The sequence below is a fragment of the Equus asinus genome, chromosome 9 (assembly GCF_041296235.1).
Source record: "Equus asinus isolate D_3611 breed Donkey chromosome 9, EquAss-T2T_v2, whole genome shotgun sequence".
NCBI classification, from domain to species: Eukaryota; Metazoa; Chordata; class Mammalia; order Perissodactyla; family Equidae; genus Equus; species Equus asinus.
The window spans coordinates 8,000,679-8,066,440 of record NC_091798.1 but is presented as its reverse complement, the minus strand read 5'-3'; the positions used below and the strand labels follow the sequence as shown (position 1 = coordinate 8,066,440).

General features: G+C 56.3%; 4 protein-coding genes across 6 annotated transcripts in view; 1 reads left to right on the top strand and 3 right to left on the bottom strand.

Moving 5' to 3' along the window:
• Positions 1-1,295, bottom strand: part of RNF44 (ring finger protein 44) — a 16,771-nt gene extending 15,476 nt beyond the window's left edge. The window contains exon 1 of one of the 2 annotated variants that reach the window (XM_070517047.1): positions 1,157-1,295. The gene's annotated coding sequence lies outside the window, so the exon portion shown is untranslated. Of the gene's footprint in view, positions 1-582; positions 748-1,156 lie in introns of those variants that run through there. The other variant, XM_070517045.1, reaches the window with a different exon arrangement.
• A 4,847-nt stretch (positions 1,296-6,142) lies between these two features.
• CDHR2 (cadherin related family member 2) lies at positions 6,143-42,002 on the top strand. Of its 2 annotated transcripts, none has more exons than XM_044777634.2 (32): positions 6,143-6,283; positions 16,312-16,378; positions 16,648-16,719; positions 21,235-21,374; positions 21,521-21,574; positions 22,715-22,804; positions 24,584-24,673; positions 25,302-25,427; positions 25,520-25,666; positions 25,749-25,824; positions 25,923-26,038; positions 26,156-26,374; positions 27,350-27,505; positions 27,588-27,749; positions 28,026-28,087; positions 28,351-28,591; positions 30,572-30,811; positions 32,703-32,772; positions 32,920-33,525; positions 34,310-34,381; positions 34,765-34,814; positions 36,171-36,322; positions 36,463-36,571; positions 36,663-36,751; positions 37,210-37,275; positions 37,383-37,460; positions 37,547-37,607; positions 37,694-37,818; positions 38,342-38,455; positions 38,536-38,616; positions 39,040-39,097; positions 41,718-42,002. In XM_044777634.2, the coding sequence occupies exons 1-32, from the start codon at positions 6,179-6,181 to the stop codon at positions 41,850-41,852; spliced, it is 4,029 nt and encodes a 1,342-aa protein (XP_044633569.2). In that variant the 5' UTR covers positions 6,143-6,178; the 3' UTR covers positions 41,853-42,002. The 2 variants fall into 2 exon arrangements, with proteins under 2 accessions (XP_044633569.2, XP_044633568.2); XM_044777633.2 differs by having other exon boundaries at positions 41,715-42,002.
• Positions 42,003-42,032: 30 nt separating this feature from the next.
• GPRIN1 (G protein regulated inducer of neurite outgrowth 1) lies at positions 42,033-45,959 on the bottom strand. The gene has a single exon (XM_044777635.2). The coding sequence runs from the start codon at positions 45,822-45,824 to the stop codon at positions 42,990-42,992; it is 2,835 nt and encodes a 944-aa protein (XP_044633570.2). The 5' UTR covers positions 45,825-45,959; the 3' UTR covers positions 42,033-42,989.
• A 17,590-nt stretch (positions 45,960-63,549) lies between these two features.
• Positions 63,550-65,762, bottom strand: part of SNCB (synuclein beta) — a 9,757-nt gene continuing 7,544 nt past the window's right edge. The window contains exons 5-6 of the mRNA XM_014826835.3: positions 64,563-64,652; positions 63,550-64,191 (exon numbers count right to left, since the gene is read on the bottom strand). Coding sequence (XP_014682321.1) covers positions 64,159-64,191; positions 64,563-64,652 — 123 coding nt within the window. The 3' untranslated portion in view covers positions 63,550-64,158. The remainder of the gene's footprint in view (positions 64,192-64,562; positions 64,653-65,762) is intronic.

Genomic DNA, 65,762 nt, shown 5'->3' with positions numbered 1-65,762 from the left:
AGTGGCCCTCAGGCAAGGGAAGCTGTGTGACCTTGGGCACGACACAGACCCTCTCTGGACCCCCCCCCCGTCCCCCCGGCGTTCTAACATCCTGAAAGCAGTAACGACGGCGCTGGGGTGCAGTTGTGTTTCCCGGACCCACAGCCGCTCCAGGGCAGGGCCCAGGACGCTCTGGCTCCCCGGCGGCTGGTAAAAGGAGCGTTGGTAAAATGTTTGGGGCAGACGCAACGAGGCCAAAGAACTGCGGCACCTCTTTGCTCTCTGTGCTGGACGCCCGGGCCCCAGCTGAAGCCGGGACCCGCGGGGGTTGCGATTGGGGCATGCGCGGGACGCAGGGCACGGTGGGACATGTAGTTCCCAAGGGCTCCCCAAAAAGGGGCACTGGGACCTAGCGGGCGGACAGATGAGCGGAGCGGCTCTGGCTCCGGGGCCCGGGACAGCGAGCTCCGGCCCTGCGGACGCCGCCAGAGGCCTCGCTGGAAGTCCCTGAGCTACTCTGCGAGCCCGCGGCCCTCCCTATCGCTCCGTCCTCGCTGGCCCCGCGCCGGGGGCGCCCGGCGCAAGGGCCAGGCCGAGCGTTACCTGGGGCCGCGGCGGGGCTCCACCCCTACCGGGCGGCCGGCGCGTCGCTCCCGCTGCAGCCGGGGATCCCGGTCCAGCTGCGGCCCGAGCGCCGCCTGCCGCGGCCCCCCCTCTGGCCCCGCGCAGTGGAACCGTCCGCAGACCTCACCACCCGGGCGCGCGCGCGCGCGCGCGCGGGGCCCACGTCGGCTGCGCAGCTTCACCCCACCCCTCCCGGGAGCGCGTGGAACTACCAGGACGGCACCAAGCGCGCGGGAGCGGAGGGTGGAAGGGGCGGGGCGTCCTTCGGCCACGCCCACGCAGCTTCCGGCGGCAAAGGGCGTGCAAGGGCGAAGCGCCTGGGGCCTGGCCTGGCCTCTCAGCCGCCGGCTCGCGGCCAGCGCGACCTTGGACAAGAGACTGCCTGTCTCTTCGTCTGTGAAATTGGGAAAGTAACACGACTCCGTGGCCGTTCAAAGAAACTTTGCTTCCCGGACAATTTGTCCCCTCCCCCAGCCCGGGGTCGATATACAAAGAGCAAAGACTGGGTCACCAGATCTTGGTTCCCCTCTTTGGGCCATTCCCGGAGGCTTACTTTCCTCGCCTGCGAAGTGGGAGCAACGATATCTCCTTCAGGAGGTTGGGAGACTACAGTGACCAGAGGACGCGTTTGCCCATCGCTAGAGCCAGCTTAGACAGAGTATGGTTGATGCCTGATCCTCCCGGGCATCCCCAGTCCCAGAGGGCAGCCTCGCAGCCTCGCATCCTTGGGTGTATTGGGCCGGCGAGGACTACAACTCCCAGCGTGCCCCGCTCCGGATGGGTCATGCCGGGAGTTGTAGTCCCTGCACACTTCGCCTCCCCGGAGACTGCCGCAAGAGGCTCCTGTTTCTCAGTCCAGCAGTAGGCCCCTCTCCGGAAGGCTGGTCAGGCCCCTGCTTCAAGGCCGGCTTATTTATTTTTTTTGAGGAAGATTAGCCGTGAGCTAACTGCTGCCAGTCCTCCTCTTTTTGCTGAGGAAGACTGGCCCTGAGCTAACATCCGTGCCCATCTTCCTCTACTTTATACGTGGGACGCCTGCCGCAGCATGGCTTGCCAAGCGGTGCCATGTCTGCAGGCAGAATCCCAACCGGGGAGCCCCGGGCCACCAAAGCAGAACCTGCGCACTTAACCGCTGCGCCAGCAGGCCGCGCCCGCTTCTTTTTGAAAGCTTCCATTTGTTGAGTTCTTACCATGTGCCCAGCAATATTCTAAGTGCTTAACGTGAATTAACTTGGTTAGTCCTTAAAGTCTAAGGGCCCAGTGAGGGAATATATTGAAAATGGGAGGCAAAATGAGGTGAAGGGATGTTGCTAGGAAGTGGCAGGGCCCAGGATTTCTGCTGGAGCCTGACATCTGGAGCTGGCCTTCAGCGTCGCTCTGGTCCATCCTTTAACAAAGGCCGGGTTTCTGTTGTGGTCAGAACTACATTCAGGTCTAATTTAGGGTGTAAAGTTACAGAGGTGCAGTAAAATGCCAGAATCCCACGTGTGTAGCTTGGTGAATTTTTCACAAATTTACCTCCGTATAACTAAAACTCTGATGAAGAGCTAAAACATTTTCATCACTCCAGAAAGTTCTCTCTTGCCCCCTCCAAGTCAGTGGCCTCCAGATGTAGCGGTGATCTGGTTCCTGTCACTATAGATTCATTTCACCAGTTTAGACTTCGTGTCAGTGAAGGGCTGGCTGTGTAACTGCTGCCTTCTCCCTCCCCACACCCCACCCACGTCATTTTTTTGCAACCCAACCTGTTGTATCACCAGTCTGTCCTTTCCACCCCCCAGCTTTATTAAGATATCTTTGACATATAACATTGTGTAAGTTGAAGCTGTACAATGTGATGATTTCATATATGGATATATTGCCGAATGTTTACCACAATAAAGTTAGTCAGCAGGTCCTGCACCTACATGATTACCATTTTGTTGTTGTTGTTACTGTGAGAAGTTAAAGCTCTACTCTCATAGCAACTTTTGAGAATAAGATCGATACAGTATTGTTCACTCTAGTCAGCTTGTTTTACATTGGATCCCCAGAACTATTCATCTTGTAATTGAAAGTTGTGGGGCCGGTCCCATGGCCGAGTGGTTAAATTTGCAGGCCCTGCTTTGGCGGCCCAGGGTTTCACTGGTTCGGATCCTGGGCACGGACCTCAAGCCACTCATCAAGCCGTGCTGAGGTGGTGTCCCACATGCCACAACTAGAAGGACCCACAACTAAAAATACAGAACTATGTACTAGGGGCCTTTGGGGAGAAGAAGAAGGAAAAAAAAAAAAAAGAAGATTGGCAACAGATGTTAGCTCAGGTGCCAATCTTTAAAAAAGAAAGAAAGTTGTACCTTTTGACCAACATCCCACCATATTTCCCACCCCCTAGGCCCTGGCAACCACCATTTTACAATGTTTCTATGTATTTGACTTCTTTTTTTTTTAAGATTCTGCATGTAAGTAAGATCATGTAGTATTTTTCTTTCTCTATCTGGCTTATTTCACTTAGCGTGATGCCCTCCAGGTCCATCCTTGTTGTCACAAATGGAAGGATCTCATCTTTTTTATGGCTGAATAATATTCCATTGTATATTTGTACACTGCCTTTTCCTTGTCTGTGCACCTGCTGTTTCCATGTCTTGGCTTTTGTGAATAATGCTGCAGTGAACATGGAGGGTGCTTTTTTATTGCTGAGTAGTATTCCATTGTATGAATGTACAATAGTTTTTGAAACCCAATCCTCTGAACAAATGACATCTGAGCTCCAGCTGTCTTGGTCTTTCAGTTCCCCCAGGGGCCAGGCTCTTCCCAGAGTGGGGCTTTGGACACACTGTTCTCTCTGCCTGGGCTTCCCTTTCCTTCCTCTTTGCCTGGCCTACTCTGCTCTCACACGTCTCCCTCTGTGGGGACAGGGATGCCCCCCCCACCCCCTACCAGTGCCCAGAGCCAAGCACAGAGCCCAGCACAAAGTGAGCATTCAGCCCCTGTCTGTTGAATGAACACAGAAGTGGCAGGGGGCCAGGAGGGTTGTGTGGCATCAGGTGATGTTCCTAGAGGGCTCATAGTCATTATGTTCCATCTCAGAAGTCCACTAACGAATGAAAGAAAACAGCCACATGATTATTTTACTTGTCCCTATTTTCCTGATGTGGAAGCTGAGGCTCAGAGAGGGAGAGTGGCTGGCCTTAGGTCACACAGCCAGGAACAGACAGAGCTGGAATGTAAACCCGGGTCTGCCCGGCTGCAGTGCCTGCCTGTGATGGTGGTGGTGGGGAGCGGTTGGAAGAACCTACGGGAAGACTTGGGGGGAGCCAGCCCAGAGCAGAGAGAGCAAGCAGGGTCTGGTGCCCCCAGAAGTCAGGCCCAGTGGAAGTGGCTGGGGCAGCACTCAACTCAATAAAACACAGACAATTAGGGCCGTGGAGTGGAGGCCATGGGAGGAGGTGAGCTCCCCATCACTGGAGGTGTGCAACCCATGGTAGATCAGCCACTTGAGCCGGTCCTTTAGAGGGAATGTGTGCCCTGGGAAGGGGCTCAGGGGTCTGGAGGGTGGGGAGGAGTTGGTCTCATGGGTCCCCAATTTCTTTCTAAGGTGGGAGGCCGTGGGTCTCTGACACCAAGGGGCTGTTCTTGGGCTCGTCCCTCGCTGTAAAACAGCAACAAAGGCAGCTTGTACTCTGCAAAGCCATGTGCAGCACAGAGGGGGGTGACTGGAAAGTTGAGGAGGGGTTGGACACATTCGCAGCAAAGAGCCCCCCTCAGCCCAGGCTCTCCAGGTCACCTCTGGAGCTGTACACTGGGGGAGAGGAGGTCTCTATGTTGCAGATGAAGTGGCAGGTCCAAGAGGAGCGACTTGCCCGAAGTCATCCAGCTGGTCAGAGGCAAGTGGGGACTTGATTTCCACTTGATCGATTTCTGAGCACATAATGGTGCACACAGTAAGTTGCCAGCAAAGACAGGCAATGAGAAGCTTTTCTGATCAAAAATTTTAAAACCCAAAAACCTAAGACAGTGGCTGTGAAGGAACACTGGTGTGTATCTGAATTGCTTCCTCCTGTGCGCAGCTCTCTCGCCTGCCCTGTGCTGAGCGCTTCACTGCATTAGTAGTTATAACAAACCTATGAGTTGGGTTCTGCTATTGTGCCCATTTTACAAATGAGGGCACTGAGGCTCAGGGAGAGCAACGACCTTGTCCAAGGCCCCCAGCTAGTAAGTGGTGGGGAAGGGGTTATGACCCAGGTCATCTGAGTCCACATCCTGGCCTCTTAGCCCCAACTTCTGCCTGGCCGCCCGCCACTCCCTGAGGCTGACCCCGGGCCTGGCCTGTTGCTTAGACCTGGATCATCACAGCAGAGCCCAGTGAGCTGCCCAGGCTGCCTCGTGGCAGGCAGACAGGGCCCTTTGAGATGGGCAGGGCACCATCTGCTCACACCTGGCTCATCCAGATGCTGTTCAAAGGTCTGGGCAGGCCAGGGCACACCCTCTGGGGGCCAGAGCCATGACTCAGAGCTGCTGGCCCCAGTGGTCAGAGCAGAGGCGGAGAGCAGGGGCTCGGCGCTGTGGTCAGAGTTGGTTCCTGGCTCGGCTGTTTGCTCTCTGGGGAGGGTGTGCGGGGTCCCCTCCCTCTCTGAGCCCCAGGTTCCTTCTCTTTGGAGTGAGCGTGTTTATAACTGTACCTCCTCTCCCAGGCCATGTCAGGCATGAGGGAGACCATGATCTCAAGCTCACAGTGGGTGCTCAATAAATGCCAATTCTGACTCCTCTTGGAAGGCACCAGCACATCCTCCCCCAGGACTTCCTTGGAGCTGAGAGCGTGTTTGCATCTCGTCATCTCTTTTGGCTGCTCCAGGCCTTACTGAGTGTCCGTCCTGGACTGGGTGTCTCCCTGTCCACCCTCACAGGACTCTGTGTCTCATAGTCCAGACACAGTCAACATGGTTCAGAGATGGGCAATAACTTCCCCAGGCCACCCAGCCAGAAGAACTTGAAGCCCTTTTTCTCCTGTGTCAACACAGAGATGGTTTGGCATGTGTGGCTGGAGGAGGGAGTGGGGACTCGGACCCTGCAGCGAGGCCATTGGCGCAGCACTGGTATTGACAGCCAGCCTGGGGGCGGATGAAGCCCTAGGGGAGGCAGGTACCTCCGAGGGCCTCAGCAGAAGGAGCGACAGCAACACTAGCTGGGAGAGTGTGCATCCAAGCTCAAGGACGACCTTACTCCCTGGGGAAAATCTCGTATTTGATTGTGATGACATTTTACTAGCTACTTCCCCTGATCTAACCCCCTCGCCTTCTCCACAGGTCCACTGTCACGGAGGACTCATGGTAGGGAGGGGCCTGTGGACTGTCACCCCCTCCACGCCTCCAGCCTGCCCCGGGCTGGGCCTGGTCCCCAGGTCCTCTGGGCTCAGGCTTTCTCAGGCCCTTTCTCCTGTGGCCTGGGCCTCCAGTCCTGGGAGGACTTGGGCCCATCACCTCAGTCCTGCCCTTCTGTCCCCTCCCCAGCTGTGGTCAGCACCTGCTGAGGAACCATCCCCATCCCGGGAGGTGTGGTCTCTGGCAGGGTTAATGATTGCTCAGAGTAGGCGGAGATGGTGCCAAAGTCTGCCAGTGGCTCTGCTGCAGGCCCCAGATGGTGCCCACCTCGGCCGGCGCCGGGACCCATCTGCCGCCTCCACTGCCCCTGTGGGGCACAGGTAGGGACCGCACAGCTCAGCTGCGGCAGAGGTGCAGGGGCCTCCTGCCATGGTTAGGCACCCAGTGGGGTCGTTGGGGCCAGGGCAAGCTTTGGGGGTCCCACGAAGCTGGTGGTTGCGCTGGGCAGAGGGAGCGAGGACCGGCGCTGGGTTGGGCGGACAAGGAGCTGAGTCCCAGCAGGGCTGCAAGGCCTCAGTTTCTTCTGTGGTGCCAGGCTAATAATGCCCATACCCAGGGTTCTGATGGCTCCCCTCCTTTCCAAGTCCTGGGGGTAATTTGGACCTTCTGAAGATTCTTCACAGGATGGAAGGGAGGCAGGTCCCCCAAGGAAATGAGTCAACGTGCCTGGCCCCTTTCACAGGAGGCTTGAGGGTGTGAAGATGGGGTGGCTGAGCCAGGGGGCCCCAGACCTTGAGGAGAAAGAACTTGGCTGCGACCCACCTGCTTGGGTTCAGACCTCGGCTCTACCCTGACTCTGGGTGGGCTCTGTAAGTCCTCTGGGCCTCAGTTTCCTCGTCTGCGGAATGGGGATGGTAACGGTGCAGGGAAGAAGCTGAAGAACCCCTGAAGCAGCGCTGGGCCTGTGGTCAGTGATGGATTCCAGTGCTGTCTGCCAGCACTAGGAAGGGGTCTGCTGGGACTGACCGCAGCCTGGCCCCCAGCTCTGGCCCATTCCCAGGCCTTGACACATCCCCTCGCCTTGGCGTTCCAGGTGGAGACTCAGCTGAGAGGTGGGGCCAGGCCTGGGCCTCTTCCCTGTGGCGGAACTGCTGGGTTGGGGCATCAGGCACAAGGCGGGGGCTCAGGGAGCATTGGGATCCCACTGATGGAAACAGGATGTGACCCATGTGTGGACTTTATGGTTCTTATCCTCACTCCATTTCTCACCAGGGAAACTGAGGCCCAGAGAGGGTAAGGGCTTGCCTGGGGTGGTACAGTGAGTAACTGAAAGGCTGGAATCTGAACTGGGGCCATTTGACTCCATATCTGTCTGCTGCCAAAGCTGCCCAAGGGACGGGCACTGGAGAGGCTCTGTGCAGGGAGCCCATGCCCTCAGGGTCACATCCTTACATTAGCGCACTCTGGTTGGGCTTGTGTCTGCCCTATGGGTGCCAGTCCAGCTCCCAGGGAGTCAAGTGGAGCCCAGAACAAGGCTTGCCCCGGGACTCCTGGATCTGGAGTCAGTCTGGTCCAACACTCTGTGTCTCACTCTTGGGCACCCCCCTCTGAGCTGCTCTGAACTTCAGTTTCCTCACCTGAACCGCGGAATGGTAATTCCTACAGCTGGGGAACAGCTGTGAGTAATAAACAAGAAAGCGGAAGTGAAAGTGTGTGGTGAGCTGGAAGCGGCGGTGGTGGCTGACCCACCCACTGGGGGCCTGTGGATGAGGAGGGCCACGTCCCTCTCTGGCTGTCCTGGCAGGCCTGAGGTCTCCATTCCCAGTGGCTCCAAGTCCTAGAAAGTCTTGGAGCTGTGGGCTGTTCAGAGCTGTGGCTGATGCCTCCTCCTGCTGAGGCCGAGGAGGCAGGCTTCAGGGCTCAGGTGGGTGAGTCTCCTCCAAGTCAGAGGGGACTCCCAGGGGCCTGCGTGTTTCATGGGCTGGGGGTCCAGAAGCCACCCTGATTTGCCTCTGTGTCCTTTTTGACCCTTCACCAAGCACTTTTTAAGAGTAGGGAGAGGACAGCGGTGGGCAGAGGTAGAGGGAGTTTGGGGGAAAGGAGGTTGTAATCCCTAGAATGTAGATAGTCCTACCTTTGAGAAGGCAAACTGAGAGGCAGAGGGGGCAGGAAGAGCCCTGGGTCCAGCTGTGCAGTGACTGGGGGCTGGAAAGAGACTGTGCCTCCTTCACTCCCAGGCCTTGGCCAGGGCCGCCTGGCACAGCGGAGGCCTGGGGATGGACTGGCCTGGAGGCCCAGCCCACGGGCAACTCCACTCTCGTCTTGTTCATTTGCACCCGCTCTGTCCCCTGCCCCTGCTGGGGTACCAGCTTAGAGGCCACCAATGCCTGGACATGGCTCCACGCCTGACCTGACCTTAGAGGATGGAGAGATTTTGCACACACTCAGAAGGCAAGGGAAGGCATTCTGGGCAGAGGGGACAGCATATGCAAATGCCTGGAGGAAGGCCAACACAGGGCATGTATCAAGAACAGCAGCATTCAATGCTCTTGGATCACAGGAGGGGACGAAGGCCAGCTTGTGTGGGGAGAGAGACCCAGCCCCTCCGAGGACCTAACCTGCCAGGCCGGGGGGCCTGGGGTTCGAGCTTGGGAGTGGCTGTGCCGCTCAGGTGGGAAGGCTCACTGGTGGGGCAGGTTCATCACGTATAGTCAGGCTCTGCACATTTTCCTCAGGTGAGTGAGTCCAGAGGATAACACTCTGGACTGTGGGACTTTGATCTCATCATGATCGAATGAGCGTGTGTTTGTAAACGTCTCTGTTCAAGGAGGTGGGAAGATTGCATGAAACCCAGGCCTGAGGCGGTGCCGGAGGGAGGGGAGGCAGGACCCAGCAGGGGATAGCACTGGACAGGGAGTCTGAGGGGTGGGCCCAGCTCTGCCCTGACTGGCTCAGGGTGCTGGGCGGGAGCTGGGCATAAAGGGGGCTGCCGACCCATCTCTTCCTTCCAGAGAGGTGGTGAGGTCCAGACGCAGGGGAAGGACTTTGTGTGCGCCACACACAAATGTAAAGGGCCATCGTGCTGCTCTGAGGACAGGTCAGCGGGCTTCCTGGCCCCTGGAGAATGGAGGGCAGAAGTTGGAAGAAACTTCAGTGAGTGATGAGTGTCGCTGGGTGTAGGATGGGGCCGGAGGTGGTGGGAGCCTACGGAATAAAGCTCCTGGGTAAGGTCGCTCTCCCCCCACCTCAAGCCTGGGGCTCTGTGCGGCCTGTGGGGAAGAGAAAACCAGACTTCCGGCTCTGGGTTCTGACCCCGTTACTGACTGGGTCACGTCTCTTCCTCTCCGGGACCACAGTGTGCTGAGGACTAAGTGGTAATGGGTGCAAAGTGCCAGCCCCAGCACGCTGCCACCCTTGGCAGCTCCCTTCCCCTCGGGACTGGATGGAGGGCAGGAGTCTCCTGTCTGCGCAGCTGCACTGAGGCGGACTTTGTCACAGCGAGGAGCACACCTTGCATCCCTGTGGCTACACACTTCATGACTAACTATCCTATGGCTCTGACTCACCTCCAAAGGAGGAGAAGTGAGAGAAGAAAGAGGTCATGGGGGTCCGTCTAAGGCCACACCCCGAGGGGTCGCCCAGACTAGCCGCGTCCAGCCAGTATGGAAGGGCCCTGGATTTTGCTCACATGGTGGACGCCAGCAGTCTGCCGTCACCACCACCACTGCCCAGCTCCATCTGCATCTCCGCTGTCAGCCCGCCGCCATCACCATCTCTACCCACAACCATCACCACCAGCAGCTCTACCTGCGTCCCTACCCTCGTCATCACAAACGTTATCAGTGTGTCCACCCGCACCTCATCACCACTCCCACGGTCATCCCTACCCCCAACTGAACCGCTGACCCTGTCCCGAACCCCACCTTCACGATCAGCTCCAGGGCTGCCTCTGTCACTGCACTTGACCCCAACTGCATCACACCAGCACCTCCCTCAGCGTCGCATCTCCACAGCATAACCTCCATCTCACTGAGGGCTGCGGCTCACCCCTCCTGATTCTGAGGACTGGAGAGATTAATTCCTGTCAAGCAACCAGCTCCAGCTGCGTTTCCCAACCTCGCCGAGCGTAGCCCTGCTGTCCAGCATGTGGGCTGTCCCCAGCTATCATCCCTGGGGACCTTTGCAAGCCAGCAGTTTTCATAGCTGCTTCCCAAGGGGCCCTGGCTGGAGTCACACTGCAGGCAGTGACCAGAAATACAGTCCCTGGCTTCATCCACACCCAGCCCCACCTTGCTCTGACCTCTATATTCAACTCAGAGCATGGGTGTGATGCTGGGCACAGGGGAGAGCCAGCAGCAGTTTCCATGGTAACCGCACCAGGAGTAGCAATCAGGAGGCGCAGATGACCCTACAAGATGCTGAAGGAAGGGATTTGTATTTGCTGAGCACCTACAGTGTGCCAGGTGCTGAGCTGGCACGTTCTGTTCTCATTCACTGCCCCCACCCTCATCACTTGTCAGAGTTAACGCTCCCGTCTGACAGATGATGAAACACACTCAGAGAAGGGCAGTGAGTTGCCCAGCGAGACTCCACGGCTTCTCAGCTCCTTAAACACAGCAAGGCTCTTGCCTCTCTGACCCGTACGTTCCCCATCTGTAAGGTGGGTGCAGTGGCTGCTACCACGAAGTGTTCTTGCTGGTGTTGGACAGTGCCCAGCTCGGTGTCAGGCACGCGGTAGGGGTTTCTCACATGGCAGCTGTTGCTGTTGGTCGCCATCATGTCTAACGGCTGCCAACGTTCTGCTGAGGGCTTGGCTCGCACCTTTCTTCACTGTCCCCTCGGGCCCCATGTTATGTTTACTTCCATTTTTCATGATTATAAATAACCACTTATGATGAACAATTTTCTACAAAACGTTTCCTTATTTTAGGTTAGTTGGGTTACTAGGTCAAATGTTTTGAAAGTGTTGGGTCCACAGCTGACCTGGGGTTTTCCTCTCCCGCTGGAGCCCTGGGCGAGGGCGAAGGCGGCAGCCTTCCCTCTGTGCACAAGAGAGCCCCAGGGAAGGTCGTTCAGAAAAGTAAATTAGTCCCTGTCACTCCTCACGCTATCAAAGTCATACGGATATTTAATGCAAAATTATCAAATGATACTACAAGGTTTATAGCAAAAAACAGCCTCTGAGCTGCTTTTTTACCACCCTTTTGTTTGATTGCTTTGGGATTCTCTGTCTGTCATCGTGCATAGTTTTCCACAATCTGTCGTGTTTGCCCATTTCTGTGGTGTAAATACTTCCACCCTAGCTGATTTCTTCTTTCTTTCTTTTTTTTTTTGCTGAGGAAGATTTGCTCTGAGCTAACATCCATTGCCAATCTTCCTCTTTTTTTCCTTTTTTACATGAGCTCTTGCCACAGTATGGCCAGCAACAAACGAGTGGTATAGGCCTGCGCCTGGGAACTGAACCCGGGCCACTGAAGTGGAGCACACCAAACTTAATCACTAGGCCACCAAGGCTGGCCCCATCCTAACTGATTTCAAGCTACTAACATAACATCAATCAGCTTGCAAAATTCCTCCCAATTTGGCAATTTTCTGTAGCAGGTCCAGCATGCTGCCATCTCTGTTTTCCCATCAATGTCTGATGACCCCTGGCTGGCTGTTCATAAAGAAGAACAAGGCTCTAAACAGCTGACAGGGGGCCCTGGGTTGTGTGTGTGTGTGGGGAGGGCTCATCTCCTAGAGGCCACGCCATAAAGTGGTCCACTGGAGGCCCCCACATTTCGGAATCTGTGGGGATTTTCCTTGGGCAAGCCAGTTTCCTCCATTTTTCATTTCTGATTGTTGGGGGAGATGTCACATCATCGCCAGGGCTCTTGAGACTGAGGGCGGAGAGGGTTGAATGTGCCATCTTTCACTTAGCCCTCCGTTTTGCTGTGTCCATCAAGCGTCCCTGAGTCCAGATCTCTGACTCAACCTCTCCAGGAAGTCGCCTCCAGGTGCTCCAGGGTGGGGGTGGGGTGGGGCAGGGGGAGGGAAGAGGCATCTGGGAGTCTAATTGCTTCTCATGCAAACTTTCAACCGGGTTTTCCTGCTTTCAGGCCACCCCACCCTCTACTTTCAGAAGGTTCTAGAACCTTCAATCCTTCAGCCTTGCTGGGGTTTGGAGCTGGTTTCCTGTGCGTGCTCCCTACCCCTATCCCTTCTCTGGTTTTAAGCATCATTATCTTGCTGAGTTGATCATCTCGTATCATTTCTTTCCAACTTCTAAGATCTTTACCGTCATTTTAGTGGGGTTTCAAGAGGGAGGAGGAAGTGGAGATAAATGGTGAGTCGTCCTTGTTTACCAGGAAGCTCCCTCCTCCACCCCTCACACAGGCCCTCTTCTCATCCCTCAGGCCTCTGCTAACACGTCCCCCTAGAGACTCCACCTCTCTGTCCCCTTGTCCACTGCTGCATAACAGACTGCCCCAAGACTCAGGCAAAGAGCACAGTCATCCTTCAGTGGGCTCAGCAGCCCACATTTGGGCAGGGCTCAGCAGGAACGGCTTGTCTGGAGGCGGAGGGTCATTTTGGAATGGCTCCCTCACATGGCTTACTCACATGGGCGGGAGCTCAGCTGGGCTGTGGGCCAGGGCCTCAGCTCCTCTCTGCACAAACCTCTTCTAGGGGCTGCTTGGGCTTCCTCATAGCATGGCTGCTAAGTTCTGAGAGTGAGGGGAAACTGCGGGTGTCTTGAGGCCTGGGGCTGGGAGCTAGCCCAGCATTTCTGGTGCCGCCTTCCATTGCTCAGTCACAGGGCCTGCCCAGATGTCTTAATTGTAAAACATCTTAATTGTAAAACATGTAATGGAGATGACTGAGTGATGACAGCGGAGAGACTAAGGCCATTGAAAGGAGATTTTTATTATTCACAGTCCCTACGGGAAGGGGCACACCTCACCATGCGGGACCAATGAGGAAGCACCAGGTTTGGTCAGGAAGCAGAAGGAGCGAGGGAATGCAGGACCCACCGCCTTTATTGCCTTTTCTGTGGGAGAGAAGCTGCAGGTTGAGCAGCTGAGCAAGCTTTAGTATTGGATAGTGTGACTAATCTTGGCAGGCTGTAGGGGTCGTCCTCAGATGTCCAGTGCCTGGCTCTGGGGTGATGTAGGGCAGAGGAATGTTGGCTGGGCGTGTGAGAGTCAGATGAAGGAGGTGCTGGGGGTACGGGCACGGACTGGTTGGTCTGCATATGAGAGGAATGTTTGCAGGCCAGTCGTTTGCCATCTCTAAGAGTTATCCAGCCCTGGGAGGGGCAGTCGCCCCAGCCAGCAGGGCCCCGAGGTGTCAAAGCATCATAAAGTACAGGAAATAAAAACATGATGAATGCACCAGATTCGAGGGAGCAGTCCTCATCTCTTGCCGGCGCGGACTGTCAAAAAGCATGCAGCCTTCTTTATCTGCCACACTGCCTAGAGTCGCGTCCCTCTTTATCCTCCCATGACACCCCCATTCCCTTCCTTCCTAGCGCTCTGCAGTAAGCAGCTACACCGTACAGAGGGTCTGTCTTCTTCATGAAGCCGGGAGCCCAGTGGAGGCAGCACCTAGACTCTCTTGCTCATCGTATCCCCAGTGCTGGGAACAAGGTCTTGCCCACGGTGGACCATGGGCACCCACGACACATTCATGCAGGAATGACTGAGCGAATCAGGGTACTCAGCACATGGTAGTGCTCAGGAGATGTCAGCGGATATTGAAAATTATCAACCCTCCTGATCGCCCTGTGTTTCCCAGCAGGTCTGGGGAAACTGGGGCAAGGACCACTCTGGGTTAAAAGGGGAAGGCTGGTGCTGGAACTTCCGGGCGGGTGGAGACAGGCCAAGTGCAGGAGGTGGGGGTCAGACTGGAGCCAGCGGACACTGACCAAGAGGGGGCCTGTGAGATGACCCAGCCTGGCCAGGACAGAGTCTGGGAGAAGAGAAGGGTGAGGTGTGGGGACTCCAAGCATGAAAGGGATGGGAGACAGACATTCTTTCCTCCATCGTAATTGCCAACATTTATTACTCAGTGACTGTGAGCCAGGCGCTGCTTAAGCTTCACACAAACCCTGTGGTGTAGGTGCTATTATTATTCCCATTTTACAGATGGGAAAACTGAGGCCCAGAGAGGTTAAGTTACTTGCCCAATATTACCCTGGACCAGCAGCCAAGCTCTCTGGCCCACATACTGAGCCATGAGGCTCTGCCCCATCTCACAGGTGTTCCACATCAGTCCACTGGGGTTACCGTGATTCCCTGGCTTATTCATTCATCCATTCATTTCAGAAATGAGCCTGCACTGGGCTCAGCCCTGGGCTTGGTGCTGGGGTCAGAGATGAAGCAGATCTGGACCTGGCCCTCACATGTCTCCTGGTCTGGTAGGAGAGGCCGATCTGCAAAGAGGTCATGAGTGCTGAGAGCTACAGAGGTTACACTGGAATCTGAGCAAGGTCCTGTGTGGTTACTATGGATGGACGGTGAAGGAGCCACTTCTTCCTGCAGCAGTACTGAGAGGGTGGCTGGACAGAAGGTGACGCTGGAGCTGCTTACCAGGCAGCAAGGCATTCCAGAAAGAGGGAACTGCATGTGCAAAGGCCCAGCAGTGAGGGAAAGCAGAGTGAGCCTGTGGGCGTGTGAAGCGTGAGGAGAGTGAAGCAGGATGTGGTTAGAGATGAAGCTGGGGAGGGTGGCAGAGGTCAGGGCACGGAAGGTCTGTGGAAGCCCTTTTATGGAGTTCGGACTCTGGCAACGGGGAGCCATTAAAGGGTTTTGGGCAGGAGAGGGAGGTCATTAGATGGGTGAGGAAGGATTATTTTGGCTGAGCAGGCTGAGTTAGAGAGACTGAAGGGGAGGAGACCTCGAGGAGGGCTGAGCCAGGGGAGAGAGGGTGACTGCTGTGGGATGGAGAGATGCTGGCAAACCAGAGAGAAATATAGAAGGCGACGTGGACTGGCCGTGGGCATTGTGGAGATGGGGAGTCAGGGGTGACCTGGGGAAGTGGGTGCATCTCTGAGGGGGACTTGGGAGGAGGGGCAGGTGGTGCTGGAGAGAGGAGGTCTGGTGTCCAGCCTTCATGGCCAAGGCCCTGGCAGCCAGGCTCTCTCCTCCTTCCTTCTCTGCCCCCAGGCCCCGTCTTAGAGAGTCTGCAGTGGGTTGGGCTCCTTGCCTCTTGGTTCCCTGCGGCTCTGGGGCCAGGCTTCTCTGGGAAACAGCCGCCAGCCTCGGACGCTGGGGCGGGAGGGAAGGGGCATGGAGGGGGAGCTGCCGGAGCAGGAGCCAGGAGGGTGCTGGGCAGCCTCTGTGTTCCTTTGTTTCCTTTGAACCTTGAATTTAATGTCTCTCTGGGAAAGTTAATACGTTCACTCAGCACAAAGTCCAAAAGATACAGCAGAGGATGCAGTAAAGAGGCCCTTCTTACCGAATGATCGCAGAGGAGTAAGTGTGCAGAACACTTCCTTGACAGAGAGCAAGAAACGAGACATTTGCAGGACTCCTGCTTGCCTCCTTTCTTTGGTGTCACCTATCAGTTGTCTTTTGGGATGAAAAGCCTTGGGGTTTCAGGTATCCCTCAGTGACAGTGAATCAAAGTCCTCATTTTCCCCTTTTCCTGGATAAAGGACAGCTTGCAACATAGGATGATCAAGATGACTGATCCAGGTAGAGTTTTCCAAGGGTCCCTGCCCATCTCTCAATCAACAAGAGCAGCACAGAGCCCTTCCCAAACTGACTTGCTCAGGGAACCCTTCTGCTGTGGGGTGTCTGGCAAAGCAAGGTTCCACGGAGCAGACTTTGAGAAAGGCTGCAAAGGCAGCTATGAAATGTGTCAGCAAGTGGGACAAAGAACCCTGCCCACCCACAGTCTCTCGATGGGACTGGACAGGTCACAGTCCCTCTCCAGGCCCCTGATTGTGAAGGATGCTATTAGCTGGGGCACTTTAAACAGGGATGGGAGGGGAGCCGTTGAGGGGATGAATTCTGGAGTCCAGAAGACCTGTTTGGAGCAGGTCTTCCTTTGATTCTCTGTGCAGCCTCAGGCAAGCACCTTACGCGCTCAGCCTCGGTTTCTCAGCAGCCGCCTCACAGTTGTGGGAACAACAAGATGACGTGTGTAATGTGCTCGGGTCAGTGCAGCTACACAGTGGGTACTGAGCTCTGGGGTCGGGCTCAGGGTCGGTCAGGCTGGGGTTCTGGACCAGGCTCAGCTACACCGCCCGCCCCCCATTCCTCCTGACTCCCCCGACTCTGGCACATCTGGAAAGTGGCAGTTTGATAGGGGCCTGGGTGAGAGCCCTGAGTGGTGCTGGGGGTGGGCCTGGGTCAGACTTAGACAGATGGGGGTCTGCCAAAGGAGAAGAGGGTGCCGAGCCCTTCCCTGACGCCTCTTCCCCCAGGTCCCTCCAGACGTGATGGCGAGGCCGTGGCTGTCCTGCCTCCTGCTTCCTGCCCTCGTGGTGACTGGTGGGTGCCTCCCTTTCCCCAGAGCAACACTAACTTGGGAACCCTCGGTAGGATCCTCCAGAAAGGAGCGGTTCTTCCTCGTCAGCAAACACCCAGCTCCCTGGCCCCGCCCTGGCTTGGCTGCCCAGGGGTCCCAGGGAGGAATCAGGTCCAGGCAGGAGAGCTGGGCTGCAAGTGGGCCTGTGGGACTGGGGTGGGTGCCTCTGGGGCAGGTAGGGGGCAGGCTTTGCACGGCTGTCCAGATGTTCCAGCGCTCTGTGTCCCTACAGTGGCAGCCAACGTGGCCCCGATGTTCCTGAGCAACATGACGACAGTGAATCTACCTGAGGACCTGCCAGTGGGTGCGTACTGTCCCTATGCCCAGACCCTGCTAGGCCCGTACCCACGAGAGGCTCCCAGGGGCTCCCACGTGGGCTTGCTCCCCGCCCCTGCAGCTCCATGGCTCGTGGTGGGGCAAAGGTGACCTGGAGGGAGTTTGTTCCAGAAGTTTCTTTTCTGCTTTTCAGCCTTTGGGTCAAGGGCCCTCACACAGCATCTCCTGTTTCCCGTCTCTTTAGTCTTTCCGATTTCCCCGAGGAGGAAGTATCCATTTGGTTCCATTACTTCTCTTCACCTTCTGCCCTGCTAATCTCCCTCTACTCCTGCTCTTTTTTCCGAACAGAGCGAGCAGGCTCCGGCTGGGAGCCTTTCGCGCGTCCCACTGGAAGTTGACACCTTCCCTTGGCTTGTAGTCCTCCATTTATAGAGTTACTTTCTGTCTGTGGCAAGGGAGATGAGTTTTCCATCGACAGCAACCATCTAAAGTTGGCTTTTAAGAAAAAGTGTTTACATGAGATAATGAGTTGACTGAAAGAAGGGCCCTGAGTCCCTGACGCGGGTGTGGTGAGACTGGCCGGGCACGGGAATGGACGCATTTGGGAACACTGTTCAGGGTGAAGCCACAGGGACTGGAGATCAAATTCCCAGCAGGCAGGATATGGGTTGGGGAAGCAGAAACAATAGATGCCTGTATTCACTGGGGTATGGGGTCAGCCATGCCTAACAGAGACCCCAAATAACAGGTGTGAATGAGGTCACATTTTGTCGTGATCTCACAGAGCCGTCCAGAGCAGCAAGGCCCGGGCTGTGGGAGTCTGTTCCATCAGGCTGTTCTCTATGCTTCTGGGGTCAGGCACCCTCCTTCTATCTCCAGGCCGTGGCTTCACTAGGGCGGGGCCCTCATCCGTGGGTCCAAGATGGTTTCTCCACAGCTTGTTCCTGGAGCAGCGGGAGAGGGAGAGAGGCGGAGGGGGGACGGCTCCTCGCTTTGTCATAAGGACAGGCTCCAGATTCCACACCTGCTACTTCTGCTCACATTGCACTGGCCAGAACGGAGCCACGTGCCACACCTTGCAACGAGGGCACCTATGAAATGAGGTCCCTATTCTGTTCAGCCATGTGCCTAGCTCAAGATCCGGGGTTATGTAGTCCGAGAAAAAGGGGGACGTGAACATGGAGGACAGCTGACAGTCTTTGCTGCAGCATCAGAATTGGGATCCCACATACCTAAAGCTACCAGATGAAGCAAGAGACTGCACCCAAGAAGGTGGCACCCAAAGTCTGCCCTGGGATTCAGGAGTCTGGGTCTGGGTGCACGAGGAAAGGAGGAGCCACGGGCTTTGCCACCACGGAGGCCACGTCCATTTGGATGTGGCTGCTTGTTAAGGGTTATATTAACAAAGGTTTAGAGCAGGTGGCAGTCTCACTACACTCTGAGTTGGCACAATCTTGCCTGCAGGGCAGAGCTGAGGGTAAACTGCCATCTATGAACGTTCTTTGTAGAACAGAGAAGTAGCACATACATGTTAATGATATTTTACGCCTACAGTTTCCTAGCTGTTTGGTCACAGATAAACACACACGTACCTCCTAACGAATGTCACAGACATGTGTAACCCAGATGCCCTCAGGATCTCCATTCTACCAGGTAACCTTTAGTGTCAGGTCTGGTCTCGGCCAGACCACATGCGGGAGGGGCTTCTCATAACCACAGGTCCCCTCTGCGGGTCTTCTGGAACCAACGAGCAATTTCCCCCTTCCTGAGGTGAATTCTACAGTTCTCTTGAGATGTGAAAGCATTTTCAGTCAGATTTTTAAAAATATGTTATTTAGACTTTTTATTTTGAAGTATAAGATACTTACAGAAAAGCACACTGAATTATCGCATGTAACCGCCCGGGAGCAGCCCCTCTCTCGCCCCTGCCACTCACGCCCCGTCCTTTCTCGCCGGCTCGAGACCCGTTTTCCTGACGCTAACACTGTATAATAGTTTAGTTTTGTCAGGCAGACTTTAAAAAATGTTTATTTTTATGGTATTTTAAATATCAAATTTGAGTTTAGTGACAAACATACAATTCTTAATATACAGAGACCTAAAATGTGTCCTTTATTTTTGTAGCTCTTATTGGTTTGTTACATTTAATTTTTTTCAGACAAACTTTTTTTTAATTAATGTTATGATAGATTACAGCCTTGTGAGATTTCAGTTGTACATTATTGTTAGTCATGTTGTGGGTACCCCACTTCCCCCTTTGTGCCCTCCCCCAACCCCCCTTTTCCCTGGTAACCACCGATCAGATCTCCTTGTCAATATGTTAACTTCCACCTATGAGTGGAGTCATATAGAGTTCATCTTTCTCTGACTGGCTTATTTCGCTTAACATAATACCCTCGAGGTCCATCCACGTTGTTTTCAGACAAACTTTTGAAAAAGCGTTTCCTCCTTGATCTAGTCCCGGACAAACTCATACAGAGGAGGACCCACACACCCACTCGCCTCCCGTATTTCCTTAGCTGCGAGGGCCACATCTATCTGCATTCTGGCATTTCTGAATTGGGGTGTGTCTTACAATTGAGAGAGTCACTTAACACAGAGGGACCCCCCCACCGCCCCAAGCAGCCATTAAATTGACAGTGTCTTGCAACCAAGGACAGAATGCAGGCACCCATGTCTTTTTAGCAGGACCCTGGCCCAGTGGTCTTTCCAGAGGAGGGGACCTCAGTGGAGAGGGACTGTGACCAAGCTTTCCAAGGAATTGTGGGAGGAGCTGGCACTGTTTGATCAAAGAGCAGATTCCAGGCCTGCTGCTGAGCCCATCCCTGAAGGGGGGTCATGGGCACGGGGGGGCCGGCTGGTTCCCTGAGACCCTCAGACTGGGCACCAGGCCCCATGACCGCATGTGACTTTTGTGGCACTTCAGCCTTCGTGGGCCCCTTCCTCCAGAAAAATATGTTAAAAGTGTATTTTATGACTGCATTGGCAGAAAGACAAATACCATGCAGGCTGGATCATAATTTTTTCCTTCTGATTTTTTTACCATTTTTTTAATTGAGGTATAATCGACACATAACGTTATATTGGTTTCAGGTGTACAGCATAATAACTCGATATTTATATATTGCAAAATCATCGCCACAATAGGTCTAGTTAACATTCCCTCAGCATACGTAGTTACGTATTTTTTTCTCTCATGATGAAACTTCTAAGATCTACTCTCTTAGCGACTTTCCAATATGCAGCACAGTACTAACGATGGTCTCCATGCTGGACCCCACATCCCCAGGACCTGTTTACCTTATGACTGGAAGCTTGTACCTTTGACCCCTTCTCCCATTTCCCCAGCCCCCACCCTCACCTCTGTGCCCACCAATCTGTTCTCTCTACCCATGAGCTCAGTTTTTTTTTGATTCCACATATAAGTGAGACCAAACAGTACTTGTCTCTCTCTGGCTTATTTCACTTAACATAATACCCTGAAGCTCCATCCATGTTGTTGCAAATGGCAGGATTTCCTTCTTTTTTATGGCTGAATAATATTCCTCTCTGTGCGTGTGTGTGTGTGTGTGTGTGTGTGTGTGTGTGTGTGTGTGTGTGGGGTACATCTTCTTTATCCATTAATCTGATGAGGGACATTTAGGTTGTTTCCATGTCTTGGCTCTTCTGATTTTAAAAGAAATTAAACATTCTTGTGGGCCCTGGGCACTGCACCTCCTGGGCAGGACAGACGAGGCCCTCGGGGACCCATGGGTGGGAGTTCTGAGAAGCAGGTTTTGATGAACAGCTGTCCAGCAACGGAAGGGGGACTTGAGGGGGAGTAAGTTCCGGCGGTGGAGGTGGCCGAGCAGAGGCTGGATGTGGTAAAGGAGGTGAAGCTGGGGGAGCAGGCGTGGGTTTGATGAGTCTGTAAAAAGTTCCTTTCACGCTGGAGAGTCGATGACCTTGGGATTTTCAAGAGCCCAACACGTCCTTGGCCCTGCTCTGCCCGGGGCGTGCAGCGGGAGCCAGGGCTCCTGGGAGGCCAGCAGCAGAAGCTGCTTTGGCTCTCTTGAGCAGAGAGAGTGTCTGGCAGCCCTGGACAAGCTCTCGGGGGGAAGGGAAGGCTGAGAAGAGGCACAGGCACCTCCAGAGGGTCTTCAGGGGCCCCCACCCTGGGATGTACCCAGCTGCTGCAGTGGGCACATTAACGTCAACCATCTTTGGTCTTCTCTCAGTGAATTCCAGGACGGCAGGTCCAGGGGCTGGCCAGGGTAGGGGGAGATGCCTCAGTCACAGCCCGCCCTCCTGCTTCCGGTACAGCTGGGGTGGTCCCCCAAGGGAAATCAGCATGCTGTTATCAAAAGGCCTCTGTGTGGGTACTGAGTGACAACAACCAGATCTGATGCCCACGACCACAGGAGCTGGAGCCCTGGGGGCTGGGGAAGGCCCAGATTTCCTGCACAGAGAAGTCAGACCCCCTAGCCCTGCCTTGTGGGCAGCTCGGCCAGGCCATGCTGGAAGAGGTGGCATGGACCCTGGGCATTCCCTGTCCCGTCTGCAGGTGCTGAGGCCTTCTGGTTGATGGCTGAGGACCTGGATCAGGACCCTCTGACCTACGGGATTAGTGGCCCCAATGCCTATTTCTTCACTGTCACCAGTGCCACTGGGGAAGTGAAGCTGGCCAGCCCTCTGGACTACGAGGTAAAGGGCAGCATCCTGGGTGGCGCTGTGAGAGGGAAGGGGAGATGGGGAGGGCTCTAGAGCCAGTGTCCTGGTGGTGACGCCCTGCCCGTTCTCCCACTCGGAGCGGGGGTTCACCACATGCCCGTTCTCTCTGCCCACTGCAGACGCAATTCTCGTTACTCATCACCATCTCTGTGAGCGACGGTCACAACAACCCAGTGAGTCAAAGTGGGGAGGGGAGGGTGGTCCAGGGATCGGAGAGCAGGGGGCTGGGGGCCACTCCCAACTGTGTCCCCCGCCTCAAATAAGCAGAGAGGCCCAGTTAACAAAAAATGAATTTAATGTTTATTTTTCTCAAAATTATACGGGGCGGTGGTGTAGTGGTTAAGTCTGGCATATTCTGCTTCAGTGGCCCGGGGTTTGCCAGTTCAGATCCTGGGTGTGGACCTACCACACTCATCAACCATGCTGTGGGGGCAACCCACATATGCAGTGGGGAAAGATTGGCGCAGATGTTAGCTCAGTGCTAATCTTCCTCAAGCAAAAGAAAAAAAGGAAGATTAGCAACAGATGTTAGCTCAGGGTGCATCTTCCCCAGCAAAAAAAAAAAGAAATCATTTTAATTACTTGGATATTCATGAGTACCTCCTCATTATAAACATGTCAAAAATTGCAAAAGAAGCTCCTGTCCCCTTGGGCAGCCCCTCCCAGCCTTCTCCCTGCTGAAGTGTCCACTGTCACTGTGTTCTTTCATACCCCTGGCTAAGTATTCACGTATATGCATCCACAAAAGAAAGAGCATAGTTTTCTGTGCATTTTCTGATACTCAAATGGGATCCTACTGTACACATCATCTTAAGCTGCCTTGTCACTCAAGAGTCGCTTTGGCGCTCTTTCTGGGTCTGTACCTGAGCCCCTGTTTCTCATGCTGTCTGGTCGGGCGTGGGGCACACCGTGGGGCTCCAGCTGGCCTCCTCTGGTGCACACTTAGGTTGCCCACAGCTTTACATTATGCCAAACAAGGTACATGAGCATTCTTATACCGGGACAGGCACATGTTAGATTTTTTAAAAAATGACCTAATGATGTCAGCAACTTACTCTCAAATGGTTCAGTAAACATGTGGAGAGAGAGAGAAACCAAACAATGGGGAAGCCTGGACAAAGGGGATTGCGAGGTCTTTGCACTATCCTTGCAGCTCTTCTGGTGTTTGAAGTTGAATCCAATAAAAAGTTGCCCCAAAAGTTGCCTAATCCTCCGCCAAGAAGCCCGGCCTACTTGCTGCCCCGTCGGACGCTCTGCCCTGTTTTCTCCAGTGCCCACATTTTCTGGGCTCACTGGGGCTTTTCCGCCTGCAGGTGCAGAAGGAAATGTACGTGATCGTGGAGGACAGAAATGACAATGCCCCCGTTTTCCAGAATACCGGCTTCTCCACCAGCATCAATGAGGTAACATCTGCCTTCACAGGGCGTCTGTGTGTGAGGCGGGCATCCCAGAATCTCTTCTGAGTGAGAAGGCCAGCAGGGGATCCAGGATGGGGAGAAGCACCTCCTAGAAGGAGCAGCTGCAGGAACCAAATTCAGGGGGAACGTAACCCCATGAACAATAGTTACAGCAACATTTTGCAATCAACCAATCAGACTGGATTGGAATTCTTTCAATTGAGAAAGCAAAATTTAAAAAAAAGGAATTGATTCTCTCATGCATCTGAAAAATCTAGAAATATGTTTAACTTCAGGCATGGCTGGATCTAGGTACCCAAGCCGTGTCATCAAGAAGAGATTTCCTTTCACCTTTCACTTCTGTTTCTTTCACTGCCCCCATCCTGAGGTAGGGGGCATTTCTCCCTTGTGATGACAAAAGTTGCCCCCAACAGCTCCAGGCTCACATCCCACCAGCTCTACAACTTCAACACAGATTCTCTCTCAGTGGTCCCAATCAAAACTCCAGGGCTGAATTTCATTGGCCCATTTTGGGTCATGTGCCCATCAATCTAGGGGTGTGGAACACTCTGATTGGCTAGGTCTGCATCATGGGCTTTCCCCTCTAGCAAGTAAGGGCAGCCCCACTGGAACTGTATGGGAGGGAGAAAGTTCCCATGGCCCCTGAGCAGCAAACACAACACCACTCCTGGACCTTCATTACCATGTGGCTTCGAAGCCCCTTGGGTGTGGGGCCCCCCAGGCCAGACACGAGGCTGGTGAGGTCCAGACAGCCGCTCTGACGGAGCACCTACGCAGAGCCAGGGCGCCGGTGCCGAGGACACATGGTGAACAAGCCAGACCTGTGGCGACCCTCAGTAGCTGACGTCCTAGTGAAGCGCACAGACAACAATCAATGAAACATTAAAGAAACAGGATATTTCAGATGGTGTTGAGCTCCAGGAAGAGCAAAAAACAGGGCAAAGTGAGAGACAGTGACGGGGGGGGGGGTGCTTCAGGTTGAGCAGTCAGGACAGCCTTCTCTGAGTAGGTGACGACATCTAAGCCGAGACCTATATGGCAGGAAGGAGCCAGGCTGGGATGCTCCAGGAAAAGGATGTTCCAGGCAGGGGAACAGCAGATGTAAAGGCTCTGAGTTGGAGATGAGCCTGGAGCATTCACGGCATAGCCAGGAAGCCAGTATGAATGGGGGGGGGGGGGGGGGCAGGGAGGGGAGGGGTGGGCAGCGACCTGACTGCAGAGGGCCGTGGAGGCTGTCTGGCCTGTATTCGTGGAATGGGGGAGCCATGGGAGGATTTTTAGCACAAGAGTGATGTGGTCCGATTCATGATTTTCAAAGATCTCTTTGGCACCACGCGGAAACAGTGAGGGTGTAGACAGAAATGGCAGGGCCAGGTCTCAGGGGGCAAAGGCCTCCCCATAGAACCTTCCAGCTCTGCAGGGTGCTGTCTGGAAGCTACTGCTGTAAGCTACAGAGAACCCACAGGGATGTCCGAGCAGAGAAGTGGCACGTCCTGGGGTCTGGAACGACGGCTCCTCCGGGTCCTGAGGGGCTCTGAAAATCAGCCGCCAGCTCAGGGGCGGGGAGGCTGCGTGGGAGAGGAGCAGGCTGCCCCGCGAGGCCCAGCCCAGGTGGGAAGGCAAGGGCTCGGAGCAGGCCCCGGAAGGCGCGTCGTTATCCCGCAGTACGACGGCTGGGGAGCCGAAGCTCAGGGAGGGGCGTGACGCGGGCGGGGCGGAGATGGAAATGGACTGGAGCTCAAGGTGACAAGTCCCTCGTTGCAGACCCTGCCGGTCGGCTCCCTGGTGTTCTCCGTGCTGGCCGTGGACAAGGACACGGGGTCGGCGGGCGCCGTGGTGTACTCCATAGAGCAGGTGAGCGCGCGCGAGGCCGCGGGCCGCGGGGCCCCGCGCTCCTCACCGCCACCAGGGGGCAGCATCCCGCACGCAACCCGCAGGGACCTCGAGGGCGGGGCCGGGACGGCGGCTCTGCCGGGCCCAGCCCTGGTCCCCAAGGCTTCCGCGGGCCCCTCCGGACCTCACTTGGCCCAGCTGCCTATGGAGGGACTGGACCCTTCTGTCCACCCTCTTGTCCCGGGCACTGTCAGGGTCCTTGCCGAGTTCGTGTCACATCACCTGGTGGCTGACGCACTCCTGGCTTCACAGAAGAGAAAATCGAGGCTCAGAGAAGCCCAGGGTCTTGTCCAAGGTCACACAGACAATAGGGGTGTGATCCCAGTCCTCATGAAGACAAACTTGCTGGCCGTGGCCCCCGTCTACTGAGTGCCCACTACATGCCTGACACATACCTTAGCTCATTCGACCCTCCTTTTAACCCACCAAGGCGACATCCGAGCCCACTTCCCAGAGGTGGAAACCGAGGCTCAGAGAGGTTATGTGACCTGGTGAGGGTGGCAGGGCTGGTCCAGGGCAGGGCTGGAATTCGCCCCCAGGTCTCTCGGGGCAGGGCCGTCGGGCCGAGCCTCACTGTGCTGTGCCTCAGGTCATCCCCAGCACCGGGGACAGCAAGCACCTCTTTGAGATCCTGCCCAACGGCTCCATCATTCTCAACGGCAGCCTCAGCTACAACAACAAGAGCGCCTTCTATCAGCTGGAGCTGAAGGCCTGTGTGAGTGGGGCGCGGTCGGGGGCGGGGGCGCGGGGCGCGGGCGGGGCCGCGGGCGGGGCCACGGCCGGGCTCACCGCGCGGTCTCCCCGCAGGACTCCGGCGGCCTGTACAACAACAGCTTCGTCATCCAGTGCTCCCTGCCTGTCTTCCTGTCCGTCTCTGTGGTCGACCAGCCCGACCTGGACCCCCAGTTTGTGAGGGAGTTTTACTCGGCCTCTGTGGCCGAGGACGCACCCCAGGTGTGCTGGGGGACACAGGGCGGCCCTGGGTGGAGACCAGAAGCCGGGAAAGGGCTGGGCCCCTGACCATGCCTCCTTGCAGGGAACCTCAGTGCTGCAGGTGGAGGCTGTGGATGGCGACAAAGGCATCAATGACCTCATGACCTACAGCATCTCCAGTGAGAATGGGGCTGTCCCCAGGATGGGCTGGGGCAGGGGAAGGGTGGGGGTTCTGTCCGAGCCGCTGGAAGCAGCTGCTCCTGCTGCCTCTTGCCAGACTCCACAAGGCCAGGCTGGTTTGACATCGGGCCGGACGGGGTGATCAGAGTCAGCGGTTCCCTGGACCGCGAGCAGCTGCTGGAGGAGGATGAGGAGGTGCAGCTCCAGGTCACGGTGAGGAAGGGCCACCGCCCCCTTTGCACCCCTGCACTCTATCCTCTGACCTTTGATCTCAGCTCTCTGGGTGCTGCTTCTCTGACCTCTGCCCTCCGGCCTTTGCTCTGCTCTCAGGCCACCGAGGTGCACCCCAACATCTATGGGCAGGAGGCCAAGGTGAGCATGTGGGTCACACTGAGGGTGACAGATGTCAACGACCACAAGCCTGAGTTTTACAACTGCAGCCTCGCAGTCTGCACCCCCCAAGACAACTTCACTGGCTCCGTGGATGAGCACGCCTCCACCCGCATCCCCATCGACGACCTCACCATGGTGGTCTCTGACCCAGACAAGGCAGGTGGACGCAGACAAGGGGTGGCGTGGGCGGGATGGATGGTGGGAGATGGCTGGGGGCAGGAGGTGGGGAGTGACCAGGAGAACGCAGTACTGTGGAGCATGGTGAGGAGGTGAGCAGTGGGTGTTGGTCACGAGTGGTGGTGAAACTCAGAGTGGGTGGGTGATATTTGGAAGTGTTGGGTGATGGTGAACTGGTTGGTGGTCGTGTGCTCCGGGCAGTGAAGGGTGGCGGTGAACAGAATGGCAGTGTGGAGTGGAGGCTGGTGCTGGATGTGGGTAATGTTGAGTGGAAGGTAATTTTCGGTGGTGTCGAGTAGAGGGCAGTGATGGGTGGATGGTGAGGGGGAGGGGTGTTGGGTAGCACTGGCTATTGGGGGCGTGTTCTCTGTGGAGCACAGAGTGGTCTGAGTGTGTGTTAAGTTGGAGGGTATTCTTAAGGGGAGATTAGTGCTGCGTGATGGGTGAGGGGTGGTGTTGGGTGATGAGTCCTGTGGACGGTGTTTGGTAGTATTCGGTGATACTGAGCTGATACCGAATGTGGAGTGGAGGATGGTGTTGAACGGTGGTAGGTGGGTGGGTTGTGGTTGGCGGTTGGTGCTGAGGGGAGGGTGCTGTGGAGGAGGGGTGTGGGCAATGGGTGATGCTGTGGTGGGCTTTGGTGTTGGTGTGGAGGGTGGAGGGTGGGAGCGGTAGGAAGGCTCCTAGTGATGCTTTATGGGAGTGCGGGGTGTCCAGGCTCCGTCCCTGTGGCCCAGGCCTGGGGCCCACTTTGCCAAGGGAAGTGCTGTGATGAGCCCACACTTACTGGGACTAGTGACCAGCACACCCTCCCGGGGCCCTCTTGCCTCAGTCTTTTGAGAGCCCCCTCTCATGGGACCTCAGCGGGCCGGCGCCTGTGGTCAGGGATGGGGGAAAGATGCAGGTGGGTGCATTGCGGGAGTGGGGTCCCTCTCATACAGCCCACCTCTGCAGGGCAACAACGGCACCTTCCTGCTGTCCCTGGGGGGCCCCGATGCTGAAGCCTTCAGCGTCTCCCCCCAGCGGGCGGTGGGCTCCGCCGACGTGCAGGTGCTGGTGAGAGTGCCGTCGCTGGTGGACTACGAGAGGCAGCCGGTGATGCTGGTGCAGGTGAGGGGCGCTCTAGGTGCTGGGGCGCACGGGCTGCAGGGTGCTCTGGTCCGCATGCTTCTGCCTCTTTCCCCACCCTCAGGTCACGGCCACTGACTTGGTCAGCGGGAACTCCTCTGTCGCCTCAGTGACCATCCACCTCAGAGACATTAATGACCATAGGCCCACATTCCCTCACAGCTTGTACAACCTCAGTGTCTTCGAGCACAGTGCAAACGGCTTTGTGGTCACTGACAGCATCCATGTGAGTGATGAGGGGCCGGGCTGGGAGAGACACGAGAAGGGCAGACCTGGGACTGTGACCCTGCCGAGTGTCTGTTTCATCTGATGTCATCAGGTCCCAGCAAGTGTGCATGCATGTGTTGAGTGCACGTGTGTGTGGGGCGGTAGGTGTCTATGTGTGAATCTGAGTGTGTCAGGGGGTTCTCCCCTTTGTGTCAGGAAACAGGACAGGCCTGTCCCATCAACCGCATGGCTGGCTTCCGAACGGTGTCCCATTATCCATCTCTCTGCCTCACAGGCCTTTGACCCAGACACGGGCGAAGGGGGCCGCCTCACCTACAGCCTGCTTTCGGGGAACGGGTAAGGCCTCAGGGTGGGGGTGCAGGTGGGCGAGCGGGGCCAGGGCCACTGCTCTGCCATGCCACGGGGCCAGGGTAGCCAGAGAAAATATAGGGCACCCCTTTACATTTAAATTCTGAACAAACAACAAATGATATTTTTAGTATAAGTAGGTTGCAAATATTCCATGGGATGTATTAAAATATTTTTTGTTGTTTATCGGAAATTCAAATTTAAGTGGACATCCTGTATTGTTATTTGCTAAATCTGGTCATCCTGCACAGGGCAGACGTCTTTGAGGTGGATCCAGACTCAGGGACAGTGACAGTGAGCGACAGCAATCTGCTGGACCGGGAGAAGCAGGCCATGTACTACCTCACGCTGCAGGCCACAGATGGCGGGAACCTGTCGGGCTCCACCACACTGCACATCTTCCTGCTGGACATCAACGACAACAGCCCGGTGGTCAGCGGCTCCTATAACATCTTTGTCCAGGAGGAGGGCAATGTTTCCGTGACCATCCAGGTGCGAGCTGGCCTGGACCTGGTGGGTGGGATGGGGCAGGGGACCGAGCTTGGCTTTGTAGTTGTGCTGGCCCTGGATTGGAATCTGGGCTCTGCTGTGTGGCCCTGAGAATCTCACTTAGTTTCTCTGGGCCTCTATTTCCTCTTCGGCAAATGAGGACAATCATAGTATTTATTCCCAGGGTCACTGGGGAATAATGAGATAATGGATGTAACGTGCTCAGGACAAGGGCTAGCACAGAGCAAGCTTTCAAAAACATATTGCTCTTTTTAATTCAGGCCCCTGCGTCATTCTGAAAAGGATGTGAGGTGGCTTAAAAAGTAAGATAAAAATATGGAAGAAATAAGGGAAAAGAGAAAATAAGGGTGGCATTGTTAAAAGACATGAAAGTAGAGTTAGAACCCAGAGCCACACAGTTGCTAGGGGTGGGCTGAAAATTCAATTCTGAGCCTCCTAATGGCCAAAGCAAAAAAGGAAATAAAAAGATAAGTGGCCAGGTTCACAATCTGTGAGATAAAAACCCACTATTGGCTCCAGAGAAACACTGGAGAGAAGCTTCTCCTCTGAGTAATCTGAAAGGGAGTCTTGTGAGAAGTAATAAACCAGGTCATCAGAATGACAGTCTTGTGCTGCAGAGTCCCTCCCATCTTTCTGGGGCTGTTCCCATCCCTCATCTCGTGACCGACTTGTGAAGAGATGCTCTAATGGTCCCCACTTCACAGAAGGAGAACACAGGCTCAAAGAGGTTAAGTGACTTTCCTGTGGTTGTGGGGCCTGGAAATGGCAGCACTGGGGCTGGAGCTCAGGCCTCTCTGCCCTGAAACCTGGGCCTCCGCCCCCTGCTCCTTGATGCTTCTCGCTCTGCTCTGTGAGCTCCTTGGGGCAGGAACGTTTCACTTCCGCTGCTGTAACCGTGGTTACGACGTCAGCCCCAAGAAGCACTTGGCGAATTCAGTGGCCTGAGTTCGGAGCGCAGAGGGGTGAACAGACAAGGTCAGGCCTGTCTACAAAGGAGACATTTAATAAACAGATCCCAACAGAACTGGAAGGAGAGAGCTGAAGGTGGGGGTGGGCAGGGAGGAAGTGGGAAGAATTGGGTCCGAGTCAGAGCAGCCCAGCTCTGGATCAAAGCCACATCTGCTGAGTACGCGCTATGCACCAGGCCCTTGGCTGGGCCCAGGCCCTCCAAGATGAATCTGCCATAATTTCTGCCTCAAGATGGCTCTCGGTTAAGGAGAGGGCGCCAGACAGTTGCCCAAGGGTGTCACTTGAGCTGTGCTGAAGGCAGCACAGGGGTGTGGAGGCCCAGGGAGACACCAGCCTGGCTTGGAGTCAGGTAGAGAAGGGTAGAGGGCATTTTGGGTAAGGGAACAGCATATGCAAAGGCCCTGTGGAACCTGGAAGAACCTGTTGTTCTTGTGTTCTCCATGCTGGACCACCCCAAAGGCAAACCAAGCATGTGTTCAGGACCTTGGCAGGACAGGAACATGTGCGTGCACACACGCACACACACACACACGTTGGGTAAAGAATCAGCTATTTTAAAAGTAGAACGCTGAAGTAGTCATTGTGGGAAAATCAACATCTTGTTGGACTTCACACTTACGTTTTTTAACCTTCTGAAAGTCTGTGATATGCTGCCTCCATACACCTGGCCCCTAGAATATCACAGCCACGGGGGAACCCTCTTCATCGCAGCTCTAGTCCCAGTGCCTGGAACAGGGCCGGGCACATGGTAGGTGCACAGTCGACATTTGTGGGCTGAATGAATGACCTCAGTGCTTAAGATCTCAGAAGCTCTTGCAAGTTGTTGAGCTGACCCTCTTAGATGGGAGACTGAGGCTGGGAGATTGGCCAGTGTCCCATTGGCTTCAGGCCCAATTACTGCCCTCATGGGAGCTGGAGAGGGGTGGCCAGGCTGCAGGGGAGGGCCTGGGGAGCACCTGACAGCTGACGCGCCCACCCTGCCCGTCTGCACAGGCTCATGACGACGACCAGCCAGACACCAACAACAGTCGTCTGCTCTTCAGCCTGCTGCCCAGCCCCTACAGCCACAACTTCTCAGTGGACCCCGACAGTGGGATCCTCAGAAACCTGGGGCCCCTGGACCGAGAGGCCATTGACCCCGCCCTGGGGGGCCGCATTGTGCTGACCGTGCGTGTGGCGGACTGTGGCGTGCCTGTCCTCAGCACTGAGGTCAACGTCACCATCACTGTGGAGGTGAGGCCTGGCTCGGCCTGGGTTAGGGGGCCAGGGCGGCCCTGTGTTAGGGGCCCCTGAGCAGATGGCCAGCTCTCCCCTCCCCACAAGTTGAGTCACACTTCTGCCCTTTGCAGTAGGCTGGGTAAGATGTTCTGGAGCAGGCCGCCTGGGTTAGAATCCTGGCTCCCTGGCCGTGTGGCCCTAGGCAATTACTCAACCTCCCTGCACCCTCTAGTTCCTCATCTGTAAAATGGGGATGAAAATAACATCAAGTGAGTTAACGCATGGAAAGCGCTTTGCAGAGCGTCTGAGCTGGGGAGGGCCCTCAGTGAGCATCAGCTTCTGTTACCATTTATGCAGTCCTTCCAAGCCGTCCTAGCTCCCCACCGCCACTCAAGGGCAGAGAGGCGGGGTCGCTGTCAGCATTTATAGTGTCTCCTGCACACCTGGCCCTGCAAGGTAGGAATGGTTAGTCCTGCTTTATTGATCAAGAAACTGAGGCACAGACAGGTTTGGTAGCCTGCCTAGGGTTGCAGAATGGGGTTTTGAACCCAGTGTGTCCGGTTCTAAGGAGACCACCAGTCCACGAGGCACATTCCTCTAGAAAAGTGTTGTGGCAAATATGCACCTCTGCAATGTCCGTGATGTAGATGGTGCCCCCTGGGGTTGTGCAGTGCACAACCTATGCCACCCTGCACAGCAGTCTGCTTCCCACTGGGTTAGGATGTGCTGCTTTCCTACAAGGATTAGAGTGAGACCTCAGGGAAAAGGGAGAAACAGAAGCTAAATGATGACTTGTCAGCTGTCCCTGGGGTGGAAGTCGGCCACAAAGAAGGAAGAAAGCAGAATGGCCTTCACTGAGTGAGCATGGCCCTTTCATACCCGTGAGCCAGTCCTCACAGGGCCCTGCAAGTGGGGACTATGATCCCATTTTGTAGATGAAGACACTGAGGCCAAGAGAGGTCGAAGTCACAGGCGAGGCCAAGGTGGAGCCGGGTTCCATTCAGAGCTGTGCTCGTATCCGCTTCTCTGAGTCAGGATGACCCTGAGAGGGCAGCTGGCTGCGTGCGTTGAGCAGTAACACCACTGCTGGGAAATCACCACCGGAAAACATACCTCGTTAGCGGGGAGAGGGCTTTGTTTTCAAAGATGTCCGTTCCACCGTTATTTAGAAATAGCTGAACGCACAAGCAGACGCCTGTGGCCGCCCTGGGGAAGGGCTGGAAGAGCCCAGGGCGTGGCCAGCACATGCCAGTGACAGGGACAAAGCGGTGACAATGATGGCAGCACTCCATCTGTGCAGGGCGGCCAGGGCTGGAGAGGGAAGGCAGAGAACAGGAAACAGCAGCGTCTGAGGGCAGGACTAGGTCTAAGCCCTGGGAGGCGTCCTGAGCCCAGCTCGGCGTGAACACAGAGCAAGTGTCCTGGGGTCGGCTGAGGGCAAGAGGGACAGGAGAAAAGAGGGGGCGAGGGAAAGCTTGGGCTGTAGGGCCTTGTGGAAACACAGTGGTATGGGTTCCAACATAATAAATCTGCGAGATGGGGAGCCAAACTGGGCCAGAGAAGGACACAGACGAGGACTCGGAACTGTCCTTGCGGAAAGCAGGGTCTAAGACAGCTCTGAACTACGGTCTGAGAAACAGGGAGGAGGTGGGGCTCCCAGAAAGCGTCTAGCTAACTTCAGAGGTCCCACCACAGGCCTCTGAGCCCCGGAGGTGTGACCTGAGCTAGTTCTGTCCTCTCAAAGCCCGTCTTCTCATCTGTGAAGTGGGCAGTGATATCTGAGGAGATACGGACAGACAGTCTGTGCCTGTGGCCAGGGGAAGTATTGGCTTCTCAGAGTGGCTCTGGGGAGGCTCAGCCCTGGGGCTCCTGCCATCCCTGGACTCAGAACTCCCTCTGCTTGCAGGACATCAATGATAACCTGCCCATCTTCAACAAGTCCAACTACACCTTCCAGGTGAAGGAGAGGGACCCAGGTGAGTCCTCCCTGGGCAGGCTGGGCACGGGGGCTGGGGCACCTGACCCCTCCCAGGGTGGGCCTGGAGCGCCCGAGGGAGCTGAGGGCAGAGGAAGCCTCCAGTGGCCAGGCCAGGGGCCCCTCGGAACTCTGCCCTCGCCCACAGGAGTGCTGGTGGGCGTGGTGGAGGCCCGGGATGCAGACCAGACGGAAGCCAACAACCGCATCAGCTTCAGCCTGTCGGGCAGTGGCGCCAACAACTTCATGCTCCGAGGCTCGGTGCTGGGGTCTGGGTGGGCTGAGGGCCGCCTCCGGCTGCCCTCGGATGTGAGCCTGGACTACGAGACACAGAACTCCTTCACGCTGACCGTGAATGCTGAGAACCCAGACCCCCAGGGGGCTGAGGCCACGGCACAAGTGGTTGTGGAAGTGGAGGACGTGAATGACGAGCCGCCCACCCTGGACTCAGCCTCGCTCCACGGCATCCGTGTGGCTGAGAACGGCTCGCAGCATGGCCTGGTGGCTGAAGTGGTGGCCCGAGATGTGGATACCATGGCCCAGCTGGAGGTGCAGCTTGTGAATGTCCTCTGCACCAAGGCCGGAGTCGACGTGGGCAGCCTGTGCCACGGCTGGTTCTCAGTGCTGGCCAACGGCTCTGTGTTCATCAATCAGAGTGAGGCCATTGACTATGAGACCTGTGACCTGGTCACGCTGGTCGTGAGGGCCTGTGACCTCACCACGGACCCCCGCTTCGAGGCCTACAGCAACAATGGTGAGGCAACCTGACCTTGGGGGCACCCACAAGGTCTGGGTTCAAATCCTGGCTGCAGCCCTTACCAGCTGGGAAAGGGGTGACACCACCCAAAGCTTCAGTTTCCCCGTCTATGAAGTAAGGTTGGGTGGGAGCTTGGCTGTGAAGATTGGATGTGAACATGCGTGTAGGGTGCTTAGCACAGGGCTTGGCCCAGAGTAAGCCCTGAATTAATGCTGTTCTGCTGTGAGGCAGTGTGAAGGAAAGAGCATACCGGAGTCAGGTGTGGACACGTACCCCACCTCTGACACTGGGGAGCAAAAAGAACCATATTAATGGCCAGCGTAGCAGCTAGTCCTTCCTACAGCCAAGAGCTGTGCTAGGCACGTTGTAAGCATTTCTTCATTTTAGTCCCACACAAGCCGTGAGGTAGGTGATCCCTATCCAGTTTTATAGATGAGGAAACTGAGGCACAGGGTGGGTGTTCAGTAACCTGGCTTACACAGCTAGGAAGTGTCAGTAGAACGTTGTAGTCAGGTGGGACATACCTGGGTGGGGCTCCATCTGGCCCACCACTCTTACTGTGTGACTCTGGACAAGTTGTTTACCCTCTCTGAGGACTGGGGAGGATACTCCCTCCTGCAAAGGCCGGAGGAGACTGAGTGGGCACCCCGGGTCAGGAGGAGGGGAGGGCGCTGAGCATGGGTGATGCACGTGAGGGACGCTGCTGGGAGCATGGCCAAGGCCCAGGTTTTCTGGGTCAGGCCTTTGCTAGAGACCAGAGCCAGCCAACCTTGTCCCCTAGGAAGCCTCCCCATCACCATCGAGGACGTGAATGACAACGCGCCTTACTTTCTGCATGAGGATAAGACGTTTGGTAAGCAGCAAGCCGCTCCCTCCCCACCACGCCATGCTCTCCTGGCACTACCCTTGGGCAACGCCCAGAAGGCCTCCAACCCCGCCTGTCCCCCAGGGTTTCAACAAGCGGGGAGGCCTGAGTGTTCACCCAGGCTCTGCCCCAACTCACATCTGCTCCTGGGCCAGGCCCTCCCTCTCTGGGCCTCAGTTTCACCATCTGCACAGTGGGAGGCGGATGACCTGCTAACTAATGGCTCAGGGGTAGTTGTCATGGGGTCTCTGGTGGTGGAGAGGCTGAGGGCAGGTTTGGGGGGATGAGCTCTGAGCTGGGCTTGTGGCCCGTGCTAGGCCAGGTGGGCAATGGCTCTGACCCCACTGACCTCTTCCTGTCCACACTTGCAGTGATCATCCCAGAGCTTGTGATTCCCAACCAGCAGGTGGCTTCTGTCCGGGTAAGTCCTTGGCTTCGGCCTTTGTCCAGTCACATTAGCCCCAGGAGACCCCGGGCCAAGGCCTTCAGGCCTTTCAGCTGCCCTCAAAATATTCTAACACTGGCAAGGAAATTTATTGGCTCCAACACATGAGAAGAATACCCCAGAATGGAAATGAACACCTGCCTAATTGATATGATTAAACTTCATTAATTGTTAAATTTAGTATTCATAAAAATTTCATGATCATAAAAACCACTTGCCGGCTAGCTCTCTCGCACTGCGCTGTAATTCTGGAGGATTACTGAGAAATTACAGCAGCTGTAAATTAAATGAGTTCCTCGTAGTTAAATAATTTCCAGAGCAAAATTATAAAAATACTTTCAGTCTTTTTGAATGTGTTGGATGCGGGTGTGTTTACTGGAGGGTGGTGGCTCTGCATGCGGGGCGAGGCCTCCCACACAGCCGGGGCCAGGCCTGTGGCCCTCTGACTGCCCTGGGGTGCTGCCATGCCTCTCTGACACTCCCCTTCCCCCTGGACAGGAGGCCGGCTGCCCTGGCGGTCGCCTCTCTGGGTCAAGAGGTGGGAGGTATCTGGGAGGTGCTGAGCTGTGGAAAGGGCACGGGCGTCGGGGCGGCCGGCCGGGCCTTCCCCACTCAGGCCCAAGTCTTTGGCAGACACAGTCGCTCCTGGAGCCCCAGTTTCCTCTCATAAAATGGGGTGCCGGTTCTCCCTGTCTAGGTTCTTTCAAGCCTCACACAGTCGATTTTCCAATCTCAGTCTGTTCATTCCAGTGTCATGAGTCTGGCCATGGCTTTGAACAGTTTTCGTTAAATCAACTCGTTTTTGAAACTTAAACACCCGGTGTGGCCTCATCCGGAACAGTGACATCAGTGGACTGGTGGCTCTGTGTGCTGGCTGTATTTTTCTCTAAAAGGCACTAGAATGAATAAAAATGTTTGTGCCCTCTCTCCCGTCATTTCACGGTCCACTCGGGAATTCATCCTCAGTCAGTAAGCACGGAAACGAGGGATCCGAGGGGAGGTGCCTGGCTCACGGCAGGTGCTCAGGGACTCTGAGGGTCCTCGTGCTGTGCGATTGTGTAGCAGTGGAGGGAAAGGGAACAGGCAGCATTTCCACGTGGGAGGGACTTTGAGCAGTGACCTGTTGAGCTGGGCCCAGGGGCAGGGACTTGTCCGAACCTGGATTTGCAGAGCACGCACACTGTCTAACACACTTGCTTAGCTGGGCTGGCCTGGGGAAGGCCGATGGAGATTATGAGGACCAGCCTCCCAGGCCACCCTAGCCTCTGATTCCTGCTAGGGGTGCAAGGGTACCTGGCCTGGCCCCCAGATGTTGTCCACTCTTGCCCCCAGGCCAGAGACGATGACTCAGGAGACAACGGGGCCATCCTGTTCTCCATCCTCCAAGTGGATTTCATCACTAAGGATGGAGCCACGACCACTTTCCAGGGCTTCTTCCGGGTCTCCACCTCCTCGGCGGACAATGAGTTCATTGGCAACATTGAGTAACTGCGGGCGGCCCCTGGATGGGGTGGGGAGCCAAAGGGGGCCTCAAGGCACTGAGTTCCTGGGAGGTGTACAGGTGGGCTCCAGAGGACTCCAGCTTGGGTTCCAGGTCTGAGGTGTGCCCTCCTACCTTCCACAGGCTGGTGACCAACCTTGATTCCACTCTCCAAGGCACCTACCAAGTGACTGTCCGGGCCCAGGACAGACCTTCCGTAGGCCCTGCCCAGGAAGCCAGAATCACCCTGAACGTGAGTGTCGGGCCCTGCCTCCAGCCCCCAGGGCCCTCTGCCAGCCCCTGCGTCCCTTGTGCCTCATCTGTCCCCATGTCCTCCTTCATAGCTCTTCACTGTGGACCAGAGTTACCGTGTGAGGCTACAGTTCTCCACGAACAAGGAGGAGGTGCTCGCCCACTTGGAGGAGATTAAGGCGTATGTCTGGGAGCCTGGGAAGGGACTGTGGGGAGGAACAGGGCCTGGGAGCGTGGTCCCTGACAAGACCTGGATGGATTGCCCCTCAACCCTGTCCCTGACCCACACTTCACCTTGTCCCTGTCTTTGACCCTGTACCTGCCCTTCCTTTCTGCATGTCCCCAGAAGCCTATGGTTGGTTGGGCAGAGAGAAGCCTAAACGGGGCTGCCATGTACAGCTGTGAAGGCTATGTGCACTGCACAAAGGCACTCTGCTTGCTAAGCTGTAAACCTAGCCCAGGGGAAGGGGTTTCTTTGTCTACTTTGCACAGAGGTACTACCTGCTTAGGCAATGGAGTTGTCCAGAAGAGACGCCTCTTTCTAATTCACGCAATTCCTAATTCCACTGGCAGAGCCCTGGCCACATGCCTGGGCTAAGGCCCCTACCCCAGGACTCTTGACACCTGTCCTCTTTGCAGGGCTCTTGCCCAGGCAACCAGGACCACTGTCTACGTTGTGAACATTCAGGACATGGAAACGGCTCGGTGAGTGCCCACAGGCCCGGTGTTTGGGGAGAGGAAGAGAAGCAGCAGCAGGAAGGGCCTGCTGCCTGGTTCCAGGCTGCTGACTCTTCACTCCTGCCCTATTCCAGGGCCCAAGGCCGGTCCTACCTGGATGCCTACTTTGTCTTCCCGAATGGGACGGCCCTGACATTGAACGAGCTGAGTTCGTGAGTAGGGCTGCCCCTGGGGTGGGTAAGCAGGAAGCCTGGGGGATGCCAGTGTCCCTCGGGTCTGAGCTGGGCTCTGTGGCCAGGATGATCCGGAGTGACCAGGACTCACTGACGCGGCTGCTGCAGCAGGGGCTGGTGGTGCTGGTGAGTGTCGGCAGGGCAAAGGTCATGGGGGAGCAAGGAGGGAGGAGGTTGGCCCCAGAGCCTCCCTCACACTCCTTCTCTTCCAGGGCTCCCAGGAGAGCCAGGAGGCAGACACGCCGAAGGTGCTCACTGGCGTCATCGTAGGACTGGGAGTGGCTTTGCTGCTGGTCATTGTGATCATGACCACAGTCCTTGTGTGTGCCCGGAGAAGGTGCTGCTCCCATCACTCTGTGTCTCCAGCCTCACCTCTCCCACTGCCCACGACAGCTGGGGGCAGAATGAGCGGGGCTTCCCATGTCAGCTGTATCTGTATTCAGTTCCCAGTGACCTGTTGTGACATTTTGGGCAGGTCATCTTCTCTCCCTGAGCCTCAGCATCCCTATTTGCAGAATGGGCATGACACTAGATTCCTCAGAGCACTCAGGAAGCAATTGCATTTCACACCCAGCATGATGTTTGACACATACGATGTACTGAATAAATTCTGCTTCTTTTTCCCTTTCCAATACGCATGGAGTCAGCAGCCACATCTGGGTTTGAGTGTAGACTTTGTCACTGGCCAGCTGTATGGCCTTCGGCAAATCACTTCCCTTCTCTGGCTCTTACTTGTACCCTCTGTAAAATGGAGCTGACACTGTCACCTGTAGGGGCGCAGTGAAGTTCCCCTCTCAGGGCCTGCATGGCGCACACAGTGTTTGCAGGGAAAGTAGTGACCCCCTCTCGGTTCCCCACAGCTACCACCGGAAGCTTCTGGCTGTGAAGGCTGCCAAGGAGGCCCGGAAGACAGCGGTAGGGATGATGCCCTCAGACTCAGCCATCCCCGGAACCAACATGTACACCTCTGAGCGGTAAGCAGGGGTTGGAGGTGGGTAAGAGGCCCCAGGGGGTGGCTGAGGCCCACCGCCACTTGACTGTGGCTTCTCTCCAGGGCCAATCCTATGCTGAACCTCGCCACCAAGGACCTGGGCTTTGAGTCCCAATCCTCCTCCAGTGACCTGGACAACGTCAGGTGAGCAGTGCCCCTAAAAGCCAGGCTAGACGGTGGTAGTAGAGGTGATGGTGATGATGGTGGTGGTGGTGATGGTGGTGATGGTGATGGTGTGATGGTGGTCATGATGGTGGTGATGACAGGGATGGTAGTAGTGGTGGTGGTGATGGTGGTGGTGGAGGTGATGGTGGTGACAGTGATAGTGTGATGGTGCTGATGATGGTCGTGGTGACAGTGGAGATGGTGGTCTGGGGGTGGTGATGGTGGTGGTGACAGTGATGGTAGTGGTGGAGGTGATGGTAGTGTTGGAAGTGATGGTGTGATGGTGGTGGATGTGATGGTGTGGTGGTGGTGGTGATGGTTGTGGAGGCAGTGGTGGTTGTGGGTTACAGACAGGGAGGACAGGGCCTGCCAACTATCTGAGCTCCATCATCTACCCCACAGCCTCAACTCCCTGGATGACAACTCCGTGGACCTGGAAAAGGACAAGCAGAAAATCAAGGCAAGATGGGGGATGAGTTGGTGCCTGGGGTTTCTGACTTGGGGTCCTTCTCTGAAGGGGTGGGGTTCAGGACAGAGCTGAAGTACCTGCTGCTGACTTGGGCATGTCTCTGCACCAAGCCCTGGGAAGCCCTAGGCTTTGCAATGAGGTCCAATCTTTGCTTCTCTACTCATTCACTGTGACCCTGGGTGGGTGACTTCTTCCCTCTGGTTCTGTTTTCTCATCTGTAAATGGGGATCAGAACACCAGCCATGCAGGGCTGTTGTGAGGGTGAGATAAGAACAGGGATAGAAACCACCTGGCACAAAGCAAGTGCTCAGGAATCTGCTTCCTTCCCTTTATATCCTTTATATAAAAGCTGGCAGGGTGGGGGAAGAGACCTGAAGGTGAATATCATCTAGCAAAGGAGAGAAGGTAGGCTCACGTAAACAACAGTATCATCATTTGTTCAATAGGTTAGTTGGTTCAGTTAGATCAAGAGTTCACACAGCCTGGGCTGCTGATGGGAATCACGGGAGGAGCTCTTTAGACGTACTGATACTAGATCACAGCCCAGAGATTCTGAGCCAATGGCCACGTGGGCCTGGGTGTGACTATACTGTTAAAGCTGCGGGGGTTCTAAAGAGCAGGTGGGATTGAGGACCATGGGAGCAGACCAGCAGGCTGGGTGGGGGATGGGGCGCCAGAACCAGAGGGAACTATCCTCTCTCCTTCCCCTCTGAAAACCACTCTGCAGTAGGAGCTCCAAGGCCCATTGAGCTTTAAAGATGGCAGTTCTCTGTGTGGGGACTGGGGGTAGGTATCCACCCACCATCCACTTTCTGCCACCCCTCTCTGGGTCCTGCCCTCAGCCAGGCCTTGCCCTCCAGGGGGGTCTCAGCCTTCCCTCAGGCTTCAGGACTTATTTTCCCTTGAGGACCCCTTACTTGGAAAGATTTGGTCAACCAGAGCCTCTCATGGGTGTTAAAATGCCAGAATGTTGCACAGGGACCTGGCTGTAGCATGAAGGTCTCTAAATGGGTTCCCAAGGATAGAGGTCATGGGTGACAATCCAGGCTGCCAGGCAGCGCTGGTGGCCCCTGGGTAGACAGCTCATCTCTGGTTGAAGATGGTTTGAGGCAAAAACTCCAATGAACATGTCTGGGGGGAACTGAGGCACAAGGGAGCAGTCCTGCCTGCCAGAACTTGTGGCGAGGCAGGTGGCCCCTGGCGGAGGCCAAAGCTGACCCCCAGAGGGGAGTGGGGTCAGGGTCCCCAGCAGTGGGACCCTGTGTGCTGGGGAGAAGCAGGGAGCTCTGAGAGAAGATTCTGGAGAGGGAGGGGGCCAAGCCGCTGAGAGCCTTCAAAGCCAGGAAAGAGCCAATCTGTCATGGGACTGCAGGGGGTTGTTACAGGAGTTGTTACAATTGGAGAAGTGGCCCCAGGCTCCACGCCCTCTCCTGCCACAGGAGGCGGGCCTTGGGTCTCTGGGTGGGGAACACAGGTGCGGCCCTTTTCTGTGGATCCCTCAGCGCCCTGACTCACCCAAGACCTCAGGAAATGTTTGTGCAGAAGGTCAGAGAGAACTGAGGGCTCATTCAATCCAACTTTTCCAGAACCGAGGCCAGAGAGGGGTGCTGACTTGCCCAAGGTCAGAAAGCTTGCAAGGCAAGAGCAGCCCAGAACCCGGGCCTCCTATCTCCTGGGCCAGGCCGCATTTTCCTGGCCTGCACGATGCTAACAGCTCAGCGAGGTGTCTGTGGTGAGGGCTCCAGGGAGCAGGGGCAGGATGTTTAGTCCCTCCTGGGGCCCCTCAGATGTTCTGCTGTTTACCAGGGACTGAACAGCCCGTCTGGAGAAAGCCCTTGGAGCGCCCTGCGGAGGCTGGTGGCAGCAGGGCCCCGCCCCCGGGGGGGTCTCTGTCTGGGTGGCTGAGCCCAGGGGCCTGGCTGGTCCGCAGGAGGGCACACCTATGAGAAGGTGTGCAGCAGGTCACGTGAGGGGGGCAAGAGGAAAGGCAGAGAGATGAGTGTGCACCATGATGAACTGCAGGTGGGACCCTGCGGGGACGTGTCCCTCTGAGGGTGGCAGAAAGAGATGTCAAATTCAGCCGGGGACAGCACTGCGCCGTGGACAGGCTTGAGAGCCAGCGAGACCAGCAGTCTACACCCTGCTCTCCCCCTTCCTGACCATGAGAGCCTCCGAGCCTGTTTACGCATGTATAAAATGGGGGACACAATGTCTCCCTCAAGGGGGTTCCAGTGGATACTTGAAGTAGTGGATGGACCGCACCTACCATGGTGCCTGCCGTGGGGTGCAGGTGACAGGAACGGTGCTGGACTGGCTCCGTGGCACAGGACACAGGGCCTGGCATTATTCAGGACTGGGCAGAAGCCCAAAGTGCTGCTGTGTCCATGGGTGGGGCAAAAGCCAGAGTGGACCCCCAGGCCCATGCTTCACCACCAGTGGCCATGGTCACCTATGGGACACAGCTAGGAAACTGAGGCCCCAGGGGGAGCAGGTGGGACCCCAACCAAGGAGCCATCTGCTCATGGGCTTGAAGGGCCACCCACTCCCCTAAGGACTGGGGAGCTCACCCAGTCTTGCCCCTGCTCTTCACACCGCCCTCTCCCCACAGCAGAAGCCCCTGCCCTGTCCGACGGAGCCAGATCCAGAGCCCCTGAGCCTGGTGCTGGAAGGAAGGAAGAGGGGCACGGGTGGACAGAAGGAGGATTTGTCCTTCGCCAACGCTGGCCTGGACACCACAGACCTGTGATGGGGGCCCTGCCACTGGACCCTTGCCACAGAGCCCTGCGTGGGCTCCTACGCTTCTGGTCCACCTCGAAAGAGGCCTTGTCACCCTCATTATACCTACCTCTCCTTGAACATAATAATATATCCTGTTGTTCTGCCCTCTTCTGCTCAGAGCCAGTCACAGCTGACACGAGTTGGGGGAAAATTTTATTATCAATGTATATTGTGACAGGTTGTAGCCAAAAACTGTGGCTGGAAGGGTGGGGACGGGGTACTGAGTGGTCACAAGGGATCTGTGGAGCTCACAGCACATGGGGGGGACGAGGGGCTGGAGAGGGTGGCCTTTAAGGGACAACTGTGTTGTGTATGAGCTCTCTGTCCTGCCCCACCACCCATGACCAGCTGTCACCCAGGCTGCCTGGGCCCAAGAAATTCTGTGAGCCTCTGACCGTGATCTCAGACCAGTCTGAGACCCTCTGATCTTTCTGCGACTCTCCTTTCGGCTGCCCCCCAGGGCACTCCCACAGCTGCCCTCTCCTGTCTGGGAATTGTGAACCAGTGTCCAGTGAGGGTGGAGATAGGATTAGGGGTGGGGCCAGGTGAGGGGAGACAGGACTTGGGGACGACTACCAGCATGCAAGAGATGCCTGGGCCATGGGGGCCAGCCCGCCACATGGACATGCACTCACACACGCCCAGGGCCTCACATTCAGAGCCTTGCACACTCGGGGGTCTCACACACTAATCCTTGCACACTTGGAGCTTTTGTAGAGAGACGCTCTCGTTCTGGGGACCTGGTCGCCACTGGAGTCTCAGCACTCCAGTCTGGACCTCTCAGGAGCCTGCCTCAGCTCTCAGGGCTGGGGGTGGGGGTGCTGAGCAGGTCTCCAAAGTCACAGGTGTGACCGGGAGCGGAGCTGAGGGCCATGAGGGGACAATGGGGTGCCAGGGCGGGGTTCGTGGGCTCATGACCTCGAGGGAGCTGGGTGGAGGGGGTTCATTTGTGTGGTGGCGGGGCTGAGAAGAAGGGGATGAGGAGCCCTAGAGGCTGCCCACCCGTTGGAGGCCTGTCGCACGTCGAGGGGATCCCTTCCAGGAGCCTGGGACAGAGAAGGGAGCCTGAGAAGGTTGGAAACCCGGCGTACAAAAGGGGGGCAGCTCACTCGGCCGTGGGCCCGGCCCGCGAGCAGCAGCGCGGCCGGCGCACGCTCTGCAGCAGCGCGCGGAACAGGCCTGGCGGGCGCTTGGCCGCGCTCTCGGGGGGCGCGGCGCGCACGGAGCCCACGCGGCCCGGGCCCGGGCGGGCGGTGGGCGGCGGCGCGGGCGCCCCTTGGCGGCCGTGCTCCTCGATCTGCCGCTCCAGATGCTTCTGGATGGCCATGCCCAGCACCTCCACCTCCATGGCGGCGCCGTACACCTCCCACGTCATGCCCTTTTCGTCCCAGCTCACGTCGCGCACGGGCTCGGCCGCCTCCGGGGACGCCACGGCGGCCGCCAGCGCGGAGCCGGGCCGCACCCGCACTTCGGGGAAGGCGGGTGGCGCGGCGGCCTGCGGCGTCATGGGCCCGGTGGCCACGGAGCGCGTCTCGGCGGCGCCTAGCGACACCTGCAGGCCCGCGTCCCGGCGCGAGGGCGGCCCGGGCGCCGGGCTGGGCGCGCGCGGCGCCGCCTGAAAGCTGAAGGCCGGGCCGCCCGCGCCGTCCTGCGGAGACATGGGGCTCACGGCCACCGACACGCAGGCCTGCGCGCCCGCCTGGGTGCCCGCGTCCTCGCGCGGCGGCGGGGCACTCGCCTCCCACGACGGCGCCTTCGTGAAGTTGTCGCGAGTCCGCGGCCCCGGCGGGGGAGCTGCAGCCGCCGGGCCTTTCTGGCCGAGGCTGGGGGCCTCGGGGCTGGACGCTGGCGCTGGCTCCACGCGGCCCCCGCCGCTCCCGGCCCCCGCGGGAGAAGGGGCTGAGCCGCAGGGTTTACCATCTGACAGCCTTATGGAGGGGGCCTCCGCCTTCTCCGCAGTCAGGGGAGGTACCACCCCCGAGGGTGGGGGCTCTGCTTTTCTCGGAGGGGCCGAGTCCGCCCTCCCCAGGGCCACAGGCTCCACCTTCCCAGAGGCAACAGGGTCTGCTTTTCCTGATGATCCAGGCTCCCCCTTCTCCAAGACCAGTGGCTTCTCCTGCAGAGATGCAGCCTCTGCTTTGTCTGATGAAGCAGGACCTTCCTGCCTAAGGGGCTTTGTTTCTGCTTTGCCCTCAGACTTGGGTTCTGCTTTCTTTGAAGCCCTGGGATCCGCCTTTGAGTTCACAGGATCCCCCTGCTCTACATCCGCCTTACCCTCTGGGGCAGCTTCTGCTTTTCCGGAGGATGCCAGGACTGTTCCTAGAGTCGTAGGGGCCAGCTTTCCTGAAGACACGGAGTCCACTTCTCCAGTGGGAACACTCTCCACCTTCCCCCTGCTCAGAGGGTCCTCTTTGCCCAAGGCATGCGGGTCAGCCTTCCCTGAGGCCGTGGGACCCCCCTTTCCAGAGGCCACGGGACCTGCCTTCTCCGAGGATGGTGGACATGCATCCCCCCCAGTCACTGCCTCAGCTTTTGCAGAGGAGGAGGGTCCCACTGTCCCCAAGAACTTGGGATTCCCTGGGCCTAAGGGCACAGAGGCTGTCTTTCCTAAAGATTCAGGATTCAGTTTTCCAGACGATGATGCGTTTGCATTTCTCACAGAAATGGGATCCACCTTTCTGGACACCGGGTCCTCCTTTCCTGGGGATTCAGTTTCTGTCTTTCGCACAGACACCAGTTCCGCTTGCCCAGGAGACAAGGGCTCTGCTTTTCCTGAGGACACAGGATCTGCTTTTCCCAAAGAAAGTGGACCCACCCTACCTGAAGACACAGGGTCCACAGTTTTCAAAGACGTGGGGTCCAACTTTCCTGAAAACACAAGATCTGCGTGTCCAGCGGACACAGTTCTCGGCGTTCTCACAGACAGAGGGTCTCCCTCTCCTGAGGAGGCAGGATCCACCTTCCCTGGGAACTGAGGGGCCTCTTTTGCAGAGGACACACTTTCTGCATTTCCCGTGGATGCAAGCTCTGTCACCCCCAGGCATGTAGGATCGACCCTTCCTGATGACCCCAGAGCCACCGTTCCAGAAGATACAGGCTCAGTTTTGTCTGATGACCCTGGAGTCAGAGTTCCTAAGGACCTGGGGTCTGTCTTTCCTGCAGATGCAGAATCCATGTTTTCCAAGGACATGGGATCCCCCTTTCCTGAGGGCCCAGGACCTCTCTTTCCCAAGGACATGGGATCCACCTTTCCTGGAGACAAAGGACCCCCTTCTTCTGAGGACACAGGAAGCTCTTTTCCTGAATACTTGGGCTCCTCCTTGTTTGGGAATGCAGGATCCACTTTGGCTGAACATCCAGGATCCTCCTTCCCGGGGGACACTGTATCCACCTTGCCAGAGCATGTAGGATCTACCTTTCCCAAGGATCCACTATCTTCCTTTCTCGAGGTCACAGGATCCATCCTTCCAGAAGCCACAGGATCACCCTTTCCCAAGACTGTAGGCTCTGTCTTTCCTATAAAGGTGGGATCTGCCTTTCTCAAGGACCCAGCATCTTCCTTTCCTATGGAAGTGGAATCTGGCTGCTTTGAAGACTTGGAATCCATCCTTTCCAGGAACACAGCATTTCTGTTCTCCGGGGATGAGGGATCAATTATCACTGAGGACACAGGCTCTGGCCTCCCAGAGAAGGAGGTTTCTGGTGTTCCTGAGATCGAGCCTCCATGTGCCCCTAATGCCTCTTTGGTGGCTGCCTCTTGGGGAGGGATGCAGATGAGGGAGGGGTAGGCCAAGCTCCCGCCAGGGCCCTCAGAGCAGGAGGCCCCTTCCCCAGCCCCACTGGAGCTGCTGTGTCTAGAGTCCATGCCTGGGCTTTGGGCAGGCGTGTGCCTGGGGGGTGCAGGGCTGGCCTTTTGCTGGGAGGGGCAGCAGTCCCTCATGGCCGGGCTCCTAGTCCCCAGGCTCCCATCCTGTGGGCAGCAGAGGGCTGTGGGCTGGGGTCCTGGGGGGCTGGAGTCCTTTCGAAGCAGCTGGAGCCAGGCTGGGTCTTCAGCACTGCCCAACCGCCCTCATGACCATGCTTGGGCCCCGGGCTGCTGTCTGGTTCTGAAACACAGAGAGAGCAGACTCAGACTCAAGGGAGACCCAGCAGGGACCTGTTCTCACTCACCCTCCTTCCAGTGGCAAGGCCTCCTCACCTGCTTCTCTGCCCCTGTCTGGCTCCCTCCTGTCCACAGGGCCTGGGCGAAAAACATGAACCCAACCATGCTGCCCCCCTGCTTCACTGCTCCCATTGGCCCTCTGGATAAAGGTCAGACTGTCTAACATGGCATTCAAGGCCCTTCAACTTGGCCACAGTCTAATTTTTAATTTCATCTGCCATCTCCCCTCCTTTGTCAGCCCACCCCATGCAACATGCTCCCAGGAGTTATGGTTTTGTCCTCTATGCCATGGATCACAAACTCTGATGCCACCAGGGCCAGGTAGGTAATTTAAGTGAGGGAAGAAGGCTGGGTATAAAACAATAGGGGGTGCTGGGGACTACGGCAAACCAGAGAGTGCACAGCCTGTCTAAAGGGGTGCCACTGCTCCACCAGCCAAGTATTGCTCTGCAGAAATGCAACCTGGTAATACCAGCGAGAAGTGGGAAATCCAGAACTTTAACATAAAATATCCTAGTTAATTCAAGATTAAAAAACAACAACACTTATGTGGGCCAAATAAACTCTGTCTGTAGGCCACCAGTTTATGTACATGTAGGCCCTGGGAAGCCGTGAACAGTTTACAGAGGAAGGGACATAGTCCCATATGTGTGTTTTCAAAGACCGCTCTGGGATGATGGTGGGGCTGGGCTGGAGGAGGGGGCGGGCCAAGTCCTGTGAGGTGGCCAGTCAATCATCCATTCAATCTCTCATTCATCCAGTTCTTCATTCATTCACCCAACCCCTTCTCTGGAACAGTCTGGAAGAGACATGGCACAGTGAAGGCCCTGGGGATGGAGGCAGCAGGGTTGAGAGATCTGAGGGAAAACTGATAGGAACCAGCAGCTGTAGGGGGTGATGATGGGGGTGGCCCCAGGATGCTGGCTATGGGGTGCTGGGCAGGAGATCTGGGGAGAGGAGGAGTCGCCTTTTGGACAAGCCAAGAGTGTGGTGTCTGGCGGCCATGCAGGGAGAGGGTCTGGCAGGCAGCTGTGTCTGTGAGTGACTCTGTTCCATGATACGCTCGGCAGCCAAATCGAGCAGAGCTCCCGATGCCCCCAAACCCACTCCTCCCGCCATCTTCTCCAGCGCCACCTCGCAAGCGCTCAGGCCAGAATCCCTGGAGTCACCCTTGACCTTCTCTCACACCGCATGGCCCAACCATCAGCAAAACATAATGAATCTACTTCAAAATATATCCAGAATCTGGCCACTACCCCGAACTAGACCCACACTATCTTCCATCTGGATTCTCCCTGCTTTTTCCTTCACTCCAGTTTATTCTCAACACAGCAGCCAGAAGGATCTGAGTAAAACCCAAGGCAAATCTCATCCCTCCTCTGCTCAGAACCAGGCAGTGGCTCCGGGTCTCATGCAAAGTAAATGTACACTCCCTACAAGGGCCCCCGGCTCCCTGCATTTTCTGGCCACGGCACCTCCCTTGGCCTGCTCTCCCAGCACTCTCCCGAGATTAGGCTGCACCAGTCACACCGCTGCCTTGGGGCCTTTGCACTCCCTGTTTCTTCTGCCTGGAATGCTTTCCTTCCCGCATATCTGCAAGGGCTGCTCCCCGGGATTCCCTCTAAGTTATCCTGTATAAAATTGCCTCCTCCCAACTCTGGTTGGCGCTCTCCACCCCCCTGCCCTGCTCAGTTTGTCTTCACAGTACCTGTCACCATGTGACATACTACACACAGTTGTTTATTGTTTATGACTTGTCTCTCCCAGTAGAAGGTCAGCTCCAGGAGTGGGACTTTGTTGTGTTTCCTGATGTACCCTCGGGCTGAGAACGATGACTGGCAGGTAGTAAGCAAGTAGCTCCAAATAAATACTTGTTAAATGAATGACTGATCTTCCTATGGTGTTGGTCCAACCATACCGCTCCTTGGCTCAAAACCCTCTTCACTCTTTTGGGGGAAATAAACTGGTTGTAATCTTTTGGGAAGGACATTTAGCAATTTCTATCAGAGTTTCCAATGCATCTGGGCCAGCAGGCCCACCTCCAGGGATGGTCTTGAGGACAGATGGATGGTGTGCGCAGGGCACGTGAGAACGTGGCAAGTGATGAGAGGAAAACTGGGAAGTGAGTTCGTGAAATGCAGGACAACCACATGGGCTCTCCAGAGCTGTTAGAATGTGTGGAGTGATGAGGAAAGATGCCCAAGATAAATTAAGTGAAAAAGGCCAGGGGACAGCATGGCTAGTGGGATCCCATGCATGTAGCCAAGGAAAAGGACAGACACACATCTATGGGTTTAGTTATAAAGAGAAAGTTTCTGGAAAGAAACCTATGAAACTTTCAGCAGCAATTGCCTCTGGGAAGTGAGACTGCAGCTCTGGGGGTGGAAGAGATTTTTTTTTTTTTTTGAGGAAGATTAGCCCTGAGCTAACGTCTGCCACCAATCCTCCCCTTTTTGCTGAGGAAGACTGGCCCTGAGCTAACATCCATGCCCACTGTCCTCTATTTTATGTAGGATGCCTGCCAAAGCATGGCCTGACAAGTGGTGTGCAGGTTCACACCCAGGATCCAAACTGGTGAACCCCGGGCTGCTGAAGCAGAATGTGTGGACTTAACTGCTGCACCACCGGGCCGGACCCTGGAAGACATTTTTTTTGTATGCTCCTTTGTGATGTTTGAATTTTGGTTACATGTGCACGTTACCTTTTCTTAAAACAGGAAAAAAAGAACCCTTTAATGATTCCCTATTACCTTTAGGGTCAAGTCCGACTCTATAATGTGCCTCCACGCCCCTGTGTACTGACTTACCTGCTAGGCTTTATATTTCATTACACACTCCCTCCCCCAAAGTGCATACACACACATGCATGTGCACACACACACACGCACAACCTCTTTGGGTTCATCCAGGGCTTCACATCTTCTCCCATCTTGGCCTCCACACACCCTCCTGCCTGGCTCTCATGAAACCCTTAGGTTGTAGTTTGGACGCCTCCTCCCCCAGTGAGCCTTCTTTGCCCACCAGCTTCCTTGGGGTTCCCAAGGCCTCTCGTTCTTCCCTAACCAGAGTCATGTCACTCTGCATGGAGCCCTTTACACCTTTTGGTCCCTGCTGAGACCTGGGGTCCCTGCATGGGGACTCAGCTGATACTGCTCACCACTGGGTCCCTCAGGCTTTGGGCTTATGGGACATGGGGGATGGGGTCATCACCATAACATGGACCTTGCGGGAGGGGCAGTTTTGCAGAAGACAGTAGGGAAGCTGAATTGAGGTGCCTATGGGACTTAGAGAGAGGATGTCCAGGAAGCCGCTGGGAGGTAGGTCTGAAGGACAGGAGAGGCCTGGCTGAAATTCTTTGGATCTGGTTTTCAGCAGCATAAAAATGAGGAGTTGGAAGGTCACCAGCCTAGAGATGTCAGGCAGGCATCAGTTTTGAATGGTATGGACTGGGTCCATCTTCATTTTTTGCCTTTTGATGGTGATATGGGCACAGATAAGTATCTTTCTCCCATTGGAAAAAATACAGAGCAAGTGAGGTGATCAATGACTCCTGACTTCCTGAGTGAGGGAGACAAGAGGGAGTAGTGGCGACTATGGTAAACTAGAGAGCACTGGCCCCTTCTAAAGGGGCCAGTGCACTCAGTTTCCACTTACTGTGGCCAATTAGGAGTTCATCCATTAATTGAACATTTATTGAGCACATATGCAATGTTCTAAACACTGTCCTTGGTACGGGGGACACAGCAGTGAATAAGAAATGCATGGTCCCTGCCTCCAGGTGAGGAAAGGTTGAGGGGAGAGTAATAAACAAGCAAGCAAATAAACAGTTTAATTTAAAATAATAATACATGGTGCGAAGACAAAGGAGTGGGTAGCTGGCTTAGACACATGGTTGAGGAAGGCCCTCCGAGGAGGAGGCCTCTGAGCCAGCCATGAGAAGGCCTGAGTGGCTGGAGTGGAGTTGGATGGAGGAGCGGGAGGAGGCGGGTGGGAGAGGATGCGGGTCCAGCCACACATGGCCGTGAGAAGGATCAGGGGCCTATCCTATGGGTACTTGGAAACTCCCACCGTGTTTTAAGCAGGGAAGTAAATGTCCTGTGTAGCCAGGTCTTCTAATTTTGGGGGCAAAGTCATAAATTTGGATTTTCCTATATTTTAAATTTTGGCTAATTTTTAAAATACCACACAGGACAAAGAAATCACTTTTGTGGGCCAACTCTGACCCCGAGGTCATTTGTTTGTGACCTCCGATCCATCTGGTCCTTGGGGCTGTGGAAAAGGATGCTATAAGCCAGACGGACTGGGCAGATGGGCAAGAGAAAGGTCAGCTTCTGGGGAAGGTAAGATCTGCCTGCCGTGCCCGGCTCTCAGACCGCGGGTTCCTCTCTGGAAGACATGAGTTCAACAGCTGCCTGGCAGGCATACGGGGAGCTTGGGCTGGAGCTGGAAGGATGCTCTGAGTCCTTGCCACCCCTCCTTTCACCCCTGGCAGCCCAGCCCTGGGTCCCCTCGCACCAGCCCCTCCCCTGGGTGTGGCCTGTGCCACAGGAAGTCAGGATAGCTCCCCACTTACCAGCTCTGCGACCTCAGGCAAGTCCCTTCTCCTCACTGGGCACCCTGACAAACCCACCCCCTGCTCCCGCAGGTCTGCTGTGAGAATGAAAGAAGATGAGGGGTGCGCACAGCTCCGCTCACGTTAGGGCCGGGCTGTGTACATGGAAGGCCTGCTTTTATCTACTCAGCCTGTCAGAGCCCAGCTGTGCTCCCAGGAGGGGGCCGGGCAGGCAGGGCCGGCAGCAGGGGGCACAAATGGGCAAAACCTCGCCCTCAAACAAGTTCGTTTGATCCAGAGGGCTAAAAAATAAAATAAAATAAAATAATAAAAAAATAAATTAACTGATTAACATTTTAAAATTAGAAGATTTCATGTGAAAATCAGCTTCTCTTGGAAAACTGAAATTTGGCAATCTGAGCATGCTTCCTGCATGGCAAGTCAGCTGGAGACAACAGTGGCTGCCTCCTTTGATGGGGATTTACTCTCCAATTAGCCACAATCTCCACCCCTCCCTATGGTGTCCTGAACACTGAGGCTGATGGTCCCTTGCCACTGATTACTGACACTATACTGTCATTTTTCTTGTGGCCAGCCCCTCATGAATGTTATCCACCCGGTCGGTAGCCACCTGAATTTTGACCATTGACCTCGATGCTGAAGAAGGTAGGAGGTGACCTCGCACAGATCAAGCCTTTACTGTTTACTACGTGCAGACCCTGAACCCCTGCCAGGCAGGTGTGGTGTTCTTACTTTCAGAGGAGGAAACTGAAGTCCTGGGAGGCAGGCATGGCCCAGCTGAAAACAGGCCCATTCGGAAAGCCCCCGGAAGAGGTCGGCTCCTCAGTGCCCAGCCTGCAGCTCTCCAGCACAGGTGGTCCGGGGTAGGGACAGAGAGCCTGGCCAGAGAGTTAGAAAGACGTGGGGTCAAGCCCCAGCTTAGTCATTGACTTGCTCCATGACTGTGGGTGAGGTTTTCCACATTCTGGGCCTCAGTTTCCCAATCTGGGAAAGGGGGAGGGGAAGCAGTTCTACTTAAAAGAGGTGGCCCAGCCCCGGGTTTAGATCTGCAGAGACCCCCATTCTCAGAGGCCCTGCTGCTCACAGTTCTGCCGGGCCCTTCCTGGCTCTTGAGGAAGCCTCAGGATCCTCCAGCCACTTCTCCAAGAGGCAGCCCAGGCCTGGGGCACCAGCTCCTCATCTCCACCTTCCACTAGAACCCAGCTCCATTGCGCCCACTGCCCCGTGTGCTCAGTCCTGGCCCAGGACTCTCAGGCTCGCTTTACCATCTGGCCCCCACAACAATCTCATGAGGGCCGTATTCTCATTCCATTTCACAGATGCGGACACTGAGGTCAGAGGGAGAAAAGACTCGACCCAGGGCACACAGCTGGCGGCGGAGGGGGCTGTGGTTCAAAGCCTGTTGCGTCTGAACCCAAAGCCTGGTTTCTTCCCACTTGTATCAGCTAAGATCTTGGACACTGACACTTAGCTCTTAAAACTCCTTTCTGCTTTTTGAGGTCAGGCCAAGGGTCCTCCTGATCCCCTGGACCTAACAGGCAACAGTGGAAGCAAGAGTGTCCCCACATGCCCACATACTCCTGCGGGAACCTGCACACCTTATGAATGAGGAGCCTGCACACTTGTGCAACTTGATTGAGGTAAAAGATGGAAATGACCCCTGAGGTGTGTGGGCCGGCTCACCTGGCCTGCAGGGGAACATGGAGACTGCCCGTGGATGTCCGTGCCAGCTTAGGCCAGCCTGGGAGCCAGGACCTGGCTCCTACATTCTGATGAAGAAAAGCTTGATGCACACATGTGCAACCTGTCTGTGCAGAACGGCCTGTGTTTCGGGCTTGTGGGGGCCACTTGGACCCTGTGGGTGTGCTCACGTGTGGCCACATGGCCTCAGAGTCTCACTCATGGGGGAGCTGGCCTGGGTATGTGCACAGGTGTCTGTGCCCGGCTCCCAGGCACAGCAGCCCCTGTGAATGCCCATTCCAGCCCAGGGACCTGGCGAGTCTGTTCCTTTCCATCCAGGATGTCTTCCCAACTGGAGCCAGGGCTGCCAGGCACCTGCAAATACTTCCTCCGATGGTGGCAAGACCTACAAAGTCTTGTGGGGCTCTGGCAGGCGTGAGTGTGTGCCTGTGTGTGTGTCTGACAAGCCTGGGCTGCTGTCCCTCACCCTCCCGTCCCCTCGTCTCCTAGTACCCTCAGAGCAGCAGAGCTTCCTGCCTGGGCTGGAGAGAAGAAGCTGTCTAACAAAGGGTGAAGCCAGACCTTCTCCCAGAAATGGCCTCCAGGCCATTGGTCCATCCATCCACAGGAGGGCAAGAGCGGACATGCTGGGGGGTGCACACTTGGGCTGAGTGTGGGCAGGGGGTTGACAGCCAGCTAAAAGGTAGTGTGTGACAAGGAGTGTGTGCACATGTGATAACCTACTCCAGGGTCTGGGGGTATATGAGGAACAGCATGATGAGCAGGTGTGAACAGGCACAAGCAGGCCAGAGCTGGGTAGCTGCCCGTGTGTTGTGATCTAGGAGTATTGTTGAGTTGAGTGTGCTGTAGGCGATGGCTAGTGTGAGTGCGTAGCTATGCCTGGGTGTGTACACAAGGCTCCCATTTGGTGTACCGGGTGGGTGCACAGGTGGCCATGTGTATTAGTCTGATGGAATGACCAAGGGCCATAGTGAGTGTGAGAGTGTGTGTGTGTGTGTGTGTGTGCAGACCCGTGGCCTCGCGCGGTGAGTGTGTGCCACACGGAGCGTGCGACGGCGAGTGTGCTCAGGGATGCCAGTAGAGCCACTGGAGCGCAAGCTTGCTCCAACGGGGAAATGAATCCACACGGTGGACCCCCTCCCCGCAGTGGTGGGAAGCGCCCCCTCCCGCACTGCCGTGCCGAACAAAGCGGCCGCCTGCGGCGAAGCCGGGAGCGGGGCCTGGGTCCTACACACAGGGTGGGCTGGTGCGCAGGACCCCTCGGGTGCTCTGCCGGGACTGCGGGACCCGCCCCCGCCCCGCCCCGCCCCGGCAAGGAGCCTAGAAATGGACACCCACCGCCCCCGGCCTCGCGCGCACACACACCCGGGCGCACGCCGGACAAGCCGCGCGCGGTGCCCGAGCCCCGCCACCTAGGCGGTTCGAAGACCCTGGGCAGCGGCTCCCATGCGGCCGCGAGAGGAAGGGGGTCGACACCGCCCGCCCAGAGAGGGCAGCAGGTGCGGGCGCGGCGCTTACCCGGCCGTGCCGTCGCTCTGTCTCCTCGGCGCGCTGCGCTCCGGATCCCGCTGCCGTCGCTGCCGCCACCCGAGCGGCCTCGGTTGCCTCCGGCGGGGCTGGCGGGCGGACCCGCGGACTCCGCGCCGGCGTCCCCCGCGCCGGCTCCGCGCTCCCGCCCCGCGCCCCGCCCCGGGCATGCGCGCTGGCCGACTCGCGGCCTCGGAAACCCGGAGGGGGCGGTGCCGGCGCGGAAGCGGGGTCTCGAGGAACCGAGGGAGGGGCACCCCTCGCCGCCGCCCTTTACCGCAGCCCCTGGGCTCCTGGGTTCCTCGCCCTCCTGGACCCGGTTCCCATTTCACAGACGAGGAGACGGAGAGGCGGAGCGCTGGCCATTTGCTGCGCGCCAGTTGAGGGCAGGGCGGGCTGTCTCGGATCTCGCTCAATCCAGCTCCGCGAATGCCCCCTCCTTGTTTAACCGAGGAGGAAATTGGGGCTTAGAGAAGGGAAGCCACCTGTTGGAGGACACGCGGCGCCTGGAAGGAGACCCAGGTCGGCGTGATCTCGGAGCTGCCCCTGCGCGGAAATTTCCCGCCTCCGCCTTGGCCGCACTTCCGGCCTTCTCCCCCGCCCCCGCCTTTGTCTCGCCGCCGCCCACGCTCCCGCGAGTGGCGGGGGTGGGGAGAGGCGCCTTCGATATCCCTGCTACTTGCCTCTCTATCCCTATCCTCCCTGCCCGCCCTGCCTCTAGTCTGTGCAAGCCGGGTTCTCCTATCCCTGGGTTCCTCGGGCAAGTCTTTTCACCTCTCTGAGCCTCAGTTTCCCGATCTATAAAGCGGGACTAACATCAATCCCCTCACAGTGGTCTTGGAAAGCAGCCTGAAGTAGGTGTTCAGGGACTTCCCGTTGAATCTGAATTGCCAAGGACGTGAGGACTTACTGCCCATTCCCCCCCCCCCCCCCGCGTCGTTTCTCGGCAGAGAAATAGTCACCTCCGCTTTGACTTCCCAGAGGAGAAAAAATAATTCTGTCATTGCCGAGAGGTGATAAAACCCTGTCGCCTGTACTGTGGAACTACCTACTAAAAATGGTGACGACTACCATTAAGGTAACTCTTATTTAGGGGCAGACACGGTGCTAAATTTTGTTTACAGGTTTCATCTAATTTCTATTCCCAATCACTTAGAGGCAAGTCAATATTAATGTATTATGTCCCCATTTTTCAGATAAGAAACCTGAGACACTGATAGGTCACTTGTCTGTGCTTACACAGCTAGTTAGTAGTGGAGCTGTCTAATTCCTGAAACCTCACGCTTAACCCTTACTTTCTATTCCTCTCACTTACCTGGTGAACCAAGTCACCGTGATCTTAAAAAAAAATTCTTTAAAAAGTCTAGATGGCAAATGAAGACTATCTATCAGACCGGCATCTTCAGGCAGCATCCCAGGGAAGCAGAAAACCGCAGAGTGCCGGACCAATTTTCAGCACCACGGACAACACCCGTACCAACTCTGCTTCCTAATGTTTCCGGTCCCGAAAATTGCTCATTCACTGCCCACAAGGGCATTTCGCTTCACAGTTTACAAACCCTATTCTACGTTCATCGTTTCATTTTATTCCCCCTACAGCCCTTTAAGGTAAACATTATTGGCCCCATGATACAGACGAAAACATCGAGGCTTGGGGAGGTTCACCAGGAACGAAAAGTGGCAAGAACCAACCTGTAACCTAAAAAGCTCTCCCTGGGGCAAGGGGAGGGTGGACAGGAGCGGGACCAGGGCATGAGTGAGGAGGCCGTGGCAGTCGTCCGGTGAGAGATGATGATGCCTGAACCACGGCAGTGTTTGTTGAGACGGAGAGGAGGGCCAGATTTGATACCTACTTAGTGGCACAGTCAACAGGCCTTGGTCATGATGTAGATGTGGGTGTGAGAGGAAAGAGAAGATTCTGAGCCTCTCTGAGGTTCTGCCTTGGGGAGCCAAGAGGATGGAGGACAGACACCTGGTGAGCCCTGTGGACAGAAGGGGCTTGTGGGACAGCCACACTGAGATATCCAAGTCCAAAACTGAGCTCCGGAGTGGCCAAGGCTAAAGACAGACCAGGGAACTGATGATGGAAGTCATGAGGGTTGTCAGTATATGAGGGGAGAGTATAGACCAAATAGGGTGAGACGAGAGCCCCAGGACCACCCTCAGGAACACCAACTTTAAGGGACCAGCTGGGAAAAGGAGGCTGCAAAGAAGAATGAGAAAAGGTGACCTGAGAAACCAGAAGAAGCCCAGGAGAGTGTGATGTTCCAGAAGCCAAGGGGAGAGAATGTTCAACCACATCAGGAAGGCAAGATGTGGCCTGAGAGATGTCCTCCAAACTTGAAAGGAAGGTAACAGAAATTTGATGAGAGCACAGTCAATGGAGTGGTGTGGGTCAAGCCAGACTTAGGGGGAGGATTGATGAGTAAATGGGAGTAAGGAAGTGGAGAGGGCAAGTAGAGGACCCTCTCGACAAGTTCGGGCTTGGAAGGACAAAGGAGATGTGATAGTCTCTACAGGGGGACAGGAGGAGGCTTGGAGGTATTTGAATCCTGATGGGAAGGGGCCCGTAGAGAGGGAAAGGGGAGATGCCAGGAGGGGAGGGCATAATGGCTGGGCCCAGATGCTCAGGGCGGAAGAATAGGATGGCATCCAGCATCCTGGGGCAGCTTGCAGACCCTGAAATGAAGATTGAGGGTATGTAGTTTATTTGGGAGGCACAGGGACACCAGCAGGGGAAAGGGAAGGTGACCCAGGAGGGGAAGGCATCCAATAAGAGGTGGTTATTCAGCCAGCTACCACAGTGAGTGAGTGACGCTTACTCCTGCAGGAAGTCTTGGGAAATGGGCTAAGTGCACGTCTCAGAACGCTCCTGGCCGAGGGCAAGGGAGCTGGTGTATTTATATCCCAGCGCCTGGCAGACATTCGTGAAGAGCTGACCCATGGGACTGTGTGTTAATTCCCAGGCGCTTCTGGCCCACAGTGCATGTGGGCAAAGGGGGTTCCACAGCCTGGAGGCAGCTCTTTGACAAAGATGCAGGTACTGGCTGTTGGGAGTCCTGCTGGCGGGCACAGAAATGTTAAGGTCATCTGAGGGGATGTAGTCAGAGCACTGGCTATGTCTCCTACGTGAGCACAGTCGGGGCCTCTTTCCATCTGTGCCTTTTGCCACACTCTCCAATCCCTCTTGTTCCATGGGGACTTGTTGATAAAAACATGTTTAAAAATGAAAAGTTCCAGACAAGGAAATGAAACACTTGTTAAGGCAAAGTGGGAGCTCAAAAAGGGCATGGAGGCAGCAGTGTGGGTTCAGATCCTGGCCTCACTGGTTACTGGCTGTGTGGCCTTGATTGAGGTCTCTCTGAGCCTCAGCTTCATCATATGGAACTCTGAGCTCTCAGAGCTGAGGAGGATGTAGGGAGGAAAAAACAAACACCACCACCCAAGCAGCAGGCACAGCGCAGCACTCATGGTGGACACCAGGATAATGGCAAGCCCAGCACTGCACGCTCTTTTCTGATCACAGCACCTCCATTTTCCTTAGGGAACCACCTCCCCACTCCAGGCCAAGTGGTGGGATGCGACTGACCCCACTGCCAGCTTTAGGGGTGAGCAGTGACCCAGATGTGGCCATCACTGAGCAGTGGTTAGTTCTGGAAGTGGGTGGCAGAGCACTGGCCAGGGCAACTGGCTCTCACACTTTCCTGGAGCTTTGGGGGGTTCTAAATTGGTGGTGTGTCTGCCTGGAGCTGCTTGGGGGTCATCTTTGTCCCCAAGTGGAGCAAGTATGCCTGGGCTGGGGTTGTGACTCATCCTGGGGTTTCGGGCTCATCCTGTGACAAGCAACATGGTTACCAAACCCGTGTGAGTGTGTGTGTGCCTGTCTCTCAGGCTGGTCTGCCACTGGGACGCCATACACACTCGTACGCACCAGAAGATAAACAAGTGCCCGCAGCTCCTTGGCTGGCGCCCAGGCTGGGGGCGGAATAAACAATCCCAGTGACTTTCTGAAAAGCAAGCTTGTGTGGCAACAGGCACCATGGAGACAAGCAGACTGTAGCAGAGCAGAGACAGCAGCCACCCCCCAGTGCCACCCCTGCACACACACACACACACGCCATGCTCTCTCATGTTCATATCATGTTCATGTCCACTCCATCAAACACAGTCCCTCTTTCACACCCAGGCACACCCACTCTAGAGGTCTAGCCAGTTACCCCCATTGCAGCTTTGCTTGGGGCTGAAGGCTTTTCAGAAGGTCTGAGATTCCCAATACAACAGCATCCACAGTTCCTGACCCTTTGCCTGGACACCGGTCCTGGTCTAGGGTGAATTTTAGGAAATCACAGCTCCTAGAGAAGGTGTGTGTGTGTGTGTGTGTGTGTGTGTGTGTGTGTGTGTGTGGTATGTGTGAGAGGGGGGAAGCATATGGCAGGCAATGCCATATAAACCCAACTTTCTGGAAAGTTCTTGTGTTTGCTTCAAGATGCACAACACACATCCACCAGCTCCTTTATGAAACACTCACCCAAACCCCCATCCCCTGAGGTTTGTACAGATAAACTCCTGAATACAGACATGCAGATATGTACCTGTTTTCACGCATGCAGTGTATAACCTAGTATACCCTAGATGACAATAATAATGGTGTGCATCCTTTACTGACTGCCTAATGGTTTTACAGTCATCATCTTATAACATTTAATCCTTAATGAAAACCATCTGAGATTGATATTATCATTCCCATTTCATAGGTGAGGAAACAGAAGTTCAGAGAGGTTAAGTAACTTGCCCAGGGTCACACAGCTGGAAAGTGACAAAGCTGGGAGCCAAACTCCAGCTCACATTATTAGCCCTTCTTCATTTACTCAGATATACTTGCAAGACCCCCATGCATGCATGGGCACACACACACACACACACACACACACCCTTCTTCCTCATAAGCCCAGATAATTGAGTTCCATGGGGTCACCTTCCCAATTCCATCCTCCTCATATATACCACTCCCAGGGCCTTACAGTGTTGCCCTGATGTTGAAGAGAGCCCCTGGCCTGGCACGTATGCGTGCAGCTTGCTGCCCACACAGACCCCCTCCCTCCCTTCCACACCGCCACCCCCAGCAGCTGCAGGCCCCGGCCCAGCTGGGGGCGGCCCTGGGATTTGGATGGGTGACTCAGGCTGAATCATGGCCCAGCTGCTCCTTGGCAGCCCTCTCTCCCATTCTGCCCAGAGAGCCTATTTTGAAGGCAGAGGTGGGCCTTGGGGTGGGGGACAGGGAGCGAGGCTGTAGGAGATGGGGGTGCTCAAGAAGGAGGAGTCAGGCACAAGAGGGCCTCTGTGCCCCCCTCCACTCCTTAGTGGTTTGCAGGAGCTCTCAGGCAGCCCCCACTCATGCCCCTTGTTCTGCCAGGGAAAGGGATCCTTCTGCCTGGACACAAGCCGGGGCCTCCCTTTGTAAGCCCAGGGCCCACTTTGGCTCCCCTGCCTCCGCCTCTTGGCTCTAATAACAACAACAAGAACAATATTAACTATTCTAACTGATCACTCACATGTTACAGTACTCTACAGTTTTCAAAGCACTTTCTCCCCAGTATCACATTTAATTATTTTACAGTCCTATGCGGTGAAAATTAACATCCTTACTTTTGAGCTGAGGAAACTGAAGCTCAGAGAAGTTGCGTGAACTCTCCAAGGTCACACAGTGAAGTAACAGAGCCAGGAAGCAAGCCCAGGCTCCTGGTCCACTCCGTGGAAGGTGAGCACTGGGGCTGGGAGTCATGCTGCAGTTGGGCTTGGCGTGGGCATGTTAGCAGGAATGTGGAGTGGCATGGGGGGGCCATGGTGGGGGCCATGGCAGAGTGCACGGCAGGGGGCGTGGCTGATGGCTTGGCTATGGCAGGATTATGACAAAATTTTTCTTTTTACCCTTCTGCAACTAATGTATTACAGAATTATTTATGCTTTAAAATCTTTCCAGAGTTTCAGGCCAATATCCCAAGGGTAACAAGTCTGGAGCCATGGAGTGTCTACTGAGAAGACTTGGGCTATGGGACCTTTGCTTCTTGAAGCCTCAGTTTCCCCATCTGAATAAATGGGCCCAGGCCCCTGGCAGGGCGGTCTGGTGAGAGGGCCCAGGGAATCCATGTGCATCAGGCCCTGTAGAAGCAGTGGAGGACTTCACAAAGGCTATTGTTTTTCACATCTTGTCTTCTCTTTTAAAAACACCTGTGGGGGACAGGGGCTGGCCCCGTGGCCGAGTGGTTAAGTTCGAACGCTCCGCTGCAGGCAGTCCAGTGTTTCATTAGTTCGAATCCTGGTCGCGGACATGGCACTGCTCATCAAACCACGCTGAGGCAGCGTCCCACATGCCACAACTAGAAGAACCCACAATGAAGAATATACAACTATGTACCGGGGGGCTTTGGGGAGAAAAAGGAAAAAAAAATAAAATCTTTAAAAAAAAAAAACACCTGTGGGTGCTGGGCAGAGGGTGGGGTGGGATTCCGGGAGCCTGGGGGTGGTGCTGAGAGGGGGAGTGGGTGACAGTTCTGCCTTCCCCCTGCCTGGGCTCGGCCTGGCCTTCCCCCACCCTCAGCCCAGAGCTGGTTTCTAGGCAACGGGATGGATGCAGGGATGGTTCGGAGGGGAGAGAGCTATAAATAGGGAAAGGAGAAAACAAAAATAAAGTTCCAGAGAAAGCTGTGGAGCCGCATTACTAGGGGGTGGGGGCGGCGAGACGGGGAGGGAGACGGGCGAATGGTGGGGACATGCAGACAGCCCCCAGCCCTTCCTAAAGGGAAAAGGGCAGTTCTCAGGTTAGCCAGCCAGCAAAGGTCTGCAGAGTGCTGACACACGGGGGAGGGGGTCTCCACGTGCACAGCTGAGTGGGATGGGGGTGATGAGGAGAAGCCACTTCTGTTGGAGGCCTGGAGAAAGCTCAGAAGAGGGAAAGATTTCAACAGGCGGAGTTGTGGGCAGACGTCCAGGTGGAGGACAGAGTGCAGGCAAAGGAAGGAAGGTGTGGATCGGGGTGGGGATCCGGACCCATGGATCTCAGGAGGCCCGGGGGGCTCAGCCTCACTGATCACATGCCCCGTGTCCACGCAGACACAGAGAGGTGGGCTCCTCCTCTGCCACAAGGCTCGTCTCCCAACATCTCCCATGCCACCTCCCTTTCATTCAGGTCTCAGCACCAACCTCACCTGCTGACCGGGCCATCCCAATTTAGTGTTGCTCACCACCCCCGCTCTGTCACAGTCTGTCACATCACTCTGTTTTCTGTCCTCTATGAAACAAAATTATCATGTTCTGTGTATTTGTTGATCCATGGGATGTGGCTGTTCCCCACAGGCCCTCACTTCCAGGAACAGAGCAAGCGTGCAGCAGACACTGTCAAATGACTGAATAAAGGTACATGGCCCAGGGGGGCAACAGGTGTGCATGTATGAGCACAGATACACCCGAATCATGTATGTAGGTGTGCACACACAGCTCACCACCTCCCGCATCTCACTTGCAGTTTCCGTGAGATTGCACAAGCCTCTGTCACCTCTGCTCGGCAGCCTCCACGTTTTCCTATTGTTGGTGGTTGCTTGTTTGTTGGTCTCCCCTTAAAGCGAGTAAGTAATTTTCCCTTTCGGAAAATTCCAAAGGAGTAGGGCTTTGGAGTCAGGCTTGGGGTTGAAGGCAGGTAACTCGGGCAAGTAAATTTGCCTCTCTGGCCTCCATTCTCTCATCTGTAAACTGGGGCTAAATAACAAGGAATCCTTGAGGACGGTTTCAAGTGAGATTAGCAGAGACAAGTGTTGGACACCTGGGACACACGGGGCCCTTGGGAAGCAGCTCTGGCCCTGTTACGAGGAGGGAGCCCGTGAGCCATGTGTTCTCACACACGTACCCACAGTCAGGACTGCCATCTGACACAGGCTGGCATCTTCCGCTGACGCTTCTGGGCCTGTGCCTGGAATGTATTTAAAGTGACCCCAGCAGATGAGCACATTGGTCTCTGGGCAGAAAACCAGGCGCAGAAAATCAGGTGCGTGGCTTGGCACCCAGGAAGGAACAAACCTCTCCACAAGCCAGATGGTGAACCTGGTTTTGGCATCTAAAAATGGGGATCAGGTGCTGATAGCTGGAGAGGAGGTGGCAAACTCAAATTCTTTAGAGGCTAAACGGTTCATGAAAATGAGGGAAGTGGATGAGAGGAATACGACAGGGAGGCAAAGGGACTGTCGCCAACTAGAATCAAATGAAAACACTTTTAAACCTTGTGCTAGCAAATTAAACATCTCTACAGGCCAAATTCAACCTAAGGGGCATGAGTTTGCAACCCTCACGGACTGTGGGTTGTAAATAGTGTCTTAATTCAGCCAGAGGGATCTGGAGCTCCTGTCACCGGCAGTTGAAGGCGGAGAATCCAAGCCCCTCGGTTTGTTCTCCCTGTCACGTCTGCTAGCTGCCTCTTGCTTCCAGAAATAAAGGCTCCTACACTGCAGGCCAAGGTGACCCGAGTGGACCAGTCTCCCGCAGCGTTCAAGGCCTTCCCGAGCCTGACACCATCTCCCACCCCAAGGATTCAGGGAAGGACACTTGGGGACCAATTGAGTAGAGCAAGCTCCTTCTAGCCTTGGGGCTGGCGTCTGAAAGGAGGGCGGACGGAGGCAGGGACGGCAGCGAGGTCTTGCGCAGGCGAGTGGGAGGCCCCCGGGGCAAAGCAAAGACTGGTCCCCGCATGGGCGGGGCGGAGCTTCGTCCCAGCGAGGTTTGCGGGCGGCTGCGGCAAAAGGGGGCAGGAGCGCCGCAGCGATGGGGGCGGAGCCTCGGCGCCGAGCTTCTGTGCAAATAAGAACTGCGCCTTGGCCTCGAGGGAGGCGGGGCCTCTGCGCGGCTCGGCTGCCTCTCCGCCCCCTTCTTCCCCACCGCGAGGCGGTATTGGGGGCCCTCTAGTGCCGATCCTGATCTGCTGGAGGCGCCAGGCTGGCTTCCCAGATTTCTGCGGACCCTCGCCCTCAGCCAAGCCCGCCGCAAGCCTGCGGGCGCCTTTCCGGGAGGAGGATGCCGGAGCTCTGCCTCCTTGTGAGGCAGCTGCGCGTTCCCTATCCCCTTAGATGGGTTTTTCTGCGCTGGGCAGGTGTGCGCAGGGGTGTGTGCTATACGTGTAAACGTCTGGGGGGAGAGGTCTTTCAGTGCCCGCGCTGCTGGTTTCCGAGGGTTTCTCCGCTGGGCGTGTGCAACTCTGGGTGCACGCGGGGGTCTGCACGTGTCGGCCTGCGTGCGGACACGCTGGGCGGCGCTCCTGCACCAGCGTACGTGCACGCATCTCCGCGTGTGCGTGGCCATCCGCGTGCCCGCGCTGCGTGTGAGGCGAGGTGTGAGCCAGTCCACCCTGCCCTGCGGTGGCACGGGGCTTCCCTCCGCCCTGCACCCCCAGCAGGCGCTTTACGGTCCAGCAGATGGCGCCCGAGGCCATCTTCCGCCTGCCAGGCAACTGCTTGTCTCAGCCTGGGGGAACCCTCTCCCCGCCGGTCATGGTGGGGGGGGAGGGTAGGAGATGGAGGAGCTGAGGCCCGAGGCGGTCGCTCTTGTACCTGGGCTGAGTATGCCAGGCCTCAAAGAGGGGAGTGGGGCAGGCTGGGACCTGGAAGCTCGCGTCGGCCGCCCCCACCCGCCGTCCACCCCAGCCCTGCCCTGCGGCGCTGGCTACAGACAGATTGGCTTTATTCATGGACACGCGGGGGGCGGCCGGGCCCGCCCGCCCGGGACACGCTCACACGGGGGGTGGGGGACTCTCCATGCCACAATCACGACACACGACGCCCGCCCTCGGACCGGGCCGGCTGGGGGAGGGGGCATGGCACAGCCTGGCTCCTGGTTTTGGTTAAAAAAATGTTTCTTGGGGTCGACGTGAGAGTGGGGTGGGGAGCTCTGGGGCTGCCCGGGGGCCCCTGGAGAGCCTCTGTCGGGGGTCGGGGGAAGCCGTCCCTTTCCGATCTTCGTTTAAAAACACATAGAACATGCTACATCCGCTCAGACACTGGACGGGATGGGGCAGGGAGGAGGCAACAAAGGTGAGGTGAGGCTCCCAGCCACGGCCGCAGCCCCGGCCCTGTCCACGCGCCAGGGTTGGACGCGCGGGCGGGTAGGACAGACAGATGGACAGATACTAACACAGGCTCCGAGGGGTGCCTCGGAGCGAAGGAAGATCTCGTGTTTGGGGGGAAAGGGTAGAAGGACAGCCCTGGCTCTGGCGGGGGGGCGGTCAGAGGGCAGGGAAGGGATTGTGCTGCTGGTGGGGGGCCGTCCTGGGCCCTTACGCCTCTGGCTCATACTCCTGATACTCCTCCTGCATCAGAGGGATGGGGGTGGAGTGAAGAAGAGCAAAAGAGGAAGGGGTTGGAGACCAACTGGCCAGGCCCCAGCTGCCCTGAGACCCTCCCCCTCGAGGAGGAACAGTGCATGCCCCTCCTCCCTGGCAAGGGACAAACCTGGAAGTTGGAAAGGGCTTGGACATTCCTGGGCAGGGCTGCCTAAGGCCCAGTGCTAGGCCGCATTTGTTCTCCCTCCCTGCTGCCACCTCCTGGGGCCTGGGTTCTAGAAAAGGGGGGCCTGAAGCTCCCTGCCCAACCCTTCCCTGCCAGAGACCTCCCACCCCAGCTGGGATGGCAGCCATCTTCCGGGATGCCCAAAGCCCCACCCAGCCCTGCCGCCCCTCACCTGGGGCGGTTCCTCATAACTCTCCCCTTCTGGCTCCATGAGGGGCTCAATCAGCGGCTCCTCAGCAGCTTCCTGGGCCACTTCCTCTGGCTGTGGGGAGAAAAAGGACAGGACCTGTGAGGGCAGCTGGGGATGCCCCCCAAACTCCTACCCTGGGAAGCTTTGGACTGATTGGGGCAAGGCTAGGCTTTGTTGGCGTGCAACCAGAATTTTTAATTAAATTATTTGGAGTCCCTCGCAAGTGGGATGAAGGTATGAGGAGTGAAATCCCTCGGAATCATGCTTGAAGTGGGGGGCGGGGAAGGGGAAGCAGGGTCCCAGCAGCTGGCAGCCTCCTGTGCTAACATCACTTGGACTGGATGGGATGGCGAGATAGCACCCTGTCACTCATTTATCCGTACCCCCTTTGTGGCAGGTTCCTTGCAGAGCTTCAGGTCCCCTGAGACAACCCTGGAAGCTCCTCTGGGCTGGAGGGAGATGGAGGCTCGGGGCAGGGCTGGGCAGAGGCTCTGAGCCATTCCCCTGCCACTTTCCACCCATCCCTCCCCCAGGGCCCTGTGTGGCCTGGTTTCTTCAGCTGTTGCTATTTTAAGATAAGCTGGAAGCAACAGCTCGTGGTGTTGCTTGGATGTGTGAGCTAAGACTCTCCCCGCCCCCCTGCATCTGCTGCCCAGAGGGGTGCAGACCAGTAGGCATGCAAGTGGGGGGCTGCCAGACACAGGGCCAGTCACCTGCAGGTGAGCACCATATGTGCACAAACACGGGACTGAGCTGGCTGCGTACACGGGCACACACAATAACCTAGGGTTCATACACAAGGCCACATGTGGACTGGCACACGCCTGAACCGCTGGGGGCACAGCACCTCCCCCACTTCCACATGTAACCCCTGTCCCTCCCTACTGGGTAGAGATAGGAATCTTGAGACCCTGAAGGGCTGGCCAGCACCGAGAGGCCCACCCTGACCACCTCTGCCTCGTTGCCCCAGCCCCATCCAGGCAGCTTCAGCTCCTTCACGTGACCTGGCTAGACGGGCCCTGCAGGCACATGAGTTTACAGCTCCTGCCCTGGCTCATTTTCCCCAATGTACAGATGGGTACACCAAGGCCCAGGAGGTGGGGAAATGTTAGTTTGTTCAAAGTCACCCAGCTGTGACCAGGAAAGAAACACAGCATTAAAATCCCAGCCCCAGCACAATGT

Bases quoted from the DNA above. Each gene is read 5' to 3' on its own strand.
- GPRIN1 (XM_044777635.2), bottom strand. From the start codon at position 45,824: ATGAGGGACTGCTGCCCCTCCCAGCAAAAGGCCAGCCCTGCACCCCCC.
- CDHR2 (XM_044777633.2), top strand. From the start codon at position 6,179: ATGGTGCCAAAGTCTGCCAGTGGCTCTGCTGCAGGCCCCAGATGGTGC. The intron at 16,720-21,234 runs GTGCGTACTGTC...TCCCGTCTGCAG, and splicing joins ACCTGAGGACCTGCCAGTGG to GTGCTGAGGCCTTCTGGTTG. The intron at 21,375-21,520 runs GTAAAGGGCAGC...TGCCCACTGCAG, and splicing joins CCAGCCCTCTGGACTACGAG to ACGCAATTCTCGTTACTCAT.